Source organism: Zalophus californianus, chromosome 8 (assembly GCF_009762305.2).
Source record: "Zalophus californianus isolate mZalCal1 chromosome 8, mZalCal1.pri.v2, whole genome shotgun sequence".
Lineage (NCBI taxonomy): Eukaryota > Metazoa > Chordata > Mammalia > Carnivora > Otariidae > Zalophus > Zalophus californianus.
This window is the reverse complement of record NC_045602.1, coordinates 41,430,866-41,502,954: the sequence shown is the minus strand read 5'-3', so window position 1 is coordinate 41,502,954 and position 72,089 is coordinate 41,430,866. Positions and strand designations below refer to the sequence as shown.

General features: G+C 39.8%; 2 protein-coding genes and 1 pseudogene across 2 annotated transcripts; all 3 read left to right on the top strand.

Annotated features, from left to right (window-relative positions):
- Positions 1 to 9,869: 9,869 nt before the first annotated feature.
- On the top strand, positions 9,870 to 18,397 carry LOC113938411 (annotated as a pseudogene).
- A 29,706-nt stretch (positions 18,398 to 48,103) lies between these two features.
- Positions 48,104 to 49,556, top strand: LOC113938054 (glutathione reductase, mitochondrial-like). The gene has a single exon (XM_035728951.1). It carries the CDS (start codon positions 48,107 to 48,109, stop codon positions 49,535 to 49,537), a length of 1,431 nt encoding a protein of 476 aa, XP_035584844.1. The 5' UTR covers positions 48,104 to 48,106; the 3' UTR covers positions 49,538 to 49,556.
- A 2,017-nt stretch (positions 49,557 to 51,573) lies between these two features.
- LOC113938410 (ribonucleoside-diphosphate reductase subunit M2-like) lies at positions 51,574 to 53,740 on the top strand. The gene is given in 4 exon segments (XM_035729018.1): positions 51,574 to 51,594; positions 52,556 to 52,726; positions 52,728 to 53,226; positions 53,229 to 53,740. Coding segments are annotated over 4 exon segments (1,203 nt in total).
- The last annotated feature ends 18,349 nt before the right edge of the window (positions 53,741 to 72,089 follow it).

Sequence of the window (72,089 nt, the reverse complement as noted above, 5' to 3'; positions counted from 1 at the left end):
CTACTTTATGTAGGGTAAGATATGTCACTTACATTGTTTTAGTTAATCCTTACAACCATGCTATTAAAATAAGTCCTAGTATTTCCATTTCACACATAAAATACAGACTCAGAGATACTGTGATGTGCCCAAAGTTTAACAAATCACACAGCAAATACTCAAATCCAAATTCCTTGACCTAACAACCCTTTTTTTTTTTTCACTATATTACTGAATCAGACATGAGATATGGTCTTTTACACAGAAGTGAGCCACTTTTGATTTGCCATTTTAAGCCATGTGCCCCCTGGTTTGAGAACAGGTGACCTCAAGCCATATGTCCCCACACACCTAAACCTCCCTTCAGATAACCAAAAGCCCACTAATGCTGAAGAAGTTTAGAGAATAATCTGAGTGTTGGGAGAAGTTTAGATTAGAGTTTCCCAAAAGTGAACTGTTCATGAACCATCTTCGTAATATTATACCATATCCTCATTCCAACTGTACCATATTTTCTATATTTTTGTTTCTTTAGATTAATTTATTTTATCTAAAATTAATATATTTCCAAAGAAAACTTTATATTACCACCACAAATGGAATATCAGCATCAACAAATTAATTTCACGGTAATTAAAATCTGTGTACTCCTTAATATCCTCAGGCATGCCATCAAGAGAAGGCTTACCACACTTTAGAAAATACTGCTTCAGGCAAATCTGACTCACTTCAGGAATAAATCACAACCTTAATTCATTTGCATCTCACTTTAATGGTATTACTCAGCTGGCATATTTCAGTATTATAGAATGTGCCCTTTTGAAATTCAGTCCTGGTTTCCTTGGTCAAGATGAAGAGCTGTCTTCTTCTTTCTCCTTTGTCTTTCTCAGTCTCTCTCATAACGGCTTTATTGAGGTGTGGTTCACATACCATAAAATTGACCCATTTCAAGAGTATAACTCAATGGTATATGTTGGTTTGCAGCCCTCTCAGGAGCTTCCAAGGTGTGATCTGAAACTGGCCCCCAAAAATGGAAGACAGGAAGAAACTAAAGAAAGAGGCAGGCCCCTCCAGATTGGTAGGTAGCAGTTTTAATAAGCAGAGGGAACTTACATGCAAGGCTTATTTGGGGCTATAGCAAGACAGATGGATCCCTGCACCCCCTCCAAATCTTAAAAATTTAAAAAGAAGCCCTAACTTGGCTCAGTCACATATACCATGTAGGTGTTTTCAACACAACATCACCATCTCAAGGCTATGTCTTTGGAGCAGCCCCTGGAAGCAGGAAAGGCAAGCAGAACCCACATTCCAGGACAGGGGTGGAGGTGAGAGCCTCTAAGTGCCCAAATCCAGCTCATGGGTCAGTCAGCAGTCATGTCTTTTTGATGACATTTCCCAACAGTATACTCACACAGTTGTACATTCATCACCACAATCCATTTTATAACATTTTCATCACTGCAAAAGGAAACCCCATATCCTTTATTAGCCATTCTTCTTCTCCCACTACACCCCAGCCCTAAGCAACCACTAATCTACTTTCTGACTGTATGGATTTGTATGGAATCATGCAATATGTGACCTTCTTAACATTTAACGTAATGTTTTCCAAAACTAGCCCATGTTGTAGAATATATTGCTATTTTATTACTTCTTATTGCTGAACAATATTCCATTGCATGGAAATACCAGTTTGTTTATCCATTCATCAGTTGGTGGACATTTGGGTTGTTTTCACTTTTTGGCTATCATGAATGATGCCATCGACATTTATGTACAAATTTTTATGTGGATGTATGTTTTCATTATTTTTGCATTATATGCCCAGGAGTAGAATTGCTGAGATGATAAAGGGCCTTAGCAGTGCCTGGGGTTATGTTTTAAATTACCTTTTTGACCTCAATTAAATCACTCAAACATAATTATATTCTGCCTTAATTCACACATTGTAAAACTAGACAAACAAAGGCTGCTGTATTTACTACAGAGGGGTCTCCCAAGACAGAAATGATCTAATGGTGCGTGGACAGAGACTGAAGAATCTGGATTCTGCCACCAGCTAGCTAAATGTCCATGAGCAAAGCACTTTACCTACTAGCTTCCATTATCGTTATTTGGAAAATCTATCTATCTCTCTGTCTGTATATAGCACTACCCCTCAATTTGAAACAAGATATTATTGTCTCTCATGGTTCTGTAGGTTGACTGGACTCCGTTGGGTGGTCCCAACTGGTGTCCCCCATAAGATTGCACTCAGACAGCTGGGGTTGGAGTCATCAGAATATCCGACATCAAAGGTGGCTTGAGAAGTGGCCACCTAGTCTCTGTTTTTATACTTCAGCTCAGGGTAATTTATTTCAGATTCATTTGTACATCAGTACTTTCACATGGTGCATCTTTATGGCCAGGACTGTTCAATAGATAAAAGATGAGAAAACAGAGATTCAAATATGATAACGTGCCTGAAAAAAACATGGCTATGAGTATTTAAAAAATCCCAGGAATTGTCCTAATCCTGACCCAGTATTCTTTTCATTACAACATATTACTTCTCAAATTCTAAGGGATCATGGTCCATTACTGAAAAATTTGATAAAAATGCTTTCCCTTTTTGTACCAGAACTTGCTTCCCAGTAATATGCAACAACTGACCTTTACACAGCCCTCTATGATCTAGGTTAAGATTAGATTAAATCTGTCTTCTACCTGAGAGTTCAAATACTTGAAAACCCAGTTATCTTCTAAAATACCATCTTCTCCCAGTTCTCAATCATATGCATGTTTTTTTTTTCTCTTAATGGCCTGTAACTATTAGTCAATGAATGTTTCTAAGAGGTATATTTAGTTATTTTTTCCCGAAATCAGACATTAGGTTTTTGCATCAAAGGCATAGTATTATTGTGTTACAGCAACAAATGTGCTGGTTCCCCACAACCCAGTATCTCTCTTCAGGGTGATACAATGGGAGCCAGATGTCGCCCTGCATGCACACGTGATTTTTTCTTTGGCACTACAGAGAAGAATCCCAAAATTATGAATCTGGGAGCTCATATAAGAACTACCACTAAGCGCCCACTCTCCTTCCAGAAAGACTAAGATAAATCTTTGCTCCCTACTGTTTTACAATCCTTTTAATTATAAACAGATGGCCCCAGGGATTTTATACCCTTTTGAAATATAAAAACAATACTCCTGAAGATAAATCTCTATCTATGGAGATCTCTATTCAACCACTGTGTCACATCCATGTTTGTCCTTTTTACTTAGTGTTCTTTGCTTAGAAGGCCATAATTATGTAAAAAATATTTTTCTTTAAGTTCCGCATTAGTGTGCCAAGGATTCAGTCTTCAGTACACTGATTATTTCTGGTTATAAAATCTGCCTAGTGTTTTTCCTGCACCAGATACTACATAGATGCTGTTGAATCTTCAGGCTCTCCTTCAGCACAAAAGTGTCCCTTTAGCTTCAGCTTTTCAATCTACATTTGCAGTTGACATCTCCATGAAGATGTTTTTTGGGCACCTGAAACCCAATATGTTCTATAATAAACCATCTACATTCCCTTCCTAAACCATTCATCCTCAACTTTAGACACTTATATATTGGAAATGTAGAGTCAAGGAAGTAAAGAGAGACTGATAATCACTTTTGTCTTCTCCAATTTATGGTTATGTCCTTACTTCCTTTTAACAGACATCTACTGGGTACCTTCTGTGTGCCAGGCACTAAGAATCCAGCAGTGACCAAAGCTATCAAAATCCCTGCTCACAGGGAGTTTATTAAAATAGAGAAAGACAATAGGCAGAGAAGCAAATGATAACCTAGTATTACAGATGGAAATAAATGTTTTGAAGAAAAAGAGATCTGGGTATTTCTATTAACTATATCACCATTTCTGTTTACTATATGGCCATTGTATTGGGAAACATCAGCTTTGGCTGCTGACACAGGCTTGGATGCCTGAAACTGAACAGCTGAGTCATACAGGAAAATGATAGACCATTTCAACCCAACAGCATTCCTTAAAAATATGGTTCTGGCCCCAAATATAAACAAGACCCAAAGGTGTATGCTTTGAGGCATCCAGAGACAGATACTGCCCTTTTCCATCCCCTTCTACTGCACATCTCAAGAGGAGGGTGGCCCCCTGCACACTTGAGTGTCAAGGTGACATAGGAGCTGAAGAGACAGGGAAAGGAAGGCAATGAGAACAAAGTCGTTTGGGACTTAGAGTTTTCGTGAACCATCTGCTTCATAATGCACCGAAAGAAAGTCACCATATTCAAGTCAGAGAAGCTCTCACCTCACTTAAGCGAGGTTTGATCACATGTTTCCACTACAAAACAAATTTGGCTGGGCCTATTCATAATAGCCCCATCCTGTGCCCACTCATCTTAATATGTACACAGAGAACTTACGGAACTCTCTAAGAATCATGTAAAAACCATGCAAACAGTGAGATAGATAATAAACATGATAGACAGACAGTGGAGATTAAGCCTATGGATAACTGGCAGTACTATAGGGAAATCTAGAAAATGGGACAGAAGCAATAATCCACAGTAAAATGGAAACAGAAATTCTAGAAGCAAAGAATGAGTGTTAAAACCACAACCGAAGGTTTATTCACTGTCAGGTAAAATTCACAAAAAGATACCAACATCTAAAGCTACTCTTAAAATAGTTAGATTTCAAGCATAAAGACCAAAAAAAGTGAACATTTTTAGCTCCTTATGAACACAGACCCTGAATATTAAAATTCTTCATCAGCATTCTGATCCTAAGGATGTGCTACTCATGTACAACCCCGGGAAGAACCATTTGATTTTGAAGTGATCCAGGCAGGGGTGTATATGCAGGGTATATGGGAGTGGAAGAGCAGGGAAAAGCAGGGGACAGTTAATACAATGTATTAATACAGCAGAAGAGTTTAAATATTTAGGAGGGAAATTGCTTCCAGAGCAACATGGCATGAGCCAAAGTTAGAATCTTTAGTAATGGTCTCTTCTCCCCTCTTTTTCACACAACCAACTACCTCTTCGAAATAGGACGAAAAGGGTTGGGGGGGGGAGATGGCTGGAGAGATAAAGGAGAATAATAAGAAAATACTTGTAAAAAGACAAAGCTGAATTTTAACAGGAGAATGTGGAGCTTTTTTCTAAATTTCTCTTCACTTCTCGATGACAGGTCTTCAGAAGCTGCTGTTCTCCATTTCTCTCCCTTTGTTTTTCACAAGCTAAATCCTAGCTAAATCCAGATGACATGGCAGAAATTGATATTATCTGTAATATTCAGATAAATACTGCTTCTAGAATAGGGAGATGCAATACTGACCACAATTAAGTCTTAACCAAGGTTCGGAAAGAAAATTAGTGCCTCGAGTGGACAATAGTCTCACACTTTGTCATATCTCCTCAGCAAAATAACTTTTTTTTTTTCATATACTTGCATTTGTAGCCTTTTTCAGATCCTTCATGCTTGGATCTATTTTCTGGATTGAGTTGTTTGTTTGTTTTTTTGTCCTAGAATCTGAACATCAATAGTTTCTGACATTTCCCTTAAAACACTGACGCATCTTAAAGTCTAAGCTCCTTTGCTGCCTCTTGAATCTGATTCTGCACTGTGAGAACTGCCCATGAGATAAGGGGAAGCTTTGGTCAGAAATCCTGTCCATCCAGAGCCCAGATGTGTAATTTTCGTAAACAGTATCAATCAATAAATTTAATTGACATTAAGCAGAAGGAAAATAAAGTAAGTTGATAATTTTTAAAAATTTTTTGACACGTTGACAATATGTGGTCAAGACCTGAACTTTCTTATAAAAATTATTATTTTCTTTAAGAATAATGTATCAAGAGCTTTCTGCAACTGAGATTTCTGGCCTGGGGAAATTGGCAGAAGAGAATTTTTCCAGAGATGTACTCACCCATGTAAAGTTGTATCTTAACTGGAATGCAGGAAGAGAACAGGCATGCAGATAGAGCAAGCAATTTCTTTCAGAGAGATCAAAATGTTTCTGTGAAGCTGCTATAACTTCCACTCTAAGGATACAATTGCTTAGTCTTCAATGCAGAAGCACCGACATAAACAAAGCATGTAATAGAGGAGATGGGGGAATGCAAAATAAACATATTAAGGAAGGATTGGCAGAAAAGTCAGTTTCCAGAACAAAATCATAAGGAATATTTCCCCTTGCATTTTCCACTAGATTTGATTTCTCAAAGATTTCAGATGTCTCCTCTCATTTGGAGAATTCAGCTTCCCTATTTAGAATCAGTTTTATTGTAGTGAACTCGTTAGGAGTCTGGAATCAACAATCACCGGTGTTTATCCACAGTGGAGACCGATTGGAAACCTACACTGCCACCTCCCACCTCCTCCCACACACACAATGAGGTGCTCCTCCCCCCTCCCTGCTCAGGTGGAGTCAGAAGAGGCCAGTGGAGAGACAAGACTTTCATAATCACCCAGTAGTAATGAGACTACCACCAGTGCACTGTCAGTAGAAACCATATGGGGTATTGGAACTCCCACCCTGCCAAGCAGTAATAAGACTCCTATCCAAATGTCAACAAAGACTAGGGAACTGGGTTTCTATAGCCACCTGACAATAACGAGGCATCATCCTCCCTTCTGCTGAAGTGGTGTCAAAGATCTTCTTCAGCTAAAAGAAAAGGTTTAAATAGGATCTAGAGTTATAACAATACAAAAAGCTACAGGTTAAAAAAAAAAAAGGATTCATCATACTGAGAATCAGGAGGATTTCAAACAAAATGAAGAGACAGTAGGTGCCAATATCAAGATGGCAGGGTTGTTAGGATTATAAGTGTGCTCCCTACCAGGTGGCACGTTATAATGTTATAATGTAAGAAGTCTTGGACAAACTTATAAACTCTGCTGTGGGTGGTCATTGAGAGCATGTGACCAGCATTTGCCCTTTGAGCTGTCTGTCCCTGGCAATCAGAGGCTCCACCCTCCCCGTCCTTGGAATGTGCCTTCTGCTTGGGGGGAGGGGGGGCTAATTCTGTTGGCATTTCTCACTCTCAGAAGCTGCCCCAAGGATAGCCTTCAGATGGGGAGGTGGTGTTGAGACCATGTGGGCGTGATTAAACCCAATTAAGGCCTCTATAATAAAGCTTTAAGATTTGGCCAGTGAGTGCAGAGATCTACTTGTCTTGGGGCTGCCTAAAACGAGCTGCATAGTTCCCTTGATTTTTTAAATCTGCCACCTACCTCATCTGGAGTGGCCTGCCTCTTTCTTTGTCCTTCCCTGCCCTGTGCTTATAAGGGCGGGTTTCAGATAATATCCAGCAAACTCCCAGGAGGTTTCCAAACCAACAAATACATACAAACAAGCAAGTACAAAAGCAATCACATGACATTCTCATTCTCTGTCCTTGTAGACAATGACAAGCACCTTTTGTGAAAGTTTTATTCCCAAGTAAAGGCGACAATATTTTGACAACAGGGCCAGCTAAACTCACAGTCAGAGCAGATGCCAGAGTTTTCTGTTGAGTGGGGAGACAAACAAGACCAAATGAGTCCTAGATTCATTTTGGAGTGCCACCCAAAAAACTACTGGGCTCCCCAGATTCCGGCAAGAGCAGAGATACCCCCGTACGGTATTTCTAACGACCCACATGTTTGGTCATTACTCATTTCACCAATGCAAAAATTATTTCTAACATCTCATATGCTAATTAGCAAATTGCCTAGTGCAGTGATTCTCACATTAAATGCTCACAGAATCCACTGGGAGTCATGCTAAAATGCAGACTCTGATTCATTATGTCTGGGTTGAGGGCCTGAGATTCTACATTCTAACAAGCTCGTAGATAATGCCTGTTAGTGGTCTCTGAACTATACTAAATAGCAAGAGGCTAGTGCAGATTTAGATGGTGATATTGAAGTGTCAGTTTCAGCCTCCTTTGAAATGTAGACTCCTGATTAGGATCTTTAAAATGCTCAGGAACTACCTTTGGAATGTGGACTTGAAAGAGATATATCAAGTGTTAAACAGTTACTTTGGTGCAAAGTTAATTCTCTCACCCACATATGTACCACACAGCTTATACTGATGTGTTTTAAAGTGAAGTACACACAGTATAATGGCCCACTCAAATACTGTGGGCACAAACAAACTGTGCATTTGGGAGAGAGAAGGAGAGAGACAGAGACGAGAGGGAGAGGATAGAGGAATGCCACTACTTGATGTAAAATTTTGTGCAAGCTCTGCCCTCCTGGCTCCACTTTCTCATAGCAACCCGGGAATTTCCAATGCAGAGCACAGAAATTACGCATCTCTCTCCTAGCTCAGTTCCCTCAGACATGTCACATATAAGCATTAAGCTGTATTTTTTTTTCCAGTGGGGAAAAGATAGGCTTACTGGATGACATTTTATAATGACCTCTATTTATTAATAGGTTTGCACCTAAAAGCAATGTTCCTAGTTACTGCTATTGGAACCATATATGAATTGCTGTTGTTAGGATCCATCAACATTAAATACAATAGGCTCCCTTGATATCAATATGTATTGTTTATACCACTGCCATCTAATCAAATTAGAGGAGTTCTTATCCCAGCCAACAGAAAATTAATATGTATACTTGTACAATATAATCTCATAAAATATTATTGCTTTGGTTAGTAACAAAATACATTAAGATATATTTTCTGCCGTTAGGTGTACGAAGATATATCCACACATATCTATTGATAGTTACGTTGTGCACTGATATTATCCTGAACGCAGCTCAAAGTCTCTATTTTACTAATGGCCTCAGAGTAGTAATTTTCAACATAATTCAAGGCTTTGACTCTGATTCCAAATAATTCATAAGCTTTGCATTTGGAATTTTTGGTTACTTCATTCTCATCTCTGATTTAACCAGGTCACTTATGATAGAGACAATTACTTAGATTAAATTCTGAATTAAAAAAAATTTTAAACTCATGTTTAGAAAACTCATCTTACGTTTGCCAAGCACTTATACGAAAACCTCGGACATAAAGATTAGTAAGATGAGAACATGAACCCTTGAGAATGCATCATATGGAAAGGGAGACAGAAACAAATGATAGTTGATCATTGTAATGGGGCAAAGTAAGTGTTGTTACGAGGTAGTACCAAGGGACGGGTAAAGAATAATGCAGAGTACTAAGTGATGTGTAAAGAATAATGCAGCAGAGGGGTGCTTGGGTGGCACAGTCGGTTGAGCATCTGACTCTTGGTTGTGGCTCATATTGTGATCTCAAGGTTGTGAGACTGAGCCCTGAGTGGGCCTCCACACTCAGCGTGGAGTCTGCTTAAGACTCTCTCTCCCACTCCCTCTGCCCCGCCCTACCACATTCTCTCTCTCTCTCTCAAATAAATAAGTAAATCTTTTTTAAAAAAGAAGAAGACGAATGCAGGGGAAGGAATAACCAACTGTTTGCATAAATCAGGAAAAACTTCAGAGACACTTCTATCTGCTAAACCTTGACAGAAGAGCAAGGGGATTGCAGAAAGTTGAGAGGAAGAGGAACATTCTTACAGAAAGAAAACCCATGAAAAAGAAAGGCACAAAATTATAAATGGCACCATGTATTCAGAAATTGTCAAGATGTAGTGAGTGGCAGGCATTGAAGCTGGAAAGTCAAACCCTGCCATAACATAAGGAACCTAGCATGCCCAGTTAATGGCATCTGGGCTTTATTCAGAAGGCAGCATTTATCTGAAGAAAGTTCTAAAGAAAGAAAGTGATAGGAAATGCGATTTTGAGGAAGGCAAGTCTGTGGTAATATGGAGACTTACTTAGAGGAAACATAAATGAAGACAAGGAGATGAAGGGCAAGGCAAATGCAATGGCTTGAGCAAGACAGATGAGGCTGAATCTGTTCAATGACAATGGACACAGATTCTGGATTCCAGAGGATTATCTTCACAGATGTCTTGACAGGTGAGCGCCTGGATATGGGGTTGAGGAATAGCCACCCCTTGAACCTGTGTCATGTAAGATAGAGTTCTGATTGTTTGACTTAAAGTCTAATGCTTTCAACCTCCTCCTTTCTTTAACTCTCCTTTTTGAACAAGTTGGGTTCTTAGAAGGTGTTGGGTTGGCAAGAAAATTAACTTGACAGATGAATCATCCTGACAGTGACTATTACAGCCCACTTTGCATAACTGCCATGTAAGATACTTGAATTGTCCTAGGACTCAACTTGACTATGTGCCTCTGTATCTTGAGAGAAAAGTTTAGAAGAGGAAATGCAGCTACTGTTAATCCTCTAGTGAATCAGGGTTAAAGGTTGTGTTTGGCTTCATGTAATACTACTGCGAGTAAACCACAGGATTATTACACACACACACACACACACACACACACACACACACAGTTCTGCAGTATTACACAATTCCCAAGAATCTCATACTTATTGCAGACTTTAGAATTGGGGTCCAGTGTGCCGCACATGCAGAGGCTGCAATGTGGATGGAGCCCCCCAAGGGTCATGCGATGCGTTGGTGCTGAGTGAAGCAGGTAGTCCAGGCTGATACAGCTGCTTGAGATCCATTTTCCTGCTATGCGATCTCTGACATGACCTTGCCTCCTGATTGCAAGGTGACTGCAACTCCAGAAATCGTGTCCATATCCTTGGCAGGAATAAAGCCAAAGGAAAATAGAGAGTCTTCTCTAAAGTCTCTGAGACAACCAGCTCAGGAACATTTGCTTGATATCATGACTAGAACAGAGTTACATTGCCTTCTATAGCTGCAAATGAGTCTAGGAAAATTAGTATGAGGTTGTCCAGAGAAAATCAGAATTCTGTTGGTAAAGAACAAAGGAGTAAGGATATTATATAGGCAGAAAAGTCAGTGTCCATTATACCCAGTAATCGGAATTCCGACACTGTCTGAAGAGACTGAGGATGAGGAGGGGCTGAAGAACATGGCACCCCACACACAATCCAGAATGTTCTCCCTGATTTATCATCTATTATCTTACATATTTTATATATGTGTTTTATTGTCTGTCTTTCCTACTTGAGAATAAGTTTGATGTAGGCAGGAATTTTTCTCTTTCGTTATATCCTGTATTCCCCAGTGGTTGGAACTGTGACTGGTACAAAGTAAATACTTAGGGTTTGTTACATGAGTAAATGAATATTCAACCCAGCCAGGGAATCAGTGGATCTCAGCTCTCCCTTGCAACATGGTGGAAAGGGCATAAGGGAGGAACTACATGTGTGCTACTGATATGTCTTTGTTTACTTTCTGGAGAAATTCTTTAGAACTTTAAAAAGAAAGTTTCAAAAAACGGATCCTTAAATTAGTTGCATGGTCTCACAGATACCACTAATGGGATCTGTAGTAAGAAAAAAAAAAAATCAGATGGTAGAACTAAAAATAATACAACTTTTCTCAAAACCCATGCAGTTTGGAGCAATTCCTTAAGGCCAAAGGGCTCCAGCAGAAAATACAGGGCTAGAAATTGCCACTAGGAGGAGCAGCTGAGAGATCCTTCTTTTCCAAAGATGCCATTGTGAAGAGCAGATGTCCTCCAGCCCGGAAGACATCTTAATTTGGAGATTTCTGGGGTTCTGTGCCACCCCAAGTGATTACTTTCACAGGAGGAGAATATTGTCTCTGATTTTCTGCTTTACATGAGTGAGGAGACTCTAGGAATTGATATCCATTATGTACTTGACTGAAAAGAGAGAATGTCACTGTTCCCCCCTCTAACAAAAGGATCAGTGAGGCCCAGGAGGGGAGCCCTCAGAGAGGAAAGAATTAGAAATACAGGATGAGAATTCCTTGAATAGAAAGATGCCAAATAGAAACTTGACAGCTTCATAGCACAGAAAGTCCAGACTAGGAACTGCAGGAAAAGTGAACAACCAGTGTGTTAACCTACTTCCCTACAGAGTGTGAGGTCTGGCATCCTAAAGATCTACCAGGTGAAAATGCTAGAAATCATAATCTTCAGTAATTTGAGTGAACGATCTATTAATTACCTCTCATGATGGGATAGTAATTGCTTCAATTTTGGTCTGAGACTTGCCTTGAATTAAACTAACCAACTGCAGAGACATGGGTTATAAGGGCAAAACAAAAATTAAAATACCTACCTTCTTATTATAGATGAGTCAACTGAAAGTGTTACACAGTTACTCTGGGATTTCACCTATGTTGATATTTTAGAGATTAAAAAAAAATGTATTAGAATAAACTCTGTGCTTGTTAAATTCCATTAAAATGGCTTTACTGTGTAATTTTATTGATCTAATAAGAAATTATCCGATAATATTTTATAAAATCAAGATCTACACCTTAAATGCATTTAACACTGTTTCAGTGAACAAGAGGCATATTTTCTGCTTCTAGGTTCTCAAAAGTTGAAAATAAAAAGTGCAGTTTTAAACATAAACAGGTAAGGACATCAACATTGTAGATATAAAAATGAGCTTATAATGCAGATATAATATGAGAGAGATGGCATTTTGCCATCTGAAGAATTCTAGGCTCATGGAAAACCATGTTCAAATCCCTGAGATCCCATTTCCTCACTGTGTGACCTTGGGTGATGCACTGCGTATTTCTGAAATCCAGTCTCCTAATCTTTGAAATGAAGATCTGAATGTTTTTTTCTTAGTGTTAAGTGATTTAGTGCGAAAACTAGGCAAATATGCTTAGCATTCTGCCAGGCAAATAGCCGTTTTGTGATCATTGTTTGTCAAATATGAAACCAAGTAAGTATTAAAAGGGTTGAGGCAAGAGAATAAAACAAAACCATCCTGGCCAGCCTTTTCTATTTTAAAATAAGAAACCTATGTCTGAGATTTGATGGACCATGAAAAAACCTCCTACCTGGAATTATTTCCCCTCCTGTCCCTGCTTTTCAAGTAGAGGCTAAGAAATCTCTCCTGGGTGCAATTACTGATGAATAAGCCTGAATCCCACCATAGCAAAAGTAACAGTGTGACCTCTTTCTAGGGATTCATTTTTTTAAAGAAGATTTGGTAGGAGATAAGGGGTTTGCTTTTTGATGTTTGACCTCTCCTATTATACTCTGCTCGATTTATTATGCAACCATGATAAGCTCCAGGATGCTATTCTTTGGGACCTGTGACAGCCTTGGATAAATTCCATTATGAATCATGCAAAATGGCTTCTCTGAGTTGCTGTGGATTTAGACCCTCTGAAGAGTTACATTTCTGTCTTATCACTCTTTGTGAAAATATTTCAAACAATCACACATGAAAATGTTTCTCCCAAATTCCTTCTTGGCTGAGTTGAATATTCATGTCGTGCAAAGAGCAAAAGGTAAACCTCATACATATTGGGAACAAGTTGTTTTCTAGTAATCAGTGGAGGAGGAAGGATTTCTGGGTTCACTGAAGATTGGCCCACTTCTAACCAGGTCTAGCACTCTAGATATGGCAACCTTGTTTCATTGGCCTCTACTACCATCTCTTATCCATGCCACCTCCTGATAAATTCATAGCTCAGAGAATCTTGATTCCAGCCCTTGAGTGAAAGATTCTGCCATGTCACTGCCAAGTTTTGTTCATGCCCCTACCTCTAAAATGATTGACATCTGCTCATAAGATCAGGCATCAGCTGATCAGGATAAATACAATGCTGGCCATTACCTGACTCATACTAGATAAATTTAGAGATGACAACTTAATGCAACCACACTCCAAACAACCCCTAAAGAAGAAAAAGGAGATGTCCTAGGATTGGTGAAATTAACACTTTGGGTTTTAGGCAGTCACATCAGTCTCTTTTATGAAGTTTCATTGGTAGGAACCAATGGAGACTATACCGCATATATCATTTAACACTGTGGCTTTCATCTGAATAAGAGGAGTGATAGTTGGGCAAGCAGCAGACTCTGAGCGTATCGATTGGCACGTGACAAAGTCACGTGAAGGAAGCAGCATTTGGTATTCCAGTTTGCAGTCATGAATAGGGCAGTGGATTGAATGTCTAGGTCATTCAACCTCAGACTGAGTCCAGGCATGCTTTGGGAACAACTCTGTGACTTTGGAATTGCCATCCATTAACACATGGCTGTGCCAAAAATTGTTGTCAAGGAAGGAGAGATAGGTCTAAGCTATCCAGCTCTGTCTCATTATCTCACTCTTTTGGGTCCGAGGGAAGGGAAATACTAGAAGAAGAATTTCAAGGGCAGTTGGCCCCTTCAGGCCAGCATTAATAAAAAAGTATTAAATCTCAGTCAGTGGAGATCCCCGTGTATCCATCATGCTAGGTCCTATTCTTCCTTTTGGAGGGAGGAGGTGAAGTCATTTGCCAAAACTGGGTCCAACATGTCTGCAAGTCTCCTAAGACTACTAGTGAAGCAAGATAATCTCCATACCTTTTTTAAGGCGATTGACATTTCCATTAAAAGGTTCTCACAGAAAAAAGCCAGAGTCCCAAAGTCCCCCAGAGATATTCAAGGGATCTTGTCCCTACAGATGCTCCCCTATTTCAACTGCAGGATCCCACAAAAACTGGGCCTGAGTTGGGATGGCTTGTATGTGGCCCATTTCCATTATTCCCCCTCCTATGTCCACAACCAGCATTGCTGCTCAGTAGATCACGCCTATTCTCAAAGCCCTTTTCAAAAGAGTACTTCGTCTTTTTCCCTTCCTGAGATCCCAGAACAAACCAGAGGCCTAAGTGAACAATTAACTCAGCATATCATTGTTTGAGCTGTGGCTCTCTGGGCTACTTTGGGAGTTCCCCTGACTCTTTTTAAGAACTGTGGCTATAAGAATTAATGCAATTTCTAAACGGAGCCTCACAAATTTTCCGTAAGTGCTTTACGCACTTGTGAATCATGTATCATGTTTTGTAGGTACCAAGAGGGGTTTGACCACATGCCATCGCAGTCAAGACCCACTTTATTCTCCCTCTGCTGAGAGTCACGGAAGGCAGAGTAGTAGAGGTGGAGGCCTTGCACATGATGTTTGCTGGGTGAAGTGTACTAAGAAATCAAGTGAAGGGAAAAGATACTTACCCATGAGCAAAGGGCCTGGGCACTCTGACTCCCACCAGCTCCAACAACTCACTCTTCCTCACTTCTCCTATCCAACTCAATAGGACTTTTGTACCTACTTCTCAGATGGCTCTCAGGTTCACTCCCCCGCCCCTTGTCCACTGCCTTCTGGCCCTTCCAACTAAGAGACTGCCTTACCTCCTATCTGGTTGCTCCTAGCTCTGATTGATGTCCTGCTCTGCTGCCCAGTCAGTCCTCCTGAAGCATGCTCAAGACCTCTGACGTATGTCACCTTTCAGTTTTTATACAAACTCTTTAACCTGGCATATGAGGTTTTCTAAATTCTAGCCTTGCCCTCTCAGCTCTGTGTTCTGTTCCTATTCTAGTTCTTATCCAGAGTTACGTACTGCCCCTGTACACGGTGTGCCCTGGACACTCTCTGTTAGTCCCTTTCCTAGAACTGCTGCCTTCTTTCTTCCCTTCTAATGCCCAAATACAGTGCTTGGATCCACATCAAACTCTGGCTCAACTGTGAAGCATTCCCTGATCCTCTGTCCTGGGACGGCTCACTCTCTCTCCTGTGCTCTCTTAGTAAATCAGACTGCATTTCCCTCTAGTCATGATCGGTGTCCTTTATTTTATTGTTCACTAGATTGGGAACTCAGAGAATGTACAATTGTTATCTAGTATAACTTAGGATCCGTCATTGCAGGCATAAGAGCCTGGCACACAGGATACAAATACGATAAATATTGCATGATTCCACCTGCTGGTCTGGCTTTCCCATTTTACCACCTGGGTGTTTATTTACAGAGACCTTATGGTGTTATGGTTAAGAGTTCAGCCTTTGGGAGCCAAACTATCTGGATTTGAATCTTGGCTCTGTCCCCTCATGTCTTTGTTATCTTGAGCAAATTACTGCATGGGGATAATAATATGGACCTCATGTAGTCAACATGAGAATTAAATGAGTTGATACGGTAAAGCTTTTAGAACAGTGCCTGGTGCCCAATAAACATTCAGTAAAGGTTAGCAAGTTCATTCACGCATGTGATCACTGAAGAAAAAGGACAGGGTGGTTAAGTTCTACTGAGCCAGGGAGAGAAAGGGTCTGGAGAAGAAAAAGCCGGGCAGATTCCACAGTCCAGGAAGACAGTGGGCCAGGATGAGGGAGTTTACTGAGACAGAAAGGGGTGGGTGGGTCCAGAGTCCCAGATGGGCAGAAAGGTCAGAGTCTGTGACAGCAGCACCATGAACAGCATACAAAAATGCCTAGTCCCAGGGCATAGGGGGCTTGCTGTCTGTTCCACGTTTGCTTTCCCTTCCAATAGGCAGTCCTGGAAACTCAAGCAGTAACAGAGTCAGAGGAAACCAAAGGTCCCACCTGGGTCCAGGCCCATGGAGAAAAAAACAGAGATCTAAGTCATTTCACGCTGACGTAACCAGAGTGTATGCAGCCCACACATCCCCTGGGCTAAGACCCTCTACATCTCTATCTTCTACATCATGCCATGCGTTTATCTTGTAACCTTCACAGTTACAGGTCACCACTCTAGGCAACGTGTGAGCTGTGAGGAATGCAATGCCAAATGACAACTCTTGGACTCTTCCTTCAGTACCTAACTCATTTTCTTCTCATAAAACATTCAAAGCACTTAAAATTATTGCTTTATTCCTGAGTCATAATGTTGTTGAAGCTTATAAGAATCATTTCAGTGTTAATTCCCCTGGCTCAACTCTCTTATATTCTTCCTTAGAAGTTGTATATAATTTAACCAGAAAAAGATTTTCTTTCTCAAAATGAACTGGAGTAATTAGAAAATAGATGAAGAGAGAAAAATGAAAGAACTGCTAGGTGAATACAGGGTTTGGAGTTGGGAGTTAGAAATTAGGGCAATCACCTAGTTAGCTTGGTTCACTGACTTCTTTGTTATAAAATGACCATTTGACCTGGACCTTTACCCCCCAGGCATTCGCACCATCAACCACGGGCTGAGAGGTACCATATGCAGCCAAATTGAACTATTGGTCTTTTTTAGTCTTTCTCATTGCCAACGCTGGTCAACCAGTCCGGAAAGTGCAAAAGTCATGCTGAAGACAGCTCAGGCATAACATATCAAACCGAGAATTTTGGCTTTCTTCAGAGTCCATTTCTCCCTCAAAAGAGCTACTTCAGGTGATGGATGGGATGTGAGGAAGCTGCAAGCACAGCTCCCAGCCATGCCTCCTGGTGAAGGGGACCATGGAGCTGCACCTGAGCTGCTGTTGCAGGAGGCACAGAGGCAGGATATGGATTATGACTTTTCTGGGAATAGAGTCTACAAACCTCTCATCAAGATTCTCAGAAAAGGATCATGATTTAGACAGGATTAGCTCATTGTCCCAGAGATCCAAGAGAGAACATCACAAAGGATGTCCTGATATAGCGTTTTAGTGATTTAAGGGGAAGCTCCAGGATAAACGATTGGTGTCTCTTTTACAAGAGGTGGACACCACTGAACAGGAGACTATTAAGCCAATAGATGACTTCCAGAAGTCATAGAGCATGGGACTAACACTGCAGAGGAATTAGTCCAAGAAGGAGAAATCCCCAGTCTTGGTGGTGTGTGAAAACAGAATGGGAAACTGGGATGCTTTACCAAAAAAGACTCACGCATTCAGTTGGACAGGTTACCAGAAATGACCGTACTGGTTGATGCACCTTGTTTATCTGCTCAGTCAGATGACTCAGTTCTTAACATAGTGAAAGACTACATTTTTAACCATAGTACAGTGGCATCTCAACCACGAGAACACATACAAGAACTAATAATGAACCCTAGAGGCCTCACAGTACAATGGTGTAAGGTGGATGGTGACTTTGGAGCCCAAGATTATAGGTACCAATTCCATAAATGTACTTCCAACCATTTTAAGGACATACATGTAACCCTGACATGGAACTCACAGCATTGCACAGAGACTGGGATGTTGATGATCAGTTCTGGTAGGGGAGATGACTGATAGGAGTGGAGTGCTTGGAGCATCCCCCAAATATGTCATTCCATATTGGTGCCTAATGAGTGGAAAGCTGGCTTTGAGAGGTACTGTTTGAGCAATGGAAGACATAGAACACACCAGAATGATTCTGAATCCAGCTCCAGCACTCCAGTTTATTTCTGTGGGCAGGCATTAGCATTCATAGTTGAAATGCTCTGTAGAAGGATCAAGCATTGTGCATTAGTACAAATGTTGCCATTTTTTAAATGGAAAAATATAATCAGCTGCTCAAAGTTACTTCTGGACAAAGGGGTCAATGGAACTCTCCCATTTGACATTGAATCTGTGACTATAGGAACCATCAATAAATGACAAAGGCAGAAACTTCAAACTTCAAAGAACTATTAGCTTGAATAACAGAGAAATGAATGTTGACTGGTTACTTGATTAATCGTGGGATTTTCTTTACTTTGGATGGATGCTTGTTTTTCTATCTTGAATGGAATGTGTTAGTATTTCAGACTTTTGGATGACTTGGCTTTGGTTTCTGGGGTTTCAACACAGCTGTTCTGAGCCTAGTTTACTTGTCATTGGTAAAAAAGGTTGGATCCATCTCTCAGGCTATTTGGAAATAGCAAATGTTTACTGGATTCATTTTGGAATATTTTAGCAATAAGATATTTGAATGTTGTGGACAAAATCATAATGCAGTCCATTTTATTTTTAGCATAATGTTAATTACAATATCACATCACAATAAAAATCGAATTGGCCATAGAAGTACAAGTACAGAAAGATCTATACCCTTCCACTGTGCTTCTTCTTAAAGCTGGTTATTAGGACTGAAAAAAATAATATTATTTGATTAAATTTCCATCCAAGTCTAGGTAAAACTTAGAATAAAACAATAGGAATAGACCTAATGAAGCCAGAGTTCTGTAATATACCTTACTCTTATACTCTTCACATGAGTATTTTGCATACACTCTCCATATCCAGGTATTTTGTAAGCAATATTGACTTTTTTTTAAAGATTTTATTTATTTATTTGACAGAGACACAGCGAGAGACAGAACACAAACAAGGGGAGTGGGAGAGGGAGAAGGAGGCCTCCTGAGGAGCAGGGAGCCCAGTGCGAGGCTCGATCCCAGGACCCCGGGATCATTACCTAAGCCGAAGGCAGGCGCTTGACGACTGAGCCACCCAGGCACCCTAGGAATATTGACTTTTATCTGATGTTCAATTATCTTAAATCCCAAAAACCATTACAATTTTTGCATTTGCATTTTCAAATTCTTTGACTAAATGTCAAAGCATTTTCATCTTCACTGTTTCTTTGCCATTTGATTCAAGATAGTCTAAAGGACTTTTAGAGGGTAAAACTACTTATGAAAATAGTATGCCCAGCCATTTAACCATTTCACATGTATGTAATACGCACATGTGCATATCAGCCTCAGTGACTCACCTGTACTATTTGTAGGATAGGCTTTGCAGTCCAGTTTAATATCAGTTTGATAAATGGTGTTTCAGTTGACCAAACATAGGGTAAACATTTGACCTATTTTTTGAAAATTTAAATTTGTGCAAAATATTTGAAGGATTTATTTATTTTATAAATATGGTGGTCTTAATTTGCTAAACAAGCCTACAAATTTTTCTTTGCAATGTGATTTTTTTTTCATTTTAACCAGCTCAAAAATGTTTGAAAAGTCAAATTTGATTTTTTTTGTAGGATAATTTATTTGGGAATTCAAATTCTCTGTTAAATAATCATGACATTTTCCCCTTCCCTTTTTATATAGTAAGTAAGTAGTTACGTTAAGATGTACTAGATGTCCGGGGCACCTGGGTGGCTCAGTCGCTAAGCATCTGCCTTCAGCTCAGGTCATGATCCCAGGGTCCTGGGATCAAGCCCTGCATCGGGCTCCCCGCTCCGCGGGAAGCCTCCTTCTCCCTCTCGCACTCCCCCTGCTTGTGTTCCCTCTCTTGCTGTCTCTCTCTCTGTGTCAAATAAATAAAATCTCTTTTAAAAAAAGATGTGCTAGATGTCCTTCTGGCCTCTATCCACTACTTACTCTCTTTTTCCACCCCCTCCATCATTCTACCAGACACGGGCTGCGTTCAAATTATGACATCCTCACCTATCCACTCTAAAGGGTGTTACCAGCTACATTTGTGGTGGAATATTAGAGTTATTGTCCTATGCACTAGCAGTCTGAGCAACACAGGAAAACTTGTCACATAATGCTGAAGAATAGTGCTGAGTACTTTGAGAAATATAAAAATGGCATGAGTCAAGAACTGTTTCAGCCCTCATTCTGGTTTAAGAGAGAGTGCTAATGTACTTGGAATAGTACTACTAATGCATGATAATGTATTTAAAGGCAACTTAATGTGCTCTCTGCTATAAATGCATCAAGGATTCAAAATAAAAGTGGGTCCACTGATGACTGCACTGATCAAGAAAGCTTGCTTTGAATGAGTTGAGTGACCCTTAAGGATTGATACGATTTGGCTAAGCAGCAGGGACATAGATAATCACATGGGGGCAAGCACAGTAGAAAAGATGTACAAACACAAATGAACACAGCACATTTTTGTGAAGATGAGTTTGCTTGGAGTGTGTAGGACGAGGTTTAAAGGCCAGGCAGCTCTGGGATTTTTGTTTATTTGTTTTAATTTTTGTTTTTAAAGCAGAGCGATGATATAATGAAATAGATACTTTCATAATGTTATTATAGACCAGTGTGTGAACATCTGCCCAATGGATGTGGTGCTGTTTGCTGACAAAGACTTAGAGATTGTTGAGTTCCGGATTGCAAACAAGTGTCTCATCAGCAGAATGTAGCCCACAGATATTTTGTGCGGCCCAAATAATGATGAACAAATTTGAACCAATGTTTAAAAATTGAAAAATTTCATATGAAAATCTGAATTTCTGAATTCACCTAAAAAATCACATGAGGCACAATACATTCACATCTCTGCATGCAAATAATGTGCCATGACAGGGGTCTGCCTCCTTTAGATAGTGCATGCCTCTTCCAGGTTGGGACAGTGCACAGCTAGTCTTATTATGTACCTGTAGACTCGATCCATCTGAGCAGAGACTAGGAAATGTAAGTGGAGAAAATGGAGAAATAGGAATAAGGCAATCATAGAAGAAAACTTGTGTTAAAGGAAACATAAATTCATTTAAAATATAGAATAGGAGTTGATGATAGGCCAGCCATCCGAATTATCCATGTGGTAGTTGGAAATATGAAATTGCCCCTCAGGAGTGAAGCCAAAATAGAGAGATATTTGAAAGTAATTACCTTAAAGAGAACAAGTGAAATATGCAAATGGGTGAGAGATATAGAAAGAATAAAGCCTTAGATAAAAGTTGAATTTGACAGCTGGGAGTATATTTTGATGACTGAGATGAAAAAATTCATTGTACCTGTCTCTTTTTTTTAACCCCAGCATAATGAACTGCAGTGTTAATGTTAGTTTCAGATGTACAATATAATGATTCAATTTTATACATTACTTAGTGCTCATCAAGATAAATGTACTCTTAATACCTTTAATGCCTCTGGTAAGCATCAGCTTCTTCTCTATAGTTAAGAGTCTGTTTTTTGGTTTGTCTCTATTTTCTTTGTTCATTTTCTTTTTTGGTTCTTAAATTCCATATATGACTGAAATCATATGATACTCGTCTTTCTCTGACTGACTTATTTCACTTAGCATTTACCCTCTAGATCCATCCATGTTGTTGCAGATGCAAGATTGCATTCATTTCTATAGCTAAGTAATATTCCATTTTTTCTTTGTCCATTCATCTACCAGTGGATACTTGGGTTGCTTCCATAATTCGGCTATTGTAAATAATGCTTCAGTAAACATAGAGGTGCACATATCTTTTGAATTATTGTTTTCATATTCTTCTGGTAAATATCCAGTAGTGAAATTACTGGATCATATGATAATTTTATTTTTAATTTTTTGAGCAGCCTCCATACTGTTTTCCACAGTGACTGTGCCAGTTTGCATTACCACCAATAGTATTTGGTGGTATATCCTTGCCAATACTTGTTATATCTTGTGTTTTTTATTTTAGCAATTCTGACAGGTGCAAGGCAATAGCTCATTGTGGTTTTAATTTGCATTTCCCTGATAATGAGTGGTCTTGAGCATCTTTTCATGTGTCTCTTGGCCATCCGTGTGTCTTCTTTGAATAAATGTCTGTTCAGGCCTTCTGCCCATTTTTTAATTGGACTATTTGTTTTTTTGGTGTTGAGTTGTACAAGTTCTTTATATATTTTGTATACTAACCCTTTATCAGATATGTCATTTGCAAATATCTTCTCCCATTCAGTAGATTGTCTTTTGGTTTTGTTGATTGTTCCCTTTGCTGTACAGAAGATTTTTCTTTTAATGTAGTCTCAGTAGTTTATTTCTGCTTACTTCTCTTCCCTCAGGAGACATACTTAGAAAAATGTTGCTGTGGCCTATATCAGAGAAATTGCTGCCTGTGCTGTATCCTAGGATATTTATGGTTTTAGGTCTTACATTTAGGTCCTTAAACTATTTTGAGTTTTTGTGTATGCTGTAATAGTGTGGTCCAGTTTCCTTCTTTTGCATGTAGCTCTCCAGTTTTCCCAACACCATTTGTTGAGGAGACTATCTTTTCCCCATTGAGTATTCTTGCCTCTGTTGTCAAAGATTAATTGCCCATATAATCATGGGTTTATTTCTGGGCTCTCTGGTCTATTCTGTTGATCTGTGTGTTTATTTTTGTGCCAGTTCCATGCTGTTTTGATTACTATAGTTTTGTAGTATATTTTGAAATCTGGAATTATGGTAACTCCAGTTTTGTTCTTCTTTTTCAAGATTGCTTTAGCTGTTCAGGGTCTTTTGTGGCCCCATACAAATTTTAGGATTATTTGTCCTGTGAAAAATGCTGTTGGTATTTTGATAGAGATTGCATTAAATCTGTAAATTGCTTTGGGTAGTATGGCCATTTTAACAATATTTATTCTCCCAGTCCATGAGCATGGAATGTCTTTCCATTTGTTTGTGTCATCTTCAGTTCTCTCATCAATGTTTTGTAGTTTTCAAGTGCAGGTCTTTCACATCCTTGGTTAAGTTTATTCCTAGGTATTTTATTATTTTTGGTGCAATTATAAAGGGGACTGTTTTCTTAATTTCTCTTTCTGTTACTTCATTATTAGTGTATAGAAATGCAGTGGATTCCCCTATTGATTTTGTATCTTGTGACCTTACTGAATTCATTTATTGGTTCTAGTAGTTTTTTGGTGGAGTGTTTAGGGTTTTCTATATACAGTGTGATGTCATCTGCAAGTAGTGATAGTTTTACTTATTCCTTACCAATTTGGATGCCTTTTATTTCTTTTTGTTGTCTGTTTCCTGTGGCTAGGACATCCAGTAATATGTTGAATAAAAGTGGTGAGAGTGGACATCCTTTCCTTGTTCCTGATCTTAGGGGGAAAGCTCTCAGTTTTTCACCGTTGAGTAGAGTGTTAGCTGTGGGTTTTTCATATATGGCCTTTTCATTCTGTTGAGGTATGTTCCCTCTAAACCTATTTTTGTTGAGGGTTTTTATCATAAATGGATGCTGTACTTTGTCATACACTTTTTCTATATCTATTGAAATGATCATTTTTTTGTCCTTTCTCTTATTGAATTGTGATTGTATTGTGTTCATTGATTTGTAAATATTGAACCACCCCTTATATCCCAGGAATAAATCTCACTTGATCGTGGTGAATGATTTTTTTTTTTTTAATGTATTGTTGGATTTGGTTTGCTAGTATTTTGTTGAGGACTTTTACATCTATGTTCATCAGAGATATTGGCCTGTAGTTCTCCTTTTTTGTGGTGTCTTTATCTGGTTTTGGTATCAGGGTAATGACTGCCTCATAGAAAGAATTTGGAAGTCCTCCTTCCCCTTCTGTTTTTTGGAATAGTTTGAGAAAATAGGTATTAACTCTTTTTTAACTGTTTGCTAGAATTTGCCTGTGAAGCCATCTGGTCCTGGACTTCTGTTTGTTGGGAGTTTTTTGATTCAATATCATTACTGGTTATTGGTCTGTCCAGATTTTTGGTTTCTTCTTGATTCAGTTTTGAGAGGTTAAATGTTTCTAGGAATTTATCCCTTTCTTCTAGGCTGTCTGATTTGTTGGCATATGATTTTTCATAATACGTTCCTATGCTCTTTTGTATTTCTTTGGTGTTGGTTGTTATTTCTCCTCTTTCACTTCTGATTTTGTTTATGGGTCCTCTTTCTCTGTCTCTTTTTTATGAGTCTGGCTAAAAGCTTATCAATTTTGTAGATCTTTTCAAAGAACCAGCTCCTGGTTTCATTGATCTGTTCTATTGTTTTTTCAGTTTCTGTATTGCGTATTTCTGCTCTAATCTTTATTATGTCCTCCTTCTACTGGTCTTGGGTTTCATTTGTTTTTCTTTTTCTAGCTCCTGTAAATGTAAGGTTAGATTGTTTATCTGAAAGTTTTCTAGCTTCTTGAAGTAAACCTGTATAAGTATAAACTTCCCTCTTAGAACAGCTATTGCTGCATCCCAAAGATTTTGGACCATTGCATTTTCATTTTCATTTGTCTCCATGTATATTTTGATTTCCTCTTTGATTTCTTGGTTGATTCATTCATTATTTAGTAGCATGTTATTGAACTTCCATGTATGTGTGCTCTTTCCAGAGTTTTTTCTTGTGGTTGACTTCTAGTTTCATAGTTTTGTAGTTAGAAAAAGATGCATGGAATGACTTTGATCTTTTTTAATTTGTTGAGACTTGTTTTGTGACCTAATATGTGATCTATTTTGGAGAGTGTTCCCTGTGCACTTGAAAACAATGTGTGTTCCACTGTTTTAAGATGAAAAATTCTGAATATATTTGTTAGATCCATCTGGCCCAATGTGTAATTCAAAGCCACTCTTCCCTTGCTGATTTTCTGTTTAGATGATCTTTCCATTAATTTAAGTGGAGTGTTAAAGTTCCCTACTATTATTGTATTACTACCAGTTACTTCCTTTATATTTGTTATTAGCTGCTTTATGTATTTGGCTGCTACCGTGTTGAGTGCATAAATATTTGCAATTGTGTCTTCTTGTTGGATTGTTCCCTTTATGATTATGTAGTGTCCTTCTTTGTCTGTTGTTATAGTCTTTGTTTTAAAGTCTATTTTGTCTCATGTAAGTATTGCTACCTCAGCTTTCTTTTCAGTTCCATTTGCATGATAAATGCTTTCCCATCCCTTCCCTTTCAATTTGCATGTGTCTTTAGGTCTCAAATGAGTCTCTTGCAGGCAGAATACAGAATGGGTCTTTCTTTTTTATCCATTCCATCACCCTGTGTATGTTGATCAATTTAGTCCATTTACATTCAAAATTATTATTCATAGGTTTGTACTTATTGCCATTTTGTTACTTGTTTTACAGTTGTTTTTGCAGTTCTTCTGTTCCTTTCTTCTCTTGCTCTCTTCTCTCGTGGTTTGCTGGCTTTTTTTAGTGATATACCTGGATTCCTTTCTCTTTATTCTTTGTATATCTATTACTGGTTTTTGATTTGTGTGTATCATTAAGTTTATATATAACATCTTATGCACATAGCAGTCTATATTAAGTTGATGGTCGCTTAAGTTTGAACCCATTCTAAAAGCATTAAATATTCACTCTTCTTCCCCTATGTTTTAGGTATTTGGTATCACACTTTACATTCTTTTATTTTGTGAGTCCCCTGACTGATTTTTATAAATAATACTTTAATGCTTTTGTGCTTCCTGCTTTTCTTACTCCTGCTTATGTCTTTCCTTTCCACTCAAACAATCCCCTTTAACATTTCTTGGAAGGATGGTTTAGTGGTGAGGAACTCCTCTAACTTGTGTTTGCCTGGGAAATTCTTTATCTCTCCTACTATTCTGAATAATAGCCTTGCTGGGTAGAGTATTCTTGGCTGCAGGGTTTTTTCTTTCAGCATTTTGACTATATCATGCCACTCCCTTCTGGCCCGCAGAAAAACCTACTTCCTGATAGCTTAAGGGGTTTCCCTTGTCTATTACTGTATTCTTTTCTCTTTCTGCTTCTAAAATTCTCTGTTTATTACTACTTTTTGCCATTTTAATTACTATGTGTCTTGGTGTAGACCTCCCTGGGTTGATTTCAGTGGAGGTCTCTGTGCCTTCTTGGTCTGGATTTCTGTTTCTTCCCCAGATTTGAGATGTTTTCAGCTATATGTCTTCAAATAAATTTTCTGCCCCCTCTTCTGTCATCTTCTTCTGGGCTCCCCATAATGTGAATGTTGCTATGCTTGATGGTGTCACTGATTTCCCTCAATTTATTTTCTTTTGTTAATATTCATTTTTCTCTCCCCTGTTCAGCTTGATTGCCTTCCCTTACTTTGTCCTCCAGGTTGTTAATCTGTTCTTCTGCTTTCTCTTGTCTACTATTTATTCCATCATTAGAGTATTTCTAAATTCAGTTATTGTGTTCTTCATCTCTGATTGGTTCTTTTTTGTTTTCTATCTGTTTGTTGATGGTCACACTGAGGTCGTCCACTCTTTTCTCAAGTCCATTGAGTATCTCTATGACCATTACTTTAAATTCTCTATTAGGCATATTACTTATCTCCATTTCATTTAGCTCTCTTGCTGTGATTTTGTCCTGTTCTTTCATTTGGAACATATTCCTCTGTCTCATTTTGTCTAACTCTCTGTGTCTGTTTCGAAGTTTTAGGAAAGTCAGCTACATCTCCTACTCTTGAAAGTAGTGGCTTTATGAAGATGAGGTTCTGTAGTACCCTGTAATGACAGGTACTGGTGAACAGTTCTGTCCTGGTGAACTGTCTTCTGTTCACCAGAACCTGGCACTAGAGGGGCATCTCCTATGTGTTTTACGTGCCCTCTTCTGTGGTGGCTGAGCCACTTTTGCCTTCAGTCCAGTCATCTGTGATGGTCCTCTTTACCTATTTTGGGCAGGGTTTTGCCCCAGTCTGGGGCCACCTTGGATTTGAGCAGAGTCAGACCGTGCCTTTTCTGGAGCTGCAGTAGCACTGAACTGCAGGTTACTCTCCCTGTTTTGTCCCCTGAGAATCTCTCTTTGGTGGGTACAGCCTGCAGTCAATCCCAGTGCCTGCCCCCAGCCCACCACAGAGGCTGCATTGGGACTTGTTTGTGTGTGGTTATCTTCCCCTCTCCATGGGGCACAAGTCACTTTGGAATGGTGCTGGCCCCTCCCGGGGCTGCTCACTCACTGCCAGACTTATGGCACACTTTGGATGGACTCCTGCCACGGGCATGTTGGAGGGTGTATCCACAGGAGAATGAGGGGGTGGGACACATGATGCCAGCAAAATCTGTGCTGGTCTGCTGCAGGAGGGGACCTGAAGCTGCCTGAGAAAACTCCTGCTGAGACCAGCAGGGTTAGAGGAGGCAACTCTGCAGAAGCACGCGAGGGCTGGGTGTGCTGTTAGCTAGCTAAGAGGAGAGTGTTTAAATGCTGTGCTATTCCCACAGGTATTAGTTTACCTAGGCTGAGGGTGGACAGAGGGAAATGGTGCCCACCAGCTCTTTGGCTCTTGAAGAAGTCTCCCAAAGATCCCTACCCCTCCAGCACATGCTCTGATGTTATTAAATAAATCTCCTTCCTGTATACCCTGGGTATTTTTCAGATTGCCTCTCCTGTGCTATATCTCAGCAAGGCTTTCTGTTGTGCTCTCTCTTTAAGGGCAGAGACTCAATTTCCCATCATCCACCAGTAATTCCAGAGCTGAGCCTACTGATTTTTAAAGTTCCAGGTGTGAAGCCTCACTTATATAAAAAAACTCACAGAACCAGGCCTCTCTGGTTTTCAAAGCCAAATGTTATGGAGATTTGTCTTCCCATTGTGGGTCCCCTGTGCCTGCAGTGCCTGGTGTGGGGCTCTGCTTCTCTCCCCTCTTTGTACCATGAATTCCTCCTTCCGACAGATGGCCTGTGGGTCTGTTTGGCTCCTGACAGAGTCTCTGCCCTTCCTACCCTCTTCTATGTGGCCTCTTCTCTACAGTTAGCAGCGGAGATTCTGTTCTGCCAGTCTCCAGGTTATTCTCTGGGTTACTAAGATGGTTACGGGTGTTATCTAGTTGTGTCTCTGGGACAAAGTGAGCCCAGGATCCTCCTACTCCAACCATCTTCCCTGGCATTTTACCTGCATCTTTTGACTGAGACTCTAAACCAATCTTAATTTCTCAAAGCAGGGTTTAGGCATTCAAAATTCCTAATATGTGGACATGGACAATAATATCTAGGGACATGGTAGAGAGGGAATTTAGGGGACTGGGTGACAAAAGAATTGCAGAGGTAACCAAGGGAATAATTGTTGAAATAGGAGGCCACTGTTTGACACCTGTGTGATTGCAGATACAGACATCTGTTTTCCTCTACCCTGCAAGATTCTTCTAGCTGGCCTAGGAATTAAATTGACATGAGACAGATTAACAGGAGGAAAAAAAAAAACAAAACAAAATTTAATCATATGTGCAGAGAGGACCAATAATGGAATTGAGACCCAAAGAAATGATGGTAGGCAGTTTTTAGACTTTTTAGGCAAAAAGACAATAAATTTGTGAGGAATTGACAGGACCATGAAAACTTATGCTCAGGGGTTTAATCAGTAAGGAATTCTAAATAGGATGTGAGCTGGGGTTAAATTACTAAAAAGTAACAAGGATTCTTTCTCTTCTCTGAATTCCTTATCTCTCATGATAACAATGTGTCTTTCCGTCCTGGTGCAGGGAGGCTGCCTTTCAGATGGGAGAGTCACTACCTGCTTTCTGGAGACAAACGGAGGTCAGGGTGTTCTTTCTTGCACTGGCTGTTTCTTAAGTAACTTTTAATTTAAAATAATATGCCAAAGTGGCACATTTTAGGGCGGCCTGCCCTCGGCCCCTATGCCCTAAACTGCCTGGAGCCTTGTTTACAATCCTTATCTCAGGCATGAAAGTTCATAGCAGTGAAGTGAGCCGTTGAAAAGGGCCCTTTTCTTTTAGCGAAGTGTTTCAATCACTTCTTTACCTGTTGGTGAGGAATGGATTCTTTCCTTGGGGTTCTGGGAATGACAAATTCACAACTGACACTGGACAGATGAGATTGACAACAATTTATCCATCACGCATACTTGCCGGCTGGTAGGGAAGGACACCGCACACCCTGTAGGACGACACACCATTGCAGTGGGGAGTGAACAGAGTGAACAGCCAGTAGCAGTGGGAGCCAGGCTTTGCGGTTTCAAGAAGGTGGGTGACTCCTGGGTTCCAGGGAGGATGGGGTTGGCTCATTTGAACAGTTCCATAGATAGGTAAGGAACTGAAGCTGGTACTCAGGGATAAGCAGAAACTATGGCTGGTCCCCATCATAAGAAGAAATGTTTTCCTAGGAAATCTTATTCCCGGGAGCAGAGTGAGAGTGAGGAGGTGAACTTGTGATTAGGCCATTTGAGGTACTCCTGCCTTGCCCCAGATGCCAAGGAACACATAATATTGGGACTTAATTTGGGGCCTTATTTCACATGAAGAAACCAGAGTTTTAAATTGGAAAATTAAAAAAAAAAAAGCTTATAGCAAGCCAGGAAGAGTGCCTCAAAAGGAAAGATTATGGCAGACACAAAATAGCTCTTTGCAAAGCTTAGTGGTGCAAGAAGGAAAAAGGAAGGTGGTGGCAGGAAGAGAAACCTTGAAGGACAGCAGAGCCTTCCTCCAGTTTGACACAGAAACAATAATGGCATGTTCTTCTGCTAACTCTGTTAGCAGTAAGACATCCTTTTTATGAATTATCCTATTTAAATTATCAACAAAACTGTGAAGTGGTCTATACTGTTATTAAGGAAACAGATACTCAAAGAGAGGTTGCAAGTATGTACTGGGAGAAACAGACTCAGGGACAGATTCTTAGATTCAGTGATTTGACTGAGGAGAGCCACCTGTGGAGCAGTGGGCAGAGGAAGGTGAACCATAATTAGTCTCAACAAAGACCTCAGAGGATCCCCTAGGAAACTCTGAGAGCAATCTCAGGGAGGGACTCAAAGCCACCAGCCATTAATGGTCTCAAATAGGGGAATTGGTGCTGCAGTCCTGAAGGCGTGGGGGGTGGGAATCTGAAGGCTGCTCCACAGAATCCACTTTGAGGGATTAAATGATTTATCCAAGGTCACACGGTTAATTACTTTTTGGTGGCATGTTTGAGTCCGGGTTTACCTGATTCCAAATCTATGTTCTTTACCTTAATATTCTGCAAGTAACTATCCTGTGATATTATGAATTGTACTAAAAAATATGTACATTTGGTCTTCATCCATGCTTCCTAGATCACAGCTCCCCACACCCCTGGAGTTCTAAGAGATAAAGAGCAATGGGAGCATCTTTTGTTATAATGTTTGCCACTTGTCCTCAGTTCTTGAAATCCCTTCAGAGCCATAAAGGTGAAATGGGTATCTTTTTATTCATAATAAGCCTCCTTCTACCACAACTGAGTTTATATTAATGATATGACTTTTCGAAAGCTCCTAAGGCTGGTTGCCAGGGGGAACCAATGATGAATAGAGGGCTGGAACTTCTTTCAGTCCCTCAGCCCCTGATTTCTGGGGAAGAGAAGGGGACTGGGGGTTGAGTCAGTCACCAGTAACCAATGATTTAATCAACCATGCTTATGTGAAGAGGGGGTGGTTAGAGAGCTTCCAGATTGGTGAACTAGAACACTTTCATGTGCCACAGTGCCAGGCCCCAAACTCCATAAGGACAGAAGCTCTTTTGCTCAGGACCTCAGTTATGTATCTCTTCATCTGGCTGTTGATTCATATCTTTTAATATGCTTTGTAACAAACCAGTAATCTAGTGAGTAAATGGGTTTCCTGAGTTCTGTGAGAAATAATCAAACCCAAGGAAGGAGTTGTGGGAACCATCAATCAGTAATTGGCAGGTCAGAAGCCCAGGTAACACCCTGTGCTTGCCATTGGCATGTGAAGTGGGGGGCAGTCTTGTGGGACTGAGCCCTTAACCTGTGGGATCTGATTTTATCCGTAGGGAGATAGTGACAGAATTAAACTGAATTGTGAGACACCCAGCTGGTGTCTGAGAATTGCTTGGTGGTGAGAAAATCCCTCGCTCTCACATTGAAATTAGAGTCAGAACCCATACTTACTGTTATGCAGCAGTGGGACAAGAATATTCTCCTGGAAATGCAATTGCTAAGTGAATCTTCATTAGAAAGCCAAAGCACAGGCCCCATGGAAATACATTCTGGACAGCATACACTTGGAATCATGTCATGTCTCTGGCCATTCTCTCTTTGAGATTCTATTTATTGTTGGTCACTCCCTCTGATTAGATGCTATTAGAAGAACTTTCCCCAGTCTCTATTTAAAGGCTAATTTTGACCATTTGCTTCCTGAAACAGTTCCTTGATTATGCTCTCTTGCTTTGAACCACGGTAAAATACACACACACACACACACACACACACACACACACACACACACAAAACTACTTTTAATGTCATTTGCATTTGTCTTGGCACTTTGTGAAACTTTGAAAGTGACCACATGTATATCCTTGAGTCAAACGTGTTCATTGAAACAAAAATGATGACAGAAAACAAGACCACTGGAAGGTAAACATAGAGATGATGTCACACAAAATGAAGAAAGAAAGGTCAGTATGTGCCCTGAGATCTTTGAGCCACAAATGGAGCCAGTAGGCCGTTAATGTGTGATGGGGTCAGTCCACATCTAGCAGATGGCATAATGTTCGATGTATCATTCACAGTGATAAGAAAAGAAGAAACTAAGTGCTGGTCAGTAATGTAATGAATATGTAGGAGTATGTGTCAGTCCACCTACTTGTCTGAGATCAATAGTGTTATAATTGGTATTCTATATATCACCTCTCAGTAAAATAGTGTGGGGAGGGGGCAACACCCTACTGCATTTGAATAATACACCTCTACTTGGCATGTAAGGTTGCCCAGTCTGCTAAAGCAGAATTTGTTCAACTCTGCTGCCTCTTGTCCTGACTTAGTGTCAACCCAGGAGAGGCAGAAATAAAATTCTAACACACCCCTGTGTAAAAATAAGAACATTTTTTTTTCATTTGAAAGTTCAAATGCCAACTTGAAAAGCATGAAAACAATCTCACCAGCTGGAGTTTCAGGAAACTTGAACTTCTTTGAACAAAACAATCTCCTGTGGCTAATTACCTTAGCGTGTTGTACTTACAGACAACTTCACCTCTGCTGCTTCCCCGACAGCCCACTTTTGCAGATTATGTAACAAAGGGACAGGAAAGTCAGCTACATTTTCAAGATCAGGAAAACGGATCAAGGGGTTAGAGCCACAACTTTCTTATTTCCAGGAATTGGGCTTCTACTTCTAGGCTGGGTCTGTTCTGGATACTCTGGTTTACGTTCAGAGGCTGTTGTAATGCGTCCTCTGTATGTAACATCTCTTACAACACAGTCACAATCATTTTTGTGTGTTTATCCGGTCTCTGTAAATTTACTATCACAGCAGGTTAATTTACATGAGTCTCTTAATTCTAGTTATTGAGTTCATTCATTCCTAGTGTTTAGTGTGCTGATAAAATCCACCTTCTAAAACTGCAGAACTGAAGGCCAGACGCTGGTCCATGATGGACTGTCCATGGCAAATGCTCCTTGGAAAGTCTCTTGTTGGCTAATCACCTGGCATAGCACATGACATTGTCCAAAGCTACTAGTCACTAAGACATTAAATCACAAGACCTGTTGTATTGCTGTATGGCAATACTGTGTTAGATGAGATTTCCTTAACCAGTCTGAAAACCAGTAAAGGCCCAGAAGTTACAGTTCTAATCTATTTACAATTATTAAACTGATTATCAGCTGATTCAGTTCATATTAATTGAAATCATGATTTGATCTAGAGTTCATTATACATTAATGCCAGCCTTTTTGTAACAAGCTGGTACTAAATCTGTAATGGAATTTATTTCAGTGGTAGGCAGTGTTCAGTACAACTGATACCCCCATCAAACACCCAGAAACCTCACATGATTCTTGAACTCTAAAAGTGATCCTCACACTTTACCCTGCACTTTATAACTGTATATGCTTTCTCTACTTGCCAATGCAAAAGAAGAAAAAGGGAAAAAAAAAACGAAAAGAAAAAATGAGCAAAAAGACAAATCATTATTTGTCATTGATGGAATTATTTAATTTCAAATTACAGTGTCTTTTCCTTTCTGCTTCTTTTTGTGCTCCCACTTTCGGGTAAGAATGCTCCCCCTCCCCATGGGTCAGAAGCAAGCTGATCATGTTCTCAGAGAATTGACATCTTACAGAAAAATTCTTAAGATTTATCCTTGAAGAATTACTCTGGAGTGTTCTGTGAAATCCTGACCTAGTTAGTGGGAGGACTTGGGCTAGGCATTGTACATTTGCTTGTACCGCTGCCTGATCTTGGTTAAGTGATAGGTTCTGAATCAGTCTAACATTCCTAAAGTAGCAGTATCAAATGCTGGTTTAAGCATGCTCAACTCTGAGATATGCCTGCCTCTTGCTAGCTGAGGGTACATCTTACTTTCTTGGAAGTGTATCTGTTGTTTTAGAATGGATCCAGGAGAGCCTTCCATATTTCCTTGGCTAAGGTTAGGTTGTGTATCTAAGACCCAGAGCAGGGTTCTCTTACTAGAGGTGAACACAGTAGCAGGTGTCTCACATTTGGGGAGAGTTGTATGCCCCCCCCTTCTGTATCCCCGCCTGGGAGGAAGGAGGGGGAAGAGGGGAGCTGGAGTTCCTGCATAGGTTGAAAACACAAGTAAAAGCCCACTGAGAGGATGAAAGCCACGGCTTTGCAAGGAGTAGCAAAGGGCTCAGGAACTTTGGAATCCCTGCTGGTACAAGTGAATGATGCCAGTCTTATACAGGTCCTTCCACAGTGACCTCAAGAAGCAGAGCATGGTTTATATAAATTTCAGTGGCTTTTTTCTTCATTCAAAATAGTGGTCAGAAATTTCCAGTAGTTTCCATGATAAATCCATAGTCATTAACCAGATCACAGTTATGCAAACTGTCAGCAGGATGGGGGCCCCAGTACTAGGTGTATGTGTGTGTGTGTATATATATATATATATATCTTTAGCATTTGTGTTATTCAAGCTTGACTTCAGAAACCCTAGGCCCAGGTCCAGCTCTACCACCAGCAGGCGGCTGAGGGCAGGAGGGGCACTCTCTGGGTATTGTGGCGCATCCTGCTGCCTCCTGGCCCTGACCATGGACCCCTCACAACCACTTACTCTTCTATTCTCTTACCTTAGTCAGTCTACAAGATAAGCACAGCAGGAAGAAATTTCCCCGTGTGACAGCAGAGAAAGCAGAAGCTCAGAGAGGTTAATGTTCTCCCAGTTGTGTGAGGAGTTGGTTACCTTCTCCTTCCATCACCTGGTGTCTCTCCACACTCCATATTAATTTCCCTTTTCTTTTCCTCTCCAGCTTGAAACATGTTCCACAGGGTGCCGAGTAACCCATTTCCCCGGGAACTGATGCGCATGATTACTCAATAACAGTAACAATAACAATACTAACCTCTTAAGCCTTACCTAAAGTTAAAATCTATGCAAAAACATTCTCAAATTTTGCTTTTTTTTTCCTATTGTGGATTGACTTTGGTATTCCCCATCATCGTTTACAAAATGCAGATTTTAAATAATAAAATGAAATGTTTTAACTCCTTTGTATTTCAGATTAAATCTATTTCATATAAAAAGACAATTGATCTGTATCTTCTTTAGAAAATGTCCATAGATAGAAAGAGGTAACATGCAGCAGTGTCCCACTCTAATAAATTATCCAGATTAGCAATTCAAAGATATTTTTCATCTCTTATCTGCCTTAAATAATATTATAAATCATTTCTATGAGTCTTTGAGAGACTTAAAAATGAGGAATAATTTTAATTTACTTTTTTTAGTTGTCAAGTATATTGTTCACCTTAACTGCTGAGAAAACAAAAGAACAATAGATGAATATCTCCATCTAGAGCCTGCTAAGGAAAAATGTAATTGCTCCAAAGAAGTCATCCTGTATTCTGATGCTGGGCTGCAGTGCAGCTCATCAGTATGTCAGGAGAGAACATCAAGGACGTGACTACCCTCAGTCTGAGATGGACACTGTGTGACCGGGTTTATATCCCCCAGGATGCTGGTTTAGTTTCTATTCATGTGTCCTAAGATCGCTGGGCACAAAGTAATTCAATGCTTTATAGCTCAAATGAACCAAATGGAGCTCTAACTTCTCTCTGTGCCTGATACCATCCCTGCAAATAAATAACTTGGAGTCTGTGTGGTAAATCCCATCATAAAAATGAGCAAAGGGTGCACTGGAAAGAAGAAAAAGTGACACTTAAGCCAGACTTGGCAGTTCAAGCAGAGTCTCCTGAATAAGTTGATAAATGAATTAAATCATAAAAAGGCATTTTTATTTTTAATTATAATTTTATTTTGTCTTTGTGTATATTTTGAAGGGTTTTTTTTTAAGATTTTATTTATTTATTTGTCAGAGAGAGAACACAAGCAGGGGGAGTGGCAGGCGCCCCGCTGAGCAAGGAGCCCGATGCAGGACTTGATCCCAGGACCCTGGGATCGTGACCTGAGCTGAAGGCAGACGCTTAACTGGCTAAGCCACCCAGGCATCCCTGTCTTTGTGTATATTTTTGAATTTTAGTTATAAATAAGCACATACCCCTCATTCCATCTCCTCTTACGTTCTATTCCATCAAATATTCATTTTCTGTAACTTTTTCTTAATCTTTTCTGTTTCTGTTAGTGCCTTCCCCTTGGCTTATCACTCATTCTCAGTACTTTTACTTATGTGACGTGTCAGTCTTTTGACGTTATTTACTACTTTCTCCCAGAAACCCTCTCTTCCTTTGGAAGTCTCAGGGCACTAAACTTTGGCAAGCGCTGTTAGTGCTCCATCTGTAGCTCTTAAGCACTTAACATTTCTGCGCATGACAGCCTAGACCTATACCCGCCATCAGTAGCACTCTCTTGTGGAACTCAGGGTTCTCTCTGAGCTCTTGATGCACGTGTGATAGGTCAGCGATGCCAGGGAATTAAGAACTCCCAAGAACTTCCCCTAACCAATGACTAATAGCAATTAGTGAACAAATATTTCAGCTCCTTCACCCTTCAGCCAAGACAATTCTAGGAGACATGTCTATACTGACTGTCAGTGCAGAGTTCCACAGTGAAGCAAAGCTTCAGTTACTCATGGCAGTAACTTGCAACCTTTACTGGCTTCTCTTCTCTGCCTCATCTCCTTACTCATCTACTGGGACTTCCTAGGATCATTCATCATATAAATTCCTTGTACTCAAACCTTGTCTTGGGGTCTGCTTCTTATGGAATTCAAATGAAGACAGAATTTTAATTCTATAGTTACTTCCCTGAATTTTTATTTTCAGTAGTGGTTTCTACTTTAAATAATTGGGGATTCTCAAGATCCCAGCCTCTGATAGAGCTCATCCACATTCCTGTTTTCATTTACTATCTATAGGTTGATGATACTCAAATCAATTCCTGTAGCTCTGGTATAACTTTCAACATCCAATTTGACCAGGATGTTTCTGGCCCATACAAAACTGTGAACTCTTTGAAGACTGGCCTATCTCTTTTTCTTTCTTAATTTCCAAGCACTAAAATAGTACCTGACAGTAGATATTGACTAAATGATATTTGAATTTGTTAGAAGATGAAAGTACAGGACACATGTAAATTTATTGCATACAGGCAAGTACGAGAATTATTCTGTGCCAACATAGCAACAAAAGAAAGCCTATTTGTTCAATTCACACAAAAATATATTCAAATCAGTGAAGAAGAAAAAGAAGAAGGAAAAAAAAAATCTGTCCTTTGGGAGCATGATAGCCTAAATAGCCCACTGACTGATTGAACTTTTCATGTTCCAACTGAATCTGTTGGCAAATTCAATAATTTGAGTATTCACTGCTGAAAATCAGTATTTAATATCTGTAGCTTTTGTTCCCCTTTTAGTTAATCAGCTATTCAAAAACCATCTTGCTCAACTGAGGCCAATTTGTCCAGTTTTCAGGAGATCTGTTAACCACCAGCAACTATATTTCTTATGTTTGAAATAAGTGGGAGCACCAGCAAGGCCTCTCCTTTCCATTTAGAAAATGGAAGGCTGCCAGATAAAGTACCCAGATGAACTGCTGACATTTAAATAGCTATTTGCTTAATACCAATAAAGTATTTCATGTATGAGAACCAAGGTTGTGAGCAATAAATTAGGCATATTTTTGCTATGAATCCTTTAAAGAATCATCCTCTAGAATAGCAGAATGTTACTATTAGTTGCAACGTAAGCCAACCGCCATATTCTATACGTGAAGGAGCTGAAATCCATAGACATGAGGTAGCTTTTTCTAGACCCAACACAAGTGGTGAGCTGAAACTAAGACCTCACCTTCATGATTTATATACAGGCTCTCCCCTACCCCATTTATATATTGCCTCAAAACTGTAATATTAAAGACATTATAATGGCTTTACACTCCATTTTATGCAGCAAAATTTACAAGGCAAAACTTGTTAGAAGTTCAGACCTGGAAGAGAATTTAGAGATTATTAAGTACAACTCCTTTTCCTGATAAATATGCCCTCTCAATAAGATCTAAAAATGTGGGTCTCAAAAATACAGTTTCCAGTCTGACATGCAAAAAGTTTGGGATCATAACTTCTGTTTTTACAACAACAATGAAAAAACTGAACGAACTGAAAATCAACAACTCTTCTTAGATCCATTGGAGAACTTAGGTCACAGGGCAAACAACTACCTTGAAAACTGGAGAAACAAGTGAACACATAATTACAGCTTACCTGCAGCAGAAGCTTCTGCTGGAGTCTACTAGGAACACTCAAAGGATAATTGAATAATTGCTGGAGATGCAACAACATTTGAGAGATAAAAACTCCTGGGGGCCCAGCCTTAAGGAAGTTCCCCTACTTTCTTGAGTTTTACCTCAAAGAACTCTACCACGTTTACACTGTAAAGATCAAAGAAAAATCCCTTCATGTTTCTGGCAGAGAAAGGGGGAAAATAACAATTTTTTGTTACTGATCTCTTGATCTCTCACAACTGTGAGATCAAGACCTGAGCCGAGATCAAGAGTCAGACACTTAACTGACTGAACCACCCAAGCACCCCAGGAAAGTAACGATTTTTAAATAAGCTCAGAGTGCTTCATTCTTCTTAACAACTGTCTATCCTCAAGGGAAACTATTTTACCAGAGCCTAACTGACCTGGCGGAAGGGGACTACTGAACTCCAGCCCCTTCTAGCCTTCCCGTCTCACCTAAACAGAGATGCTTACTGTGAAACACTTGTAAAAGTCACAGCCCAGGGACATGGGCTCACTAAAACACTGAAATTTAATCATAGGATTAGAAAATACTGCCCCTCCCCCACAACTTTCCACTACACCAGGTCTCCTACATAACAGAATATTATATATGAAAGGACAGCGAGGCTCAGAATTTAGTTAAGAAGGAGTCTCTAGGGAAACAGGACAATAAAGAAAATAAAAACAAGGACATTTAAAGGAAATTTTAGCCTCTGATACCACAGCTATAGCAAACAGGAATTTATAGCCTTACTCCTAACCAGGTAAGCATAAACTCTCACACTAAAGGCCTGTTTGCCTCAGTTCTTTTTAGCCAGTACATCATGTGTGCCATTCAAAAATTAGACAAAAACTTAGTCTAACTGACATTTATACACTACTTCATCCAACATATTCTTCTGAAGCTCCCATGGAGCATTCATCAAAATAAAACACATTCTGGGCCATAAAACACACAAATCGAAACAAATCTAAAAGAGTAAATATCTTAAGACGACAGTGGTATTAAACTAGAAAACAATAACAAAGACAGCTGGAAAAATCCTAAAATATTTGGAGATTAAACAACATACTTCTAAAAACACATGGATCAAAAAAGAAATCTTGAGAAATTTTTAAATATTTCAAACTAAATGAAAATGAAAATACAACTCACCAAAATATGTAGAATGCAGTGAAAGCAGTACTTAGAGGGAAATGTATAGCATTGAATGCATTATATTAGAATTGAAGAAATATCTAAAATCAGTAATCTAAGCTTCCACCTTAGGAAACTTTAAAAAAAAATAAGAGCAAAATATATCCTTTAGTAAGCAAAAAAGAAAGAAATAATAAAAATGTGAGCAGAAACCAGTGAAATTGAAAACATCATCACAAGTGTCCTTATGAAAGGAGAAAATGGAGTTTTGAGAGATAAACCAAGAAGATTCACAGAATAGAAGACATAGAGCAGAGACGTGCACAAGACACCCACAAGTCAAAGAGTGCTGGAAGATGCAAGGAAGAGATTCTCCCCTACAGACTCCGGAGGGACTTGCATTCCTGTAGACACCTTGATTTCGGACGTTGGGCTTTCAGAACTGTGGGAGAATAAATTTCTGTTGTTTTAAGCCACCAACACCACCAATGTGGTGATTTGTTAAGCAGTCACAGGAAACCAGTACTATATTCAACAGCTAGTTTTTTGAGTGAAATTTCCAAAGAAAATACTATGCAGCTAGCCAAATAGTGGCTAATGGCATCAAGATACAGGAAATCATTTAAGCTGAATTGTCAGCCTCAAAGACAAATCCTGGCCCTGTCAGGATATTCCAGAGATCCTCAGTACTTTTCTCATAATGAGTTTGTTGTTGTTGTTGAGAAGCTTTGGGTAAATGTCTGTGCTTTTTAAAAAGTTATACTGATTATGCTAAATCGGCTTTTAGAAATTCCACCTGCTGGTTTAAGTCAAGTCAAACTGTACATACTGTTAATAGTAGGCTTGGTATGAAAAAAGGAGGATGAATCTATGGTACAGCTATGTCAGGTATGAAGGTATTGTTAGCCAACACAGATCAATTGACTTAGTCCCTTGTCTACAGCTGTGCACTAAATATATTTGTATCTGATTCCTATACTGTTTTACCCTTTCTGAACACTCTGTCATAGGAGAATATCCAAAAATTCTGTTTCCCTTCTTTCTCCATCATCAGAACTTCCATACTCAGAATTTTCAAGCCTTATTATTATGTTCTTAATGAAATTTTCTCACACTTCAAGGTCCAGCTCAAAGCTATAGATATTCTGAAGCTTACATAGGTCTCTCTGCTTCTTAGTTCATGTTAATGAAATCTCTTTTTAGAAGGCAGTTCATCCTGTCTTGCAGTCCACTTGCTTAATGTTTATCTCTTTATCTTTCCTACCAGTCCAGTGATTTTCCACCTGGATAGGGGATGAGATCCCACAGGATCGCCTAGAAAGCCCTGTTTGTAGTTCACCCATCGGTGCCCATCCCTGCTCCTGAAATTCTGATTCAGTAGGTGGTAGATGGGAATGAGCTGCCCAGATAGCTCTGAAACTCCCCTCCCTTCCCACTCCCTCACCTTCAACTTTATCTACCTAGCATATAAACATTTTACCTGAATCCAAATGGCCATTAATAAAGGCCTATTGAATTGAGTTAGTGAATCCACATTGATGGATTTTGTACTGTCCACTGATTTTTATACTAGCAGACACAAAGAAAAATAAAGTATAAGGCCCGTGACCTTAGAGAATTTAGATTTTAAAGTCATTGTTTTTGCATTTTTGAGGTTACAGATCCCTTTGGAAATCCTTTCGAAGCAATGGATTCATATTTTTAGATAAACAGATACACAAAGCTTATATATAAATTCAGGGGACTTGTACCTCCTGAAAACCATCTTTGGACCCTCCAAGGGTTCAGGGGTCTCAAATTAGAAGCCCTAGGTTAAAGCGTAATATAGAAGATAGCATTACATGGAGGAAGCTCAACTAATATTCATTTAATTAATCCATTAGCTAATGAATTGTCTTATGAATGCTATTCAAACATATACACTAATCTCCTGAGCTGCCTGCAGCTATCCCTAGACTTTGAGTTGAAAACAAGAAGGATACATGTTTTTTCCTTGAACCAGTGCCTTTGAGCTTCCGCTTGTGACAAAGTAGAGTGAATATACTTATAAAAACAACACAAAAGAAAAAAGAAAAAGACACAAGAAACAAGTGAGAGCTGAACCAATCTCATTTCTTTTGGAAAAAAGAAAATAAATATGGCCAGTCTTGTCATCCTAAAAACTTAAATCCTCAATCATCCTACTTTCACTGCCCCCAAGTTCCCAAGGAAAATAAAAGGATAATCAACCAGGCAAAATTATTTTATTTATTCAAATGAGATATTTTCCTGAAACAGTATTAGACTTTCTTAAATGGTTAGACTAGGACTATAAAGAAACCTTTGGCCCAACATGAATGAGCCTAAAGGTAAAATCAAAAAAGCCAGCTCATTGGCTTTTCCAGTCTTTCCCCCCACCCCCAGTCCACACCCAATTCTCAATCCTCTGATCTACACTTTTACCCTGAATAAAATTCCAGGGTAAAAGATGGAGGAAAGAAGAGGTCTCTTTTAGAGGTCTCTTAGATCTTAAAGACCTGAACCTGTAGGACTAAGTTACTCTTTGTGCCTCCTGTCCTTGGAAAGGGCTATGGTTTTTATTGGCTCTCTAAGCCCTTCCTTCTGAGCGAAAAGAGACCCCGAAGCCTTTTCTAACCCACCAGTAGGGAAGAAAGAAGCCACCATAGAGATGAACTATAGAAGGTTCCAAAGAGGAACACTCAACCCAAGACTCAGCACATTAATCCTTCCCTTCATCATGACTAACTCCAGCACAGCTCAATGATCTAGTAATGATCCTTAGACTTGTACTCACCCATATCAGTGCCCCATCCTAAGGGTGGAGTGGGGTTAGAGAGGATGGACCAGAGCGGAAACTTGAAGCGAATGATTTGCCAAGCATCTACCGAATACAGTTGGCCCATAGAAGAGCGGAAACTGAAATCCAGATATTTGGAAAGCCAGCCCAGTGCTATCGGTATCCCACTATAAACTTAATCATTTTATTATTAGAAGAGATAAGGTATGTTATCATTGTGGGAATAATATCCCTTCCAGGAAAAAAATAAAAACAACTTTATCTTCAGTTGACTATTCCTCAGGCCTATGACTCAGTCCTTTGCACCCCACAGATCTTTGTTTTTCCCCTCCAAGTAGCACTTATTTAATCTTATATTTTCCACCAATTAGAAGTAAACTTCTATAGGCCAGCATTTATAACTGATTCATCTTAAAATATCTAATGCAGTATTCTGCACATACAAGCAACTGAGTAGAAGACTGTTGGAATTAGCACACAAGACTGGGAAACTTCAACAAAAACAGCATTTCTCCCAGTATTTCATAAGCCCAATTAATTGGTCTAACTGATTTATTTTCAAATGAGTAGTATAGCAAGGTATTAGTATATCTTAAGCCACATACAGATTAAGAAACCACTTTCCAAAGCAGTTAGAACATTACAGATATGTTGCTCAAATATTAAATATTTGACATTCAGATTTTTAGACTAAATTTTTGTTTCCCTTAAGAGTTTGGTGTCATATATATTTTCAAGGTCAGTAGGAAGAAAAGAGACTGAAAACAACAACAACAAAAATCAACCTCTGATCCTGCAAAGGCTATCTCAGCCAGAACAGAGATCTTTCATAGACTTTGGAGGCCAGTTCACTTTTTAACACATGAATGCCCTTCACAAAAAAAAAAAAAAAAAAAAAAAAAATCAAACAAGACAAAAGTGCACAGAGTAAAAGTGAGATGCCTCCCTCATTCTCCAGTGCCACTCCCCCAGAGGAAAACATACATAAACCTGTTTGCTTGTAACCTTTCCTTGTTCTCCTGTAGGAATTACTCATCCCTAGCACACAAAACGCAACCTGGGAGGTAACCCTGACATTTCTCCCCCATCCTCACTCAGAAGCAAGATTTACCTGGCAGTTCCTAATCCTCTTTTGGCCGTTATCTCACAGGTAAGCCAAGGGTCAGCCATGGCCAGCCATTGAACTTTGAACAAATCACTATTATAGATATTATAAAGCAATCACCCTGCTGAGGAAAATTCTATCAGTCATTGTACAAATATCCATCAAGTGCCCTCGATACTCACTGAATAAAACTAGACTTTATATGTGAAAAAAAAAAGAAGAAACAGAGGATCAACTGACTCAAGAAAGGTCTCTGTTTCTGACTGATTCACCTCCCAGACACTGACTATGTCTGTCTCTTTGGAAGCTCCTCAACTCCCACCCATGCTAACTTCTATAAACCTTATTCCTTGCCATCCATGATAGCTAATTCCTGTCAGATGCCTCTGCTTGCCCATACAACTCTTATAAAGCAATCTGAATGTTCAAACTACATGATTGTGCTTTTTGAAAAACCCAGTGGTTTGTTGAAATGGGTGCATCATGGCTAGAAGGTTGTCAGTTGAAATAGTCTTCTGAATCTATTCTCAGAGACCGTGACCCCTACAAGCAGTCTTCTGTGTCTCTGGAGTAGGTCAGACTCACACAGGCATTTACCCAGTGCCAGGATTCCTACTTGGGAAATGCAAGGGGTTGGCAGAAATGAAGTGTGGCTTCTCTACAGCTGGCCACAAGGGACAAACTGTCACAGTCACAGCAAATGGCCCATGGGATATTTTCTTTGACAGTTGATTTTATTCTTTTACTCCAACATGTATCTGAACGAGCTTGGTTCCCCCACTCAGATCTTTTAGCCAACTCCAGCCTTGACAGATATATAATACAGTTTTAGCAATGGCTGTAAATGAGTCCTGTGCTTTTCCTTCATGGACATCTGAACAGGATGATGTGACATATTTTTTGAGCTACTTCACCATTTCCTTACCCAGTGACTAAATGCTACTACCTATTTGAAAACCACTTCAGTGCCCATAATAGCTGCTCTAGAAATCAGTGTTGTTAATCTCACACGATTGCTGACCATGTTGTGGCATCACCGAGGCAAACATCTGTTGAACGGAGGAAAAAAATCAACAACATTTTCTGGAATTAGGCACTCTTTTGCATCGTTTTACTTTCCTCTGCCCCAATTTAAAACCGAAATGACTAGAAGTCAGAGAAAGCAGACACTTGTGACCAGATGCTACTCGCCACATTCTAAGAGTCCATCTGCTCCATTGAATACCCTGGTTGACTACTTTATACAAATGCTCCAGGATAGCTTTTAAATTGATCTGAGTTTTCTCCAACTTGTTAAGTCGGCTTTTATAGATAGCCATCTTTATGAATATATCAGCACCTTCCAGGACATCTGTACATTTGACACCAGCCGGGCAGAATGGTTCTTCAGCAAGCTTTGCAGCCCAAGGAAAGGTGGACATGTCAACAGAATGAGAGGTAGGTATGTATAAATAAATAAATAAATAAATAAATAAATAAAACCTTTATTAGCTTACCCAATTTTAGAGAGTGGATTTAAGGATTCATGCTGCCTTATCCTGTCCCTAAGAGATCTGTTTACCCATCTCTTTCTACGGTTATTACCCTTAAACCTCGCATACTATTTTCCAGTTCTGCTAGCATACTAATATCATGGTGTCTGGTGTGCAGGGTGCTAGTAGGTGAGAAAAGACTGGGGCTTCCAGGGCCATGAGGATTCCAATTGGTATTGAAACCTGTCTTGGTCGAGGGCTCTCCAAACAACACCAATGCCCAGCAATTTGAGGCCTGTCTGAGGCTTTCTTCTTCCTCTCAGGCACGTAAGAAAAATATGGGAGAAAGCTTCACTATTTAATAATAAGTTCCAATGTTTCTACCACAATTGTATTATAGGATCTTTTCTATATGTAAAGTTACCTTAGAAAATTGAGAGGAGTGTCTTCTTTGAGGAGCTTTCAATTTTTCCTTCATCTGTTTTTGGAGCCTCTGGCTCTGTCTAATTAGATCATTGGTACCACCACAGAGCCTTATCTCTGACAGGTCACCCTCTATCCTTTATTCATTGACAGACTAACCTTTACTTAAGAAAGAGGAAACTTTGAACACCAGCATTAATGTCAAGTTCCATAATTAAGTTGATAAAACCTTCTCTTTAGACCTTGAGATCACTTCCACTTGGTTTATATAAATACAGCCCTGACATGTTAGTTTTCATCTTCCCCTGGCCCTTAGACTTCGACAAGATGTTACCATGTTTTGAATAGCTGGTCAAAACTTGCCCCTCTTACATGTAAGCTAGGGCAAAGACAACTCTTTGAAAAAGCTTGATGTCTTTGGTACAAGCGAAAGAGAACATTTACTCTTCTTCCCACTCACTAAGCTTACTTTGTGGACTCATTCTTCCCCAGTCATAGTTGGGAGTATTAGCTAGGTCTTTAGGCTTTTCTTCCTTCTTTCTTTTCTTTTCTTTCTTTCTCTCTCTCTCTCTCTTTTTTTTTTTTTTTTTTTTGGTGAACCATATATGTACAAAATTAGATTAATTGTAATTTCTAGTTCATGACCTATTATTCATGCATGTGTCTTTTTATTGTATTATATTGCATGCATTTATTTAAATTATTAAGATAATAAGGCTCCACAGTGCAGCCGACACCAAAATTAGAACATCACCAGTAATGTACTTCTTCCCCCAACCCATCCCTCTGTCTTGCTTCCCACCCCAGAAGTCAGCGTGGCCCTGAATTTTACGCCTCTTATTCCTTTGCCACCTTTTTATAGTTCATCACTCAGTGTACTCACAAATATTGAAATATATTATTTCATTTTAGTTTCTTTAACCTTATAAGAAAAGGTAGTATACTATATATGTCATCTTCTGGGACTTACTTATCAGGCTCCCATTTACAATGTGGAGCCAAGCTGGAAGGTCATATAGATCTTTTGAGTTATGTAGACTACCATTTGGAGGCAACTTGGTGAAGGTAGATAAGTGAGCAGAGAGCTGTTCTGTGGAGAAAAAAAAGAGGCAGAAGAAAATTAGAGGCAAGATACCATGTGATAAGGAGGGCAAAGATGAAGGTTTGAGGACTGTCCATTTTATGGAAGGACTAGCTGTATTTCTTGCAATACAACTCTTTGAGTTGTGGCATTCTCATATCCTGAAAATGCAATGATGTTTCTCTGCCCCTTTATTTTTGCCGTCTTGAAGGCTTGTTGTTCTGTATAACTGAACTGTGCCTGCTTGTGTGTTGGCTCTTCATACCAGCATTCACAAAAGCCTTATATTAACCAAACATAATGCTTCCATTTTCCCAAGCCCTGTATCAACTAATAATAATAATGTCATCTGTGGCATCTAACCCTTAAGCCTCTACCCTCATTTTTCCCTCTTGAAAGTATGCCCTTTCTTATAGAACAGGAGTCAGGAAACTTTTGTCTGTAAAGGGCCAGACAGTAAAATTTTAATTAAGGCTTTGTGGGCCATTCTGCTGTTGTAGTGTGAAAGCATCCATAGGTAATGTGCAAACAAATGGGACTGGTTGTGTTCCAATAAAACTTTATTCATGGACACTTGTTTAATTTCATATAATGTATTATGAAACATTATTCTTATTTTCAACCACTTAAACATAAAAAATTATAATTAAAAATTAAACATATTTTAGTTCACTGTTCTTACAAAAGCAAGCAACAGGTGTGATTTGGATCATAGGTCATAGTTTGCCAACCCCTATAATAGAACATGTGTGATTATTGTGGTCAGTTTTTATTTCCTTTTAATTTCAACTTTATAGGTCATCCTTTTGTATCCTTCTTAACATTTTGGAATAATTTTCAGAAATATTTGGAAGGTAGTATAACACTGTGCATAAGACTATTGCTCAGAGGCAGGCTGCCTGAGTTCAGAAGCTGATTCTGCCATTAATTATCTGTATGATCTAGGGCAAGTTAGTTAACTTTTTTTTAAGACTTATTTATTTATTATTTGAGAGAGAGAGAGAGAGAGAGAGCAAGTGAAGGAGGGGCAGAGGAAGAGGGAGAGAGAGAATCTCAAGCAGACTCCCCACTGAGCTGGCAGCCCGATGCGGGGCTAATCCCCGGACCCTGAGATCATGACCTGAGCTGAAATCGAGAGTTGGCCACTTAACCAACTGAGCCATCTAGGCATGCCCTAGAGCAAGTTAGTTAACTTTATGTATCTTCAGTTTCTTAATCAATAAAATGGGGATAATAACAGTACCATGTTACAGGATCATTGTGGAGTTTAAATGAAATAATCTTTGTAGAGGTCTTGGCATATTGGCCAAGCACCGATAATTATAAATTGCTAGTACTGATATTAAACATTCTACATTGCTTTACCTACCACCTTTTTCTCTAGTATTCCTGTTTCATCACTAATTCTAATGCATCCTTCCCAGAAGCATGTTCCATAGTATATCAATAGGTAGCAAGTTCCAGAAAATGCTTCATCACGAAATCAGATTGGGAAATTCTGGACTAAATAATGTTAACTCACACCCCTTGTCTGTGCTTTTGGTTTTGGGGGAAATATGTCAGAATTTCTTAGAGTTATCTAAATGATGTTTACTTTAATTCAACAAGAGGGGACTATGATATCCAAGTGATCCCAAGCTTATTTGAACATGGTACCCTGAATTGAGTATCTCAGAACATGCTTTGGAAAATGCTGTCTCAGTGGTTAATGGGCAACATTCATCATTTTAGTAGTGGTGGGCTATTCCTGCTGGTGTACCTCTCCTTAACATTTGACATAGTTTCTTGCTCCCTATTTCCTGAAGCTCTCTTCTCTTTTCCTGGGCTCTGTTAGAGCACAGCCTCCTGGCCCTGTAGATATTGATCAGTTTTGCCTCTGTTTGTAAATTTATTTTCCAGCATGCCTTATCTGGCATCTCTGTGTAGTTTGAATTCTCCTTTGAGTAAGGTTGTAATATTAGCAAATCAAAATAGCAGGATGCCCAGTTATATTTGAATTTCAAATAAATAATCCTTTTTTAACATAAGTACAGTCCCGTGCAATATTTGGGACATACTTATCCTAAAAAAATATAAGTTTTTTGTCTGCAATTCAAATTTGACTAAGCATCCGGCAATCCTACCTTTGACCCAGTGTGACATCTCACCAGTGCCCTCATTTCCCTCATTAATCAATAAGGTAGTATGTGGCTCCCGCACCATGGCATGCAGGGAGGAGCCGCAGCTGCAGCACCCGCCGCCCGCCGCCTACATCTCAGCTTCTTACAACTACCTGGTGATCGGGGGCGGCTCGGGCGGGCTGGCCAGCACGCACAGGGCGGCCGAGCTGGGCGCTAGGGCCGCTGTGGTGGAGAGCCACAAGCTGGGTGGCGCATGTGTGAATGTTGGATGTGTACCCAAAAAGGTAATGTGGAACACAGCTGTCCATTCTGAATTCATGCACGATCACATTGATTACAGCTTTCAAAGTTGTGAGAGTAAATTCAATTGGCATGTCATAAAGGAAAAGCGTGATGCCTTTTTGAGCCGCCTGAATACCATCTATCAAAATAATCTAACCAAGTCCCATATAGAAATCATCCATGGCCACGCAGCGTTCACATGTGATCCCAAGCCCACAGTAGAGGTCAATGGGAACAAATACACTGCTCCTCACATCCTGATTGCCACAGGCTCCCGTCCTCAGGAGAGCCAGATCCCCGGTGCCTGCCTAGGAATAACCAGTGATGGATTTTTCCAACTGGAAGAATTGCCTGGCCGCAGTGTCATTGTTGGTGCAGGCAACATTGCTGTAGAGATAGCTGGGATTCTTTCCGCTCTGGGCTCAAAGACATCACTAATGATACGGCATGATAAGGTACTTAGAAATTTTGATTCAATTATCAGTTCAAACTGCACTGAAGAGCTGGAGAATTCTGGCATAGAAGGCCTGAAGTACTCACAGGTCAAGGAAGTTAAAAAGACTTCCTCAGGCTTGGAAGTTTGCATGATTACTTCAGTTCCTGGTAGGAAACCCACCTTGACCACGATTCCAGATGTTGACTGCCTGCTATGGGCCATTGGGCGGGACCCAAACTCCAGTGGCCTGAATTTAAACAAAGTGGGGATTCAAACTGATGACAAAGGTCATATCATCGTAGATGAATTCCAGAATACCAGCGTAAAAGGCATCTATGCAGTTGGGGACGTGTGTGGAAAAGCTCTTCTTACTCCAGTTGCCATAGCTGCTGGCCGAAAACTTGCCCATAGCCTTTTTGAATGCAAAGAAGATTCCAAATTAGACTATGAAAACATCCCCACGGTCGTCTTCAGCCACCCCCCGACTGGGACAGTGGGACTCACGGAAGATGAGGCCATTTATAAATATGGAAAAGAAAATGTGAAGACCTATTCAACCACCTTTACCCCGATGTATCACGCGGTTACCAAAAGGAAAACAAAATGTGTGATGAAAATGGTTTGTGCCACCGCCAAGGAAAAGGTGGTTGGGATCCATATGCAAGAAATCGGGTGTGATGAAATGCTGCAGGGTTTTGCTGTTGCAGTTAAAATGGGAGCAACAAAAGCTGACTTTGACAACACGGTTGCTATTCACCTTACCTCTTCAGAAGAACTGGTCACGCTTCGTTGAAAACCCAGAGACTTGTATGGTGGGCAGCTGGACCAGGAGACCCAAAAAGAACCAAATTACCACGTTTACTTAACCACCGTTCCCATTTTATGTATTTCTTTATTGTAATCAGGAAATTCTGATAGTGGAAATTTTTCAGTGTGTAGTAGGACTTATTTATGTAATTAGAAAGTTGTTTTGTCATCCAGGGTTAATTTTCATTTGATTGCACCTCACAATATTTTAAAGTTTTGTTTTTTTTAATTTTTTATTGACAGCTCTGTGCTAGCTGGTTTTTTGTTTTGTTCTGTTTTGTTTTTGTTTGAGCCTCCTCCCAGCTAAAAAACTATATGAAGTATGGTTAATTAAGGTGTTTGAATGAATATCGCTTGCTGATTTTTATAGATGAAGATGACAGCAGGTCTGCATATTGCAAAGCTGCTTCAGTGATGTGACCTTTCTCCAAAAGCGTGTGACATGAGAGACCACCTTCCCTACTTTATTTCTTTTGCTTTAAATGATTAAAAATCATGTTCCTTTTATGAGAGGAAAAAAAAATAAGGTAGTATGTGATATGTGTTCATTTCATAGAGGTATAAGAGTCTTGATTTTACTTTTAAAAATACAGGTAGTTCATTTGGGAAGTAAGAAAATAGGGAAGTGAGACAGGAAAGGGAAGTCAGCTAATAAGTGTACATTATAAAGTTAGTTAATACTGTGAGTAACTGGAGTTTTTGCTCGCTGGATGACTCCTAATCAGTATGGTACACATTCCTCAGAGTTATCTCAGCCATGGGTAGGAGAGGTGTAGTATTTATCCACCAACTCCTGTACTTAACACTCTGTCCCAGACCTTTCTCCTGATTGTAAACCATGTATCTGTGACTTGATGGCTGCTTTAAGAGAATGGTTCATTCCCAGCATGTCCAGCTTATCATGGGTTTGGCCAGTAGGCACTGATGTTGTAAAGACAAAAAACATAGACAGGCTACCACAACTTCAGCTGCATTGGCCAAATGTATACATTCCTCAAGATAATCACAAATACCTCCTTCTCTATGACACCTTTGTAGTTCCCAAGGTTGTTAATAGTCCTCGACTTTGCAACCTCTTTATCCTTCATAATGACTTCTTTAATAGAAGGTTTGACTTATTTTTCTCAACATGTGTATCCTCTGAATACATTATATACTTCTGGAGGGTAGATAATAAATCTTATTGGAATTTCTGGCCCTAACTCCTGGTAGATGATCTAGAAACCGATTCAATGAATGAGTGGGTAAATGAGTGAATAAATGAATGGGTGAGTGAGTGAATATATAGCAATTTGAGTGAGGAGGACAACTGGAGAAGGTTTCAGCAAAGAGTTACGTCTAAGCAGGATGATATTTATCCTTTACTGAAGGATAACAAAGAGTCTACCAAGATAGAGAAGTCACTTCAAGTAAGGAAATCATTGTAAGCAAATGAATGAAGATGATTTATATTCAGGAAGATGTTGTTTGCTCTTTTCAATAGCAACCATTTAACTTTCCCGTATATGTTGGGTGCTTTTCCACTCTTACACCTAAAGCATTTTAAAAGTCCAACCGCAAAGGTCTTTAAAAAGAATGACAAAGCTATGCTGTGATCATCTTTACCACAGCTTCTCCCGGAGTAAATATAACCCCAAAGCATCAGTAAATGTTCCATCTGAAGCTATTCAGCATTGACCAAAGAGGTCATAATTGCATCGTTGTATCTCCTATGCAATTAAAAATTTCACACCATCTTCAAGATTGGTGTATATACAAACTAGATAATTAAAGTCATTCTTTTTTGAGTCCTTTACCAGGAAATCCTCAAAAAATTCTTCCTTTTATTCTGATATACTATCAGAGTTCCCAACATATAAAATATCTTGTTTTGTAAACCTGATAATGAAAGCTTGAGTGCCTGCCTCTGTCACTCATTCCTGGGACTCACCAGTTTTTATTTTAAAAGCTGGAAGATGAGAAATTTAAAAAGCTGTACAAGTTGGCCAAATAAGAAGTATGGGAACCTGTAATTGAATAAGCATGACTAAGGTGACTAATAAGGTAACTGAAAACAAATACTTGGGCATAAATCAAGAAATGTTAATGGAGGATTTAAGATTTATGAAACATCTCTTACTATGTAGAATAAAGGAAAGCCAATGCCTGCTCTATGAAGCAATGGGGAATGTGGAAGACATTCTGGGCTTTACCAAGAAGCATACCAGTTCCTTTGATAATCAGAATTGACCAGTGGGACATGACAGGAAGCCAAGACTGTGTGGCTGAATCTTAGGGACAAAAACATAATTTTAAAAAATGGTCTTTGATGGGTTAATCACCAGTTTAATAAATTTAATATAAGAATGAAAGCAAACCCAGTCTTGATTGGAAGGAGCATTCATGTCTAATGGAGAGCCATTGTGTGTTTGTGTACGAGCATTCATGTGTTTGCTGATTGTGATCAAGTTCTGATGAGGAACCATGTTATGAATCTGGTAGATTCATTTATTTTTAAATGGTCTTCAGCCAGTCCAGATGGTCCAGCCCACATCTCCAAGAGATAGCAATTAAAGTGTTCATGGTGAAATTATTTTAAGGCCTTGGCAAGATCCCTTTTATTGGGTTCAAAGAGATATAAGATACCCAATCTGTTTTCTCCCCTTGTTCTCTGTCAACTTCAATTTGCTTATCTATAAGATGGAAATTCCAATAGATTATAATACCTTAAATGACTATTCTAAATCAATCCCTCTATGAAAATTACTTACAGCAATGTAATAAGGAACTAGGGGGAGAAATTGAGAATTCCCTATTATAGAGCACCTGCACTAGTCATGAAGTGGTGTAGTGTTATTTGAAGGTGGACTTAGATTAGTTGTAAACCTGAGAGCAACCACCAAAATAGTTTTTAAAAGAAGTATGACTGATATGCTAAGAGAGAAGATAAAACAGAATCATGTAAAATGCTCAATTAAAAACAGAGAAGACAACTAGGACCTGTGCGCCGCCTCCACTGCCGTAGCCCCTCGCCGCCGCCACGTTCTCCGTCCGCGTGCCGCTCGCCACCATCGTGGACCCCCAGCAGCAGCAGCGGCTTCAGCTCTCGCCCCTCAAGGGGCTCAGCCTGGCGGACACGGAGAACACGCCCCCGAGGCTCAGCGGGACCCGCGTGCTGGCCGGCAACACCGCCCGGGAGGATCGCCCCGGAGCCCGCCGAGCCGAAAACTAAGGTGCTTGGCCGCCGCGTGGAGGACGAGCCACTACTGAGAGAAAACCCTCGTCACTCTGTCATCTTCCCCATCAAGTACCGCGATATTTGGCAGATGTATAAGAAAGCTGAGGCTTCCTTTTGGACAGCTGAAAAGGTGGCTCTTTCCAAGGACATTCAGCCCCGGGAATCCCTGAAGCCTGAGGAGAGAGACTTTATATCCCACGTTCTGGCTTTCTTTGCAGCGAGTGATGGCATCGTAAATGAAAACTTGGTGGAGCGGTTTAGCCAAGAAGTTCAGATTACAGAAGCCCGCTGTTTCTGTGGCTTCCAATTTGCCATGGAAAACATGCATTCTGAGATGTACAGTCTCTCCTCGCTGACAGTTATTATTAAAGATTCCAAAGAAAGGGAATTTCTCTTCAACGCCATCGAGACAATGCCTTGTGTAAAGAAGAAGGCAGATTGGGCCTTGCGTTGGACTGGGCCTACGGGGAACGGGTTGTGGCTTTTGCTGCTGTGGAAGGAATCCTCTTTCCTGGTTCTTTTGCGTCGATATTCTGGCTCAAGAAACGCGGCCTGATGCCTGGCCTCGCCTTTTCCAATGAACTTATTAGCAGAGATGAGGGTTTACACTGTGACTTTGCCTGCCTGATGTTCAAACACCTGGTCCACAAACCTTCCGAGCAGAGAGTGAAGGAAATAATTATTAATGCCGTTCGGATAGAGCAGGAGTTCCTCACGGAGGCCTTGCCTGTGAAGCTCATTGGGATGAATTGCACATTAATGAAGCAGTATATTGAGTTCGTGGCAGACCGACTTATGCTGGAGCTAGGTTTTGGCGAGGTTTTCAGAGTAGAAGATCCATTTGACTTTATGGAGAATATTTCACTGGAAGGGAAGACTAACTTCTTTGAGAAGAGAGTAGGCAAGTATCAGAGGATGGGAGTGATGTCAAGTCCAACAGAGAATTCTTTTACCTTGGTTGCTGACTTCTAAGAGAAATGAAGATGTGCTAATAAGAGCACATCTTGCTGATTTTTTTTCCCCTTTCTCATCCAAAAAAAAAAAAAAAAAAACAGCTACTTGAAGTGTATCAAACCAGCTACCCCATGAATTTTCCGTAACGTTCATTAATAGTATTGTTAAAACTGTGTAGCTACCTCAAAAGCAAGCCTGTTGATTAGTGATGCTAGTTGTCTCACCTAGAAAGAAGCATAGACAAAAGCTACTCGGATTCTTAGGAAAGACCTTGGCCGTGTTTGGCTTTTGCAGGCAGGCTGGCTGTCCGTGAGTTCACCGTGGCTCTTAGTGGCAGTCAGGGCTCAACGTGTGTGGACCCTGGAGTGAGTCAGATCCAGCAGGATTAATCAGTCAGTTACTCAGAGGCCCTTGGGAGGGCTCAGCCTCGGTGCTTCAAAGCAGATTTTAAAGTTTACTTACTGATTTGTATATAAAACGGGCACTTTACGTACAAATAAACAAGAGTCTGTACTGTTGAAATAAAGGCGTGATTTAACCTAATTTTTAGGTTTCTAGCCCACATGCAAAGCCTTCTATTGACCACTAATGGGAGCTGGTCTGGAATTGACTACGTGGCCAAAGTCTGTCAAACCTGTGCAGATCAAGCACGTTAATTTCTATTCTTTATTTTCTAGAATGAATGGATGTGCTCTTTGATCGACTTCAAAGTCAGCCCTGCCCATACCTAGGTATTAGCTAGTTGGTGCCACAAAGAAGACAGGTTGTGGTTTTTATTTCGGAGGCCAGGTCGAGTGTTGTGGAATGAGAGCAAGGGGAAAGGAGCTTCTGACTTAAATCATTGGCGCTTGAAATGTGATGCAGGCTGTCTTCTGGTCACCTGGGGGCGTGAGAGGGGCAGGATCCTCTTATTTTCCCCAACTTCAAGCTCTTAACGAAGATCTTTAGATCCTTCCTTAGCTATAGGATCTGAGATAATATTGTAAATTGATTTCCAATCATCCTTGCACAAAATGCCCCACTGAGGATCTTGCTCCAATTAAGTGGCACAACCAGGACTGAAGTCGGCTCCCCGAAAAGCTGAGCATGTATTCCGATTTGGTTGAATTTGTAAGCAGGTACTGTTGCCCTATTTCATTTATATTTACTACATGTTTTTTAAATTAGAACTATTTTTTTTTTACTGTGTATGTCTTTTTATGTCTGTGGTTCATAGTTTGAAATAATTGCCCAGTTAGTGCAGTTCATGATTGAAGCAGCTAGAATTCAGTGCAGTTACTTCCAGCATCAACCTCAGTCTGCGCATTTACCTTATTGGATTCCTGACCTTCAGGAGAAAACTTGAGTTGCATGAACTATATTAACACGTGCTCTAGTCACATCGTAATTTTAGATTGATAGTATATGATAATATACTTAATAGGGCTAGTTTGAATCGACCTGCCTTAGTTTCCCCCTGCCTTCTCCTTTCCCCTCCCCCACCAAAAAACCAGCCCAGCCATGATGTTAGGTGGAAGGTGGTAGATGATACGCACTGATCCTTTGGCTGCATTTGTTAACCTGTTGTATTTTGTTAGCTGATCACTGGCCTGTTCTATTGTCAGTTTTTTCATTTATTGTATAAATTGTCAAATAGTAAATTTAACAATTTCTGTAACAGGGGCTTTCTATCTTTTTAAATTATTGTTACCTAAAGTAAATCCAGATTATGTGGTTCTTACATTTGTGCAACACAAAAGTGAATAAACGATTTTGCCTCGCAAAAAATAAATAAATAAATAAATAAATAAAAACAGAGAAGACAGCCAAAGTGGTAGAAACAAAGAAAAAAATGAAACATTTAAGAAACAGTTATAAGCATGCTAAATATTAATGCAACAGCACCAATAATCATTTTAAATATGAACAAGCTAAGTACACCGAATAAAAGAAGGAATTGTCCACAGAGTAGATAAAAAATGATCCGGTCACTTCAGGTAGATAAACCTTCTTATTTCAAATGAGTGAATTGAAATGGAATATCAACTTTAGTAGATTTGTATTTTCATTTTAAAAATACAATTTAAGTAGAGACATTATTTTCACAAACTTGAAGTGTATTTATTTTATTCGTAACATGTGGAACTAAAAGAAGTGGAATCATTTAAGGCATACAGAATAGAATGTGCCAAGACGGGGTTAAAGGTGAGCTCGGCTTGTCGGAAAATGCAGCCGTTCAAAGGATTAAGCTTTTGGGTTGGTGTGGTGAGAGGGAGAGCTGAAGAACCAAGCAAAGATCACAGATATCACAGGGCCTCATCTTGTGAAAGACCAGCTGGCCTTCCTGCCAAGATCAGTAGGAAGCCATTGCCAAATTAGAAGGAGGATTCAGGAGTTGAACAGATATGCATTTTAACACATTCTGTGCATCTCTTCAATAGGATGGATGAAATGGGCAACAGAAGTGAGGACATTCACAGGGAGACTCCCTTGGGACAAGACATGATAGTGGCTGGGACCAGGGTGGAGTTACCAAGTGATCCAGCCCCCTGATTCATATGATGGGAGATGAATCAAGACCAATAGAGCATGAATGACCGTAGGTGTGTAGGAGTCCCATTTACGGGTTAAGGAGCAGTTTGAGACAATGTTAAGGAGTATAAGCAATAGATAAGAAAGAATGAGAGCAAGAACAGGAAAGATATTTTATAATTCTTAAAGGTAGAAATAATATCACAAGTTCTTATTTTATTTTTTTAAGATTTTTATTTATTTATTAGAGAGAGAGAACAGGAGCAGGGGGAGGGGCAGAGGGAGAAGCAGACTCCCTGCTGAGCAGGGAGCCTGATGCAGGACTCCATCTCAGGACCCTGGGATCATGGTCTGAGCCGAAGGCAGACACTTAATTGACGGAGCCATCCAGGTGCCCCTGAGTTCTATTTTAAAAAATACAAAGCATATATGTAAATTGCCTTAAGTTCATTAAAGTAATACAGAAGTTCTATATAGTTATATAGCTGGAAAACTAAATAGATGATAAACTTAGGCATATTTAGAGCAGAGTCTCAAAATAGCAGATGCACCTCATGTGCACTGGAAAAAAAGCAATTTTAATAACCTTAAGTCTTCATGCATATATGGGAATGTTGGTTTATTTATAAATTAGTTTTAAAAAGTGACATTTTTCTATTAAAATTACAATATAAAAAGTCAATAAACCCTTTATCACAGGTAAAATGGTAACTGATCATTTACATATCTTTCATCCCACTTCACTTTACAAAAATATGTACTGTCAAGTTTTAAGCACGACATGCAGCTTTAACAACCCACATGGATTCTAATCAGGCCTGTTATGGAATAACAGCCACAGAGTATTTAATATCTAGAAATTCTAGTATCCTAAGATTAGAGAGAATTGATTTAATTGGGAAATAATTGAATTTCATGGAAATGGTTGTATTAATCACTGAAAATAGAAAATATTTTAAATCATGTCCCAAATATGTGGAACATGGGCACCTTTAAAAAAAAATTTAAATTAATGAATAAAATTAAACCAAACAAGAGAGATTGTCCTTATGTTCAAATCTATTTCAAAAGACAAAAATAAGGCAGATGAGAAGATACTGGCAGTTCTGTCTCATTGACTGACGATAGTTAATTAAAAACTTAACCCACTTATTCTGAATTACATAAGATGCCTAAAGGAAAGTGACACAGGACAGATAGAAATTATGTTATCACTGCAAAAGTAACTGGGATTAATTAAAATGTGATTAATCTGCCAGAGTTTATGTTACAATATTTTAAAATTATCATTAGCCTTCATATTCTAGAATAGACGCAGCCCCGCAAAATTGACTCTCAAATGAGTTCTACTGCTCCACTTCCTTCCACAATTAGAGCGAGATTCCTTTAAGAGAAGAAAGAGGAGAAAGAGGAAAGATGAGAAGAACAAAGGCAGGAAGAAGAAGGAAGGGAACAAGAAAGGAGGAAGAACATGAGGAGGGAAAGGGGGAGGAAAAGACAAAGGGAAAGAAGTATTGGAGAAGGGCTAATGGAAAGGAGGGAGGGAGGCAAACAGGAAGGGGAAGAAGGAGGGAGAGATCAGGAAGGAAACAAAAGAGGAAGCATGAGGACTCGACTGGATAGCTCTGCTGCAAGCTGACGGTGTTATCGGACAAGTTTTATGTGGCTGGTGCCTCCATGTTCTCTCAGAGCATTTTCTGGGTGCCACCCGCTTCCCTCCACAAGATATCCTCTCTGACACCCCTTGCCATTTAAAAACTTCTTTCTTGAGGTGCCTGGGTGGCTCAGTTAAGTGTCTGCCTTTGGCTCAGGTCATGATCAGGGTCCTGGGATCCAGCCCTGCATCGGGCTCCCTGCTCAGAGAGAAGCCTGCTTCTCCCTCTCCACTCCCCCTGCTTGTTCCCTCTCTCGCTGTGTCTCTCTCTGTCAAATAAATAAATAAAATCTTTAAAAAAAATAATAAAGTAATAAAATAAAATAAAAACTTCTTTCTTATCATGGAAACCATGAGTCTCCACCAGCATGGCCCAACTCTGTGTTTCTTTCTCTTTTTTCTCCAGATTTACTTCTACTAGAGCAGAGCCTTAACATGCCCCCCTGATAATGGATACAGCTGCCTGATACATAAGCATGTCCGTGTGTGTGTGTGTGTGTGTGTGTGTGAGAGAGAGAGAGAGAGAGAGAGAGAGAGAGAGAGATCTGTATTTTCAAAACTTTATTGGTAACACTAGGAGGAAAAAAAAAATGTGTAGACCTGACACAGGAGAATTGGGAATTTTTAAAAATGATTTTCCAAAATATTTTCAAAAAGTGATTTTTATGCTAAACTGAGCTCATTTTTTTTTTTTAATCTGAAAAGAAACTTGGTTCCTCTCAGTGTTTCCTCTGCTGCAGAGATGGACAGTAAACTCATCATCCCCTGGGACTCAGGAATCCAGCCCAATACGGACATGCAGCACATGCTCATTGAAGACTGTTCTGTGTCAGATGCTATGCTGGGCATTGTAACCAGGGGACGGTGGGCCCTGCCCTCAGGGATGTCCGGGCACACAGTTCCGAGCTGCTCATTCTCCCCTAGGAGTCTGTATGTGACAGCCCTGGAACCGTGAGCTGAACAGCCTGGTGCAGCTCCCAGCCTCAAGGTTGTAATCCAATGTGGGCAGTGCTAGAACAGAGGAGGATAGAGTCCCTCAGATGAGGAAGTAGTTCCAAAGAGCAAATGACAAATATTTGAGGGGAGCCTTGTGGGATATATTGAACTTAGCCAAAGAGAAAGGAGGGGCAGGTTATTGGAGCAGAAGAAAAGGCAAGCTTACATATATAAAGGGGTAAAAGAGCATGAACAGTTCTAGAAGTCCACATAAAGTTCCTCACTGCTGGCTGCTTCTAAAAAATAAGAAGATCTGGCCACACTGAGGAGCATGTAAGTATAGAGCTGAGTAGGGATTGAATCTTGAGTTGAGGCAGTCTCCAGTTTGTTCCAGTGGCCCATACCAGCCACTCACCTGCCCGTCCAAGGACACCTCTGTCATTTATAATGGAGGTGCCTTCTTGTTGCCTTCACCCTTCAGTGACCATGCTCTCTTGCATGAGGCATAGCCTGGCTCCCAGCACTTCCCACAAGTCCCAGGCCTGCTGCTCTAAGAGCATTGCCCCACAGCCACGCACACAATTCTTTCTCCTTCCCATCTCTTCATCCATTTGGGATGCTGCCTGATCGTCTCAGATATCTCATATCTCTGCTTCTTCTTTAAAGATTCATGTCTTCCATGAAGACAGGTTAATTTCAAAATCAATTCTGTAAGGTTTTATCTGAATTGTTTTACAAAAAAGAAGAGGCCCAGGGAGTTTATGAAATTTTTTCAAAGTCATAGAATTAGCAAGAGAGGAAATGAGGATTTGTATCCATACATCTGATTACGAGAGGCAAGCTCAAACACCCTGTGACAAACTATAACATGCAAAAGGGGACACCCACCCATACTTTTAAATGCAGTCTGGATTCTTCTCTGTTTTTGTTTTCCTTGTTTGCTTTTGCATTTATATTATTCCTTCTTAGGTTGCCTTTAAATTCCTTAAACTTCAAGGACTGAATCCACCACTTTGTATATCTTATATTATACTTAGATTTGGATTAAACAACTAGCATTGTTTGAGGATCTGTTTTGATCTAAGCATCTAGTGAAGTTTTTTCATGTAATTTAATCATATTAAATCTGTAAGATACTGAGATACATGTGTTATTATTTTTACTTTTCATATTTGGTCACTGACAACTAAATCACTAGAGAGTAGAAAACTGAATTTGAGTGTGGGGGGCCTGACATCAAGCTCCAAGCTTTTTTCTCTACAAAACCCACTGCTTAACTTAGTACTAAATACAGAGAGGACACGTGGTTAATGCTTGTTAAATGAATGAATAGTTATAAAAGAAGAATTCAGTGACAATGTAATAAAAGTCACCCAAGTAGAGACATGTATTATGATAATACAAACTTCTTACAAATCAATTACACGGATATCATCCTGAAGAGAATGAAAACCACAGAAGATTTTGAGAAGGAAATTAAGCTATGGCCTTCAAAAGATCAAATAGTAGAGATGTGCAGGGCAGCATAAAATGGAAGAGGTAAAGGACAAAATGGACAGTCAGGAGACAGTTGTAATTCATATATGATATGTTAAAGGAATGCCCTTGTTACTGGGTCAAGGTTTAAAATGTGTGCTCCTTCCCAAATAGCACTCATGCTCTGAATTGGAGTTTGGGGACTGGCCCTTTGCACACTCGGCCCCTCCTTATTACCTCTTACCCCCACTCCTGCATTCCCTTATGAAGCTTCTGTACACTTTCTCTAACCCCTTACTAACTATGGTAGGACGTGGGAGGGAGTTGAAATAGAGGATGTCTCATAAATCTTTGAATGCCTCAAGATCGTATTTCCCCCACTGTGTCCAAATAAGGTTCAGAAGTACTGGAATAGGGCGCCTGGGTAGCTCAGTTGGTTAAGCAACTGCGTTCGGCTCAGGTCATGATCCTGGAGTCCCAGGATCGAGTCCCACATCGGGCTCCCTGTTCAGCAGGGAGTCTGCTTCTCCCTCTGACCCTCTTCCCTCTCATGCTCTCTCTCTCTCATTCTCTCTCTCTCAGATAAATAAATAAAATCTTAAAAAAAAAAAAAAGAAATACTGGAATAAATCCAGTAAAACAGGTATCTGGTAAAGGAATTCTCAAGGCTTTACTTTCCTGTGTGTCTTACGAATTTCCAAGAGCGAGATACAGTTTGTAGCTTTTCCCAAACTTTTTGGAGTCATAGATTCTCCACCTCTTCTGACCTCCAAGTGGTATTTATTTCCAGGGATCAATTTCCCTGAGCACGGCTGAGATAACAGTCTTCAGGAGATTTAGCACAGTGCCACAATTGAAGAAGGTGTCCCCTAAGCATTCATTAAATGAAGGTGAGCCTCTATAAAAATCAATCAGATTTTACATTTTAATTATGTTGTTTTACAATTTCCCTGGCATTTTAGTACTGCTACTTACATTGTGATATTTTTTTCTGTTTACCCACTTGTATTTACAATGCTTGATCTTGGACTCTTAGCTTTCATATTATACATCATAAATCCTCCTTGTTTGTATAATTTAATTGCCTCTACAATTTGTTGACCCATATCAACATGGAACACATAAGACATTTTCTTATATTGGCTGGGATGACTCTGAGTTTTGATACACCAAAGCTCAGTGGCTTGCATCACTAAGGCGTATTTCTTCCTCATGTTAAACTGCCCTGTGCAGGTTGTCTATGACTTTAGTTCATATTATCTTCATTCTGAGACCCAGGTTAAGAAGCATGTTTAGAACATGCCAGTCTTCAGACAAAAGGAAAAAAGAACATAGTGAAACCTCACAGTTCTCTTAAACCTTATGCTCCAATGTGGCAGACATCACTTCCCTCATACTTCTTTGGACGAAGCAAGTCATGTGGCTACACCCCATGTTAGTGGGAGAGGAAAGCATACTCCTCTCATAAGGTGGAGCAGCAAATATTTTTTTAATTTTTTAGAAGATTTTATTTATTCATTTGAGAGAGAGAGAGAGCATGTGCGCGTGCACAAGCAGGGGAGGGGCAGAGGGAGAGGGAGAAGCAGACTCCCTGCTAGGCAGGGAGCCAAATGTGGGGCTAGATCCATCCCAGGACCTGGACATCATGACCTGAGTCAAGGGCAGACACTTAACCGACTGAGCTGCCCAGGCACCCTAGATATTTTTCACATTATAAGGTCCATCTACTGCACTGGGTTTCCCCTTTCTGGTCCAGTCCAGATCTTATAAGCAGGTAACAAATTATCAAATCATCCTGGCTTACACTTTTAACAGGTACAGTAAAGAGTGCAGTTATTATAGTTTTATTTTTTTAATTCCACATTCTAATAGACATACTCAACCTTCAGATCCACTCCCCTATGAATTTCCTTTTAACTAAAATTCTGGAAAGTTTGCTCCTACTTCTGGAACATGAAAAGGCCATCACTTCTTCATCTATCTAAAGCGATGGTGAACTTAGAGAATCACACATTCTTTTTTTAAGTAGTGGTAGATACCCATTCTAAATCATTTTCTGATTGCCAAACTCCATTGATGTTGATTCTACATACAAGAAAACTAAATAAAATAAGAAAACTGAAAACATTATTTGTCTTTGTAAAAAGTAATTTTAATCATAAGCCTTAAAGTAAACAGTGTACAATTTATGCCTGTTTACTGTGCAACACAATAAGGATTATGTGTTCCATAAAAAGTCAGATAAACTGTGCTGTAAGTTTTATTTTATTGCAACAGTAAACTCTGTTCATATATTTACTTACTGCTCAGGAATCATGAATCATCTGCTCACAACCTAGAATAATAACAATAATGATACACAGCTCATGGTTAATAAAGTTGTTCATCTTTACTTTGAACAAACTACAACCCCACTGACGATCATAAACCTCCACCATTTTGTTCAATTGAATAAAAGTTATAGCATTTCCTCTGCAAGCACAGATCATATCTTGCGTAGTAAATGGTTTAATTCATAAAGTCAATAGGAAAATATGTAGAAGCAAAATAAATATAATCAAAACACAAGTTGGTGATTTTCATGCAGATTTTAAAAGGATTTGGTCTGATCAAAGTAGGCCATTCTCCAGTTACATATTAGGTATTATCTAGGACTATATTGCCCAATACCAGAGCTACCATTTGCCTTTCATTTTTTAAGACTGGAACATCTGGGTGATACATAGAATACAATGCAAATGGTGCCCCCTGGAGTATGAAATTGGTAATATTGAGTCCAGCTCTCATTTAACAGATGTGGAAACTCACACCCACGGAGAGGAGGTTCTCTGCCCTGACAGCTTCATAAGCCTGGCTTTGAGAGGGTAAGTCCCATGAGTAATTGGTGTTGGCAAATCCTTCATGCCATTATTCCTGGAATTGTACACATGTTATCTTGTACCTGTCCTCAACGCTTGATCCATCTAGAATCCAATTGCTTTAAGCGTCCCCCATCATTTTTTATTCAGTGTTCTCAAAATAAAGAAGAGAAGGAGTTTTCAGTAGGGGGAACAAAGGAGATCTCCCAAGTTTTGGTAGAAGGTACAAGAGGTAACGCAGAGCTATGTGAAAACCTGGAGGGAGGGGTTGTGGGAGGAATTTGAACAGGAATCGGATGGTACCAGCAACAAACTAAGCATATGCAATATAGACTAAAGTCAGCCCACTCCTGATCTCATTTCCTATACTTCTCATTGGAGTTTTTACACCTATTCCTATAACTTAAGTATTTGATTTCCTCTTCCAGTTTGTGAAGACTGAAATACCTATTTTGAGCCAAATTTTAATCTGTTCAAATGATTATTTAACTATTTAGTTGCATTTTATAAACATAAACTAGTGTAGTAACAATCTGAGAAAGAATGTGTATATCTGGATTCGTGACAAATTTGCCACAAAATGGGCGCCTGGGTGGCTCAGTTGGTTAAGCGACTGCCTTCGGCTCAGGTCATGATCCTGGAGTCCCAGGATCGAGTCACACATTGGGCTCCCTGCTCAGCAGGGAGTCTGCTTCTCCCTCTGACCCTCTTCCCTCTCGTGCTCTCTGTCTCTCATTTTCTCTCTCTCTCTCAAATAAATAAATAAAATCTTAAAAAAAAAATTTGCCGCAAAATAATACTGGAAGATATGGTTTGGGGAAAGCAAGACTGCATCAGAAAGACAAAAATTAAACATTAATTTAACTAATTTAACTAGATACTATGAACTAGACACTCTACTAACATTTGGGGTTTTTTTCCTCTTGTTATTGTTCTTAATAACAAATCTCCCCAATTTTTAGCTATGCCCATGGCACAAAACTAAAGGACAGATTTCCCAGCTTCCTTTGCAACTAGGTGTTGTCATGTGACTAAATTCTGGGCAATGAAATATAAGTGGAAGTGTTGTGTTACAGCTTCTTAAAAATGTCCTCAGTAGATAGCTGGTGTGTGTTTCTGTACCTTTTTTCATTATCCTTTCTTCCACCTGCTGGCTGGAATGCAGATGTGTTGGTTGGAGCCTGACAATGTAGAGCACGAACTGTGTCACAACAGTTAGTGGAAACTGACCTGAGTCTCTGACATCTTTGTGGAGCTATGTACCATTTCTGGATCTCCTACCTCTTTTCCATGTGATAAAAATGTCTAAGGTACATAATTTGAGATTTCTGTTATCTCAAACTAAACATAATCCGAACTGATATTCCTTCAATTTAGAAATGCAAAACCTGGGAATGAAACAAGAAAAGAACATGCTCCTTTGATTGCAAAAATCAGTGGTAGACACAGTATTTATACTAAAGCCATTTATGACTGCAAAATCTGTGTTATTTTCTCTAGAACACATAATCTCCTGATTAGTACCAAGAATGTTAGAAAAAGATAGTCCAGAGGCAAAGAAAAAGAGGAGAGATTAACTAGGTTCCTTGAGGTTTGAAGCAATCATTCAAACCTTACTCAATACCAATCACAGCAACATTTCTGCTGTGGGTAATAAATAAATAAAGGGAGGAGTCAAGGTTGATTCCTAGGTTTTATCCTCAGTTGACTAAGTGAATGGTGGCATTGCTATTTGTGCAAGTGGTCATTAGGTAGAAAACCAACACACTAGTCAAGGTTCAGTGCATGGGTCTTCTCAGCCCCTCCAGCCCTGTCCCATGATACCTCCTCTAACTAATCCAGCTGAGTGGGATTCCTTGTTTTCCTAAAATCTGAATACGTGATTAATGACCCATTCTTACTACTTTTATCAAATGCTGCCTTGTATTGCACTGCACATATCTTAGTCCATCTCAGTGTACTGTAATCTTCTAAAATATTGTTGTATCTTTATATCACACAAAATATAAAGTGAACACCAAAGAAAAGTTGAATATTAACATCACTAAATGAACACAGATGGCATGAGAGAAAATATTTGCAAATCATCTACCTAATAAGGGGATAATAATGCAAATATATAAGGAATTCATACAACTCAATATCAAAAAACAATCTGATTTAAAAATGGTCAGAGGGCCTGGATAGATATTTTTCCAAAGAAGACATACAGATGTCCAACAACTGAAGGAAAAGGTTCTCGACATCACTAACTAATCATCAGGGACCTCCAAATCAAAACCACAATGACATGTGACCTCACACCTGGTAGAATGGAGAAAGACAAGAGAAAACAAGTGATGGCGAGGATGTGGAGAAAAGGGAATCCATGCACACTGTTGGTGGGAATGTAAACTGGTACTCTGCAAAACAGTATGGAGGTTCCTCAAAAAATTAAAAATAGAATCACTATATAATCTAGCAATCTTACTTCTGGGTATATATCCAAAGAAGTAAAATCACTATCTCAAAGAACTAACTGCCACCCCATGTTCATTGCAGCATTATTCACAATAGCCAACACATGGAAATAACCTAAATGTCAATGTATTTTATATATATGCAGCCACAAAGAAGAAAGCAACCCTGCCATTTGCAACAACATGAATGTACCTTGAGGGCATTGTGCTAAGTGAAATGCATTAGACAAAGAAAGACAAATACTGCATGATATCACTTACATGTGGAATCTAAAAAAGCCTAACTCACAGAAATAGAAAATAGAATGTTGGTTGCCATGGGCTTAGGGGCTGAGGAGAACAAGGAGATGTGGTCAAAGGGAACAAACTTTCCGTTATGAGTAAGTTCTAGGGTCTAATGCATAGATCATGACTGTAGTCAACAGTACGGTGTTATAGACTTGAAAGTCGCCAGGAGAGTGGGTCTTAAATGTTCTCACCACACACACACAACAAAAATATAGTAACAAATGTGCTTAAATGTATTCATTGTTTCTGTAGCTTCCAATCCAGCTTCAATGCAGAGCTAGAGGGGTAATTAAAAATACAATCCTGTAATGTTTTTCCCCATATTAATACCCTTCTTTGGCATCCCTTTACATTTACAACATACTTCAGAATCCTTACCTGGCCTATGGCGTACTGCATGATCTGGAACTTGCTTCTTCACTACTTTTCTCTTTTCCACTTGGTCACTATGTTCCACCAACACTGATTTCCTTTGTATTCCTCGAAGACAGCCAGTTGAAGACCATTCCACTTGCTGTTTCCTCTACCTAGAATGCTCTTCACTCCTTGATGGCAACTTCTCTGTTCACAGGTCAACTTCCCCAGCAAGGCCTTCCCTGACCTCTACATCTAAATTAGCCTTCCTTTATTCCCCATCCAGTTCCGACCTAGGACATGACTGGTTTCCTTTTCAATGTCTTTCACCATATGTGTCTACGTAACTTATTTATGGTTCCCTTCTCTCCACTAAAAATTCTCTATGATGGCAGAAAAATTATTTTTTATAGCATCGTGTCCCCAGCACTTACAAAATAATGACACATGGCAAGTATTTAATCAACACTAGAGAGATGAAAAATAAAGGAATAGATTTAGGGTCTCAAGTCTCACATGCAAGGAGTTTGAAGATTGTCACTCCATCCTAACAACTGAAAAGCTGGGCATATTGAAAAATCAACAACTGTTCTTGGAGCCATAAGGATCCCAGGATCTGTGGAGGACACAGAACAAACTGCTGTCCTCAAGACTGGAGACAAGACTGCATACAGGGAGTCACAACTTACCCGAGACTTACGAGCAGAAACTGCCGCGGAAACCAATGCTGAGGTAGGAAAACCTGAACTATGATTCACAAATTGCTGGATGCTCATTGTGGACAAGTTTGAGAGCTAAAAACCCCAGAGGGACCCAGTCAGAGGGGACCTCCACAGTACTATAAGATTTACCGCCAGGAGCTTAACCAGTTTCCCACAGTAAATAGCAAACAAAAATCCTCTCATGTGTCTGGCAGGGAGAGGGGAAAAGGAACCATATTGTAGTACCACAGAGCACTCTGTTCCTAACAAGGCCTGCCCTCGGGAGAAACTAGCCAACCAGAGCCTCAACGGCGGGGGTATTACCAGAGCCCAAATGACCTGGGAGAAGGGAAATACTCAGCACCAGTTAGCTCTAGCCTTCCACCTGCCAAAAGGAAAATACACACAATTCCAGCCCACAGTAGCCAGCCTGTCTCACCTAAAAGAGGAGAAAAAACTGAGAAACACTTGCGAAGTTCACAGTCCAGAGGCTCAGGTTTAATAAGAAACTGAGACCTATTCATAAGATAGAAAGCCTTCCCTCCTCCGTACCTCACCACCACATTACTAAAGGCCTATTTACAGTGGTTCCTTTGACCTGGTGTATTCTGCTCTATGAAGACAAAATTACAAGGCACACTAAGGAACAAAAAGCACAAAGACAGAGCAAGCCTCAGAACCAAACATAGCAGAGATACTGGAATTATAAGACCTGGAAATTAAAACAATGATGATTAATATGCCAAGAGCTCTAATGAGTAAAGTAGACAGCACAGGGGCACCTGGGTGGCTCAGTTGGTTAAGTGACTGCCTTCAGCTCAGGTCATGATCCTGGAGTCCCACATCGGGCTCCCTGCTTAGCAGAGAGTCTGCTTCTCCCTCTGACCCTCCCCCTTTTGTGCTCTCTCTCTTTCTCTCTCTCTCTCTCTCATTCTCTCTCTCTCAAATAAATAAAATCTTTAAAAAAAAAGTGGACAGCACATAGGAACAGATGAGCAATGTAAGCAGAGAGATGGAAATCCTACGAGAACTCAGACATGCTAGGGATCAAAACACTGTATCAGAAATGAAGAATACCCTCAATAGAATGCCGAAGACAGAATCTCTGAGCTGGAGGATCTATCAATGGAAACTTCAGAAACTGAAAAGCAAAGAGAACAAAGACGGGAAAAACAGAACAGAATATCCAAAGACTGTGGGACAACTATAAAAGGTGTAACATACACAGAGTGGGAATACCAGAAGGAGAAGAAAGAGAGAAAAGAACAGAAGAAATATTTGAAACAATAAGGACTGAGAATTTCAGTCCCTGGAGGGGTGGGGGTGGGGGGAACTCCCTCGATATTGTCAAATTAATGTCAGACATGAGACTGCCTGTTTAACTCGGGTCACTCAGTACACACCCTAGGACCACTTTTCTAACTGCTTTTGTTGTGTTTTGTTCTATACCATGTTGCTTGAGGCTTTGGGTGTTAGATGGTCAAGCAAGCAATATGAGATCAGCCCTCTGGACTCAAGTATCTTCAGTCAGAGAAAAAGTCATTTCAGGGAAGCAATTAGTTCAACTAACTGCTTGACTGCTCTGGTAAAATTGGCCAGTTGCCCGACCTTTAGAAGCTGGGAAGGAATTTTCTTCCCCGCATGACTCTGGGAGAGATATTGTTTCTCTTTTTTCCAATCAAAAGGAGCTCCAGACTCCCGGTGCTTAAGTGACTCAACACTTTGTTGCATTAACAGATGCAAGGAAAAGTAATAGATACACATTTATGGACTGCATAGGCAGAATCTCTTATTTATTGGATTTAGTAAAAATCCCATTGTTGAACCTTGAGGGTAACTTTTGGATTTTAATAAAGCACACTTTGAAGTTGGTCTGCTAGTCATATATAGGAAAATTCAGTAAGTATATTTCACCTGTCAATGAACCATTACCTTCTTCTGAAAGTTTACCATTTTAGCTGCTAGCGGTTTCCAAGCTCTGGATCCCTAGAATTTTTGAGCAGACTTTCAGGGCGCCACAGGGGAGAAAAGGATGCTAATGAGGCAAGGCTTACATTTGCATAGCACTTTACTTTTTATAAAACACTTTTCGTTATTTCAGTGGATTCTTAAAATAATCCTGTGAGGAGGGCAAGAGTTAATATCTCCATTTTTAAAAATGAAGAAATAAAGATTCAGAGATGTTAAGCAACTTTTCTACTGTTACAGCTAATTAGAAATGGATCCAGGCTGATAATGCAAGTCCCAGTGCCTTGCCTCTAAAGCCAGGGCTCTTTTTGCTCTACTGCACTGCTCCTGCTCAGAGATCAAAAGTCACATATACACCTTTTGTCTCTCTGGGCCATTGACTGCAGTGTGTGTGAGTGTGTGTGTGTGTGTGAGCGTGAGCATACTTAAAAGACTAGCCCAGCATGTACTGCTTGGAGCACTGGGTGTTATATGCAAACCATGAATCGTGGAACACTACAGCAAAAACTAATGGTGTATGGTGATTAACATAACATTATAAAATAAAATAAAATAAAATAAAAGACTCCATGCAATATTTAATATGTATTTCCAAATGACTTAAAGCACACACATACTGGAATATACAAATTAATTAAACCAGCCTGACACCTTTGTTCATATACATTCTAAAAACCAATAAACACCTGTATCATTAGACCAGGAGATACCATCAAATGTGTTTGAAAAATGCATATTGGGCAAAACTCAAATAATGTGTCCAAGGTCACTTAGCCAGCATGTGGTGGAGCTCGAATTTATCCAGGCTTGACATTGTCTTCAGTGATGCACGTTTTCAGGTGTTTGATGCAAATAAGGGAGAGAAACACAGGTTTTCAGAGTGGAATTAATTAATAGAGGACATTTAAGAACAGTCAGTGTGTATGTGCGTGTGTGTACCAAAGAATCTGCTCTATAACAGTCACTTTGGGCAAGACTGGCTTGTCGGGAACTCCTTTTAGTTCTTTGGTAAGTAAAGTTCCTGGTATGAAATCTAAGGGTGCACCCACCTTACACAAAATCTCCTTGTAGAGCAAATTGGGTTTTAGCAAAGGCTCAGGGCATTTGTTCAAAAGGACAGCAGGAATACTATAGAGGGTTTTTTTAAAGGACACGTGTCAACCCCAGTAGAAGAAGGAGATCTGGTAGCTTTGGAAGAAAATATTTTAGAAATAATAGGAAAATGTAGGCCAGGACCCGCTAGAGCCAGAACCTGTCTGTCACCGTCCTCGTTTTGTTTTGTGTCCCTCTGCAAACCCTGATGGCCTCAGGCCACACGTAGACATTAGCCAAGACCCTCAAGTAAAGTGCAGCCACATTTTCTGGCGGAGGCAGAGGCATGCCAAGCAGATACCCAACCGAGGAGCCTGGGCTTGTCCCACAGCTGTATTTTTGCACGGCATATTTTGCATTATGGTTGTCATATCTTGCTCAAGTCTCCCTAATTTGAAATTTCAAGTTTTCTAGACCAAATGTCAGCAAACTACCACTCACCCTGTGTTTTTGTTTTTGTTTTTTTAAGATTTTATTTATCTATTTGAGAGAAAGAATGAGAGAGAGGGAGAGCACATGAGAGGGGGGAGGGTCAGAGGGAGAAGCAGACTCCCCGCCAAGCAGGGAGCCCGATGCAGGACTCGATCCCAGGACCCTGGGATCATGACCTGAGCCAAAGGCAGATGCTTAACCAACTGAGCCACCCAGGCGCCCCCACCCTGTGTTTTTGTACTACAAGCAAGCTAGGAATGATTTTTACATTTTTAAAGACAAAGCAAAACAACAACAAAAGGATAAATAAAATTCAAATTTCGGTGTCCATCAATAAAATTTAACTGGAACCCAGCCACGCCCATTCATGCACAGTATTCTGTACCCGCTTTTGTGCCACAATGGCAGAGCTGAGGAGGTGAGACAGACACATAATGCCCAACAACTTACACTATTTACTAGCCAGTCCATTAGGAAGTTTGCCAGCTTCAGCTAGACTGACTATTCTCCATGGATGTCTCACTCCGTAAGTCCCCTACCTGGCCTACCTGCTCTGACCTCGCTGGAACCTCCAGTTCCTAGCTTATCTCTTAAGTTTTTTTGAAATCCCTTGGTCTTGGCACCCCATCTTGTATCCACACCACTGACACCCCGGCATCACAGCACAATACCGTTAAAAATAGATCTGTAAGTTTTATTCAATTAGCGTCTGATTTGCTAAGGGAAAAAAATTATCCCTTTCTGCCTCATGGCTTCTCGTGGCTTAATTAACACATTAGCAGCTAATGAAGACACCAAGGTACCATCACATGATATGGTGCTGGTATTTGTCCATGTTTGTCACGATTGTTCTCCACCACACTCAGGGAGAAAGAGCATTCCTTCAGAGGAGAGTCCAACTGCAAAGCAGCCAGTTATGAAACCTAAAAGAGAAGGAAAAAGCGACATCTTCCAAATCTGTCTTCTTGGTGCTAAGAAAAAACTTAATTTTCTGTGGAGAACCAAAGAGTAAAAGTAATAATTATTATTAATTATTTTGAACACTTACTATGTTCCAGTTAACATGCTTTACAACTTTATTGCCATTGTCACTCTTACTCATCAAAATTTCCCCATGAAGTAGGCATTGTGATTATTTTACTAGTGTGAAACCAAGGCAAAGGAGGGCCACACAGATACTAAATACAAACCTCGAACTAGGACTCATGTCTCCCCGACATCACAGCCGAGGGCAGTGACCACCGTACTGCACTGCCTCTTCAACTCCATTTAAGGATCTGGTTAAAACAAGTGGGAATGGGTTCTCCAGACCCTAAAGACCGAGCTAAATGTGCATGGGTTATGGGGGATCATAAGGAAAAAGAAGAACAATGGAGACTGATGAATCACAGGCCTGTCCCTCTAAAACGAATAATACCTTATATGTTAATTAATTGAATTTAAGTTTAAAAATGTTTTTTTAAAAAAGAACAACAACAACGGGTAAAGTGAGTTCTGTCCTGCATTCCGTAAAAGGAGAATTGTACTGTTATTTTTCACTGTGAAATTCAGTACAAAATTAGTCTGTCTGGGGTCTCATCCAAAGGAGGATTATCCTCAAGGGTCTGAAAGACCTTATGTCTGTTAGCTGCTCTGCAA

Bases quoted from the DNA above. Each gene is read 5' to 3' on its own strand.
- LOC113938054 (XM_035728951.1), top strand. From the start codon at position 48,107: ATGGCATGCAGGGAGGAGCCGCAGCTGCAGCACCCGCCGCCCGCCGCC.